At 42.1% G+C, this 72,089-nt stretch overlaps 1 protein-coding gene across 1 annotated transcript; it reads left to right on the top strand.

Moving 5' to 3' along the window:
- Positions 1-16,077: 16,077 nt before the first annotated feature.
- On the top strand, positions 16,078-46,093 carry LOC147425480 (uncharacterized). The gene is made up of 10 exons (XM_086499809.1): positions 16,078-16,426; positions 16,897-16,975; positions 17,110-17,204; positions 44,304-44,408; positions 44,498-44,577; positions 44,920-45,013; positions 45,135-45,242; positions 45,405-45,491; positions 45,581-45,646; positions 45,728-46,093. The coding sequence occupies exons 1-10, from the start codon at positions 16,187-16,189 to the stop codon at positions 45,869-45,871; spliced, it is 1,098 nt and encodes a 365-aa protein (XP_086355935.1). The 5' UTR covers positions 16,078-16,186; the 3' UTR covers positions 45,872-46,093.
- Positions 46,094-72,089: the final 25,996 nt, after the last annotated feature.

The raw sequence follows: 72,089 nt of genomic DNA, 5'->3' as shown, positions 1-72,089 counted from the left end.
CAGATGACAAGCCTTTTTGACTTGTTGACACAAAGTTTCGTCTGCTGATTTGTAGACGCTCTCCTTGTCAATTTACCCCCCTTCTTATGGATTGTTCTAAGCAGCTCATTTTTCATCTTATAAATGGCAAGAAGTTGTTTTTTCTTTTGTATTAATAGCTTTGATCGTTGGCCAAATGTGGTTGCCTTACCAAAGATCTACTTTGGCATGTCATACATAGGGGGTCATACACCACGAAGTTCTTGAGCAACTTGCAGCTCTCGTGTTTCTGACATGGGGACGATTCAAATCCTTTGGGATGGAATTAAGCATGGTCCATTGCTACTACTCTCGTAACTCTCTCCTCTTTTTGCCTGGAGCAAATTTGTCATTGTAGCTCTTTGAAGTGAACCATCTAGATTTCTTACAATTTTCATAGTGACACGTCAATGGAGTACCTTGTTTTCCTCTAGAGAAGGTTGATTCATCCTCAATGAGCTCAATTTCAAGCTCCTCTTTAGCACCTTTGTCTTTATATAAGAGTCTAAATCCATCAACATCATAGTCGAGGAAATCCCTCACATCCAGGGCCCCTTACGCTCTTAGCTGCTTGGCTTCTTATCTCTTAGGTGAATTCATTCTCTTTGGGGTCTGCCCAAAAGAGCCATTTTCATCCTCCTCTATGATGATAATCCTCCAAAGTCCTTTGCAACATGTTAACCGGTGATTCATATTAGAGGAAGTCAATTCCTCAACCAAAGAGCTTTTCTTCATCAGCAGAAAATCTTGCCCTGTCTTTTGGTCCACGTCCTATGGAAAGGCTAATCATGTTTTCCCAGTCATGAAAACAACCTTAACCCACACCTCTTGATCACAACCTCTTTTGCATCAACAATTATATGTGTGACAATTTTTGCCATGCAAAATCCCTTGCTTTTGATCACGAAAGCCCTCAATCCGTACAAAGCAACTATGATCCATGACACATGAAACCTACCTTGGTATGTTAGGCCTAGGGTAATATGGACCAAGCCAAGGGCCAAGGTTATGCTAGTGAAACGCAACCATAAGGAGAAGCAATGCATTGTGTACAACAATGAGACACTTGAAGTTGTTGAGAGCTTTGAGTGCCTTGAGGTTCCGACCAATCACAAGTGGCAAGAATGTGCTATGCGTCGTTTGGAAGCTGGCAAGAGAGTGTACTAAGCATTTGAGAACATGGGTAATGCAAGAAACATCAAGTGTAGGGTTCTCAAGAAGTACCTTTTTGACACATTGGTGACACCAGTTCTTCTTATGAAGTTGAAGTGTGGGGCAGCGAGAGCATCTCACAGCCTACTTGCAAAGAGTTTGAGAATGTCCAAAAGCATTTTCTTACAAACTTTCTCCAAGTTAAGAACAAACATCAAATATGCTCCTACTTCTTGAGTCGGGATCTCTTCCAATTGAGTTTATGGGCATGGAAAGGGTTGAGGATTACATGATAAAGATGCTTCAAAACCCCTCACATCGAGTTCCTACAATTGCATGGGAAGAAAGAAAAAAAGTTCAAAAAACTCATATGAGCACGAGATGGATGCAAGATATAAAGAAGTGGTTTGGGAGATGGTATGCATTACACTTGCTACATGATGCCTCAATAGACTCCCAAGTGAATGAAGCTTTCCTACAACGCCAATGTATTACGGCTTGGGAGGAATTTGGTGGGTCATGCTTCATACATTACACCACCCATATTGGCCCCAACTACAAAACCATGTTCTTCATTGAAAGAGGAAACCGTACTCACCCTTATATGCTTGAGCTTATCCCCTTGTTAGCAATATGCACTATCGCAGCCATTTGACTTAGCTCCCACTCCCTTTGATGTGAAATAGGGCGTTGGGGCAATGGAGAAGAGTCAAATCAATTGTGCACATTATGCTCACTGCAAATTCGAGAGCCTAAGTGCCACACACTAATACGGTGCTCAACTTCTTGTCACATATGAGCTTGATTCCCTCACATTTTTAGCCATGACTTAGACCTACACACTTTCCTCTCCTAGCCACATCGTGGGTTCTCCATTGCAACTCTCATCACCACAATTTTGGAGCATCAAAAATCACTCATCAACCACACACAGATTACATCACATGTAACTTTGGTCCCATAGGTCATATTTGACCTTTGAGGACGATAATAAAATCTTGAGAGAGAGAGAGAGAGAGCATCTTCTACAATAAAAAAAGAGGTTGGATATGTGATTAGACCGGCGTATATGAACACTCATTTATCCTATGGGATACGATGTGCTATTGGTCAAATGCACACATCATCACATCATCTAGAGATTGAGACTGGCATTTTTAAGAGAGTACCAGCAGAGGCTAGGATATGCCAGTTGTGTCATATAGAGCGAGAGATTGAGTTACATCACATTTGTCATTGTCCGGTATACTATGAGATACGAGGCTGCTTTCATTGTCTATTCAGAGAGGGCTTTGGAGCATTGGCTAGAGTCATGAGATACCAAGATTAGAGATGCCTCGCGTTGTTTTGCTAGCAAATACAAGGAGAGTCTCTTGAGGAAACTCGACAGTGGGAGACATTCACAGAGGGAGATCACTGACTTCTTTAGAGCAAGGACTTAGCAGTTCGATGAACATGCCGTACAGTAGACTTCAGAGCCCACTTATACCAAAGGTATGTTAGCGAACATAGCCACTAAGCTCAGGAGAGCTAGACACCCACGTCTATGAGGGTGACCACGACATTGACAGAGACTCCATCAAAGAGGACTATTCTAGCACGATATGGGAGACGCCTAGTACGACTATTTACAGAGGCGAACATTGACAAAGCTCTTTAGCGATCGATGCAATAATTTCTCGGACAACACCTGATGTTGGACATCCTCGAGCATTGACAACGATGATGATGTTTTTAGTCTGATGATTCTAGCACTGATTGAGGCTATAGGAGTGATATTTCTAGGGGTATGACCGAATCATGCCAAATCACTCCATGAGGGTTGATGGTCATTGATTGACCTCTTCAAAATTATACTTTCAAGGAAGAAATCCTCAATTTGCAGAGGGGTAGTGGATAATTCAACTTTCCAAGTTGATTACAATCACTATTGGTCACGATAGAATATGGTGATCACAATTAAGTGATAGTTTAAGCAGTTCTTGTAGAATCTAACCAAGGGGTTTTGATTGCCTAGGCAACACCCAGGGTTATAAATTAAATATATTTTATGTTCACTAAACTAATATTAAATATTTGTTTAGTGTTTAACATGTTAAAGACATACTAGGTCCTTTGAGACTGGATTTGTAGTAGTATACCATTCAAGTTTGAATAGTGCACTTGACTCTGGGTAAGTGGACGCTATTTTCAACCTCTAGGTAAGCATAAATGATTTGGTTTCATTTCATTTTTGAATATGCTTTGATTGAGTTTTCTAAGTAGGATGCATATGCTAGAATGTTTTTATCCATTTAGATCTTCAGACACATGACAGGTCATGTAGGAGCAAAGAATTTTGGCACAATAGTGTATTGGATACATATTTGCACCCTACAATTATAGACCTACATGGTAGAGTTTTGTTTGGCACGTGTTGTTAGTCACAAGGTGTGCAACTTCATCTAGGAACTCACGGAGTTTGGTTTAGCTAGCGTAGAACAGGAGTTATGAGGGTCCTGTCGCTAAGTGTTTGATGAATGTCATACTTGACGTCATTCTACTTGACGAATGTCATACTTCTTGACGTCATTACATGAGACATATTCCACATGCAAAGAATATGAGTCTTTGGTACTGGCATTGGTGCATGTTTCCCTGATTATGTGTCACGACAAAGTCCCTAGGTGCTAGTCAAATTCCTTTCGCATACCATTTTGAGCACGTAGTATCAGGAACAATTTCAAATGGCCAGAAATTTGTAGATACCTAGTAAATAATTTTGAAGCTTACAAAAGCTATTGAATTTTTTTTCAAATGGTTGTTTTCGCGTATAGCAAGGCTATATATTGTTAATGAAAATCTTTCATTGTTTGTGCTTAGGTGTCATTTATATTTCACATTCTATTATAGTTCAAATGTTTTAGCAATGTTTTCAAGTGATTGCAATAGGAAGTACTTAGTTTCTTTTCATAGAACTATTTACCCTCCTCTTCCATGTTTGCTCTAAGCATCACATCTACCATAAGCATTGATAATTATAGTCATGAAAATGAAGTTTGGATCATATTTTGCTAAATGCATGCACAATAGGTGTTATTAGCCCTAGTGTTTAGCAAAGGCAGATCTAGATTGGCATGCAAACTCATAGCTTATGAAGCATTTTGCACTTTATGTTGTGCAGTATATCTATGAAATTAATCATGGGTCTACCAATCACCATCAAAGGTCATGGCTTGATTTGGATGCTTGTAGATACGTTGACTAAACTTTGTAAAGTTTATTCAGTTCACTATCAGTCTCTAAAGTTAACCATGCTGGTTGTTTATAATATATATTGATTACATGCATTATTCAGACATATTGGGAATCCTTGTGAACCACATTTACCAGTCATTTTTGGAGGATTGTTGTAAACCGTTGGGGAGAAAAAAACTCAATATCACTACTACCAATTATCCATAGGCAAATAGGAAATTTCCAAGTGTTAATACCATGCTAGAGGATATACAAAGAACGTACCTTAGCACAAAGCAATCCAATTGGAAAGGGTATCTCTCTAGTTACAATTTGCTTACCATTAATGCATTGGAGTTTGCTTACCATGTCCATAAATTGTTGGGGAGAAACATCTCAATATCAGTATTGCCAATTATCTAGAGACGGATAGGATATATCCAAGTGTTGATTCCATGCAAGAGGATATGCTAAGAGCGTACACTAGCACAAAGAAATCCAATTGGAAAGGGTATCTCTTTAGTTTGAGTTTGCTTACCATGAATGCGTTGCGACTAGAGTTAGTCCCTTCATGTTTAAGTTAGGTTCTCAACCTCGATCACCAATTATGGTGGGGTTGTTTACTAATGAACACTCATAGTAAGTCAAGTACTCAATCTTTGCAGATGAGTTATATCAGCATGTTACTTTCGTGGAAAGTTGAGAAGAGGTATTCTTTTAGAAACCTCTTACATGTGGTAACTCATTTAAAGTACTCAAATGAGTTATAAATTGAGTCTACTCACTATTTTGGATATAAGTCTGTCGCATAAAATTTGATATCTAACCAACCCAAATGATTTTCTCATATTAAACTGATCATTTAATGTGGGAGAATAAACGGGAACAAGGGTTAGAATATAGACATGTGCTTACAGATCTATCTCAACACGGGGCCAATGGTAAAGGGGCCCAAATGAGAGATGATCCCTCAAAGAGCAAGGCTAGTCAATGGAGCTTAAAGACCTCAGGGTTAGTTTCATTGAAGACCTCCAATAGCTAGTGTTAATAGTCCTTTGACCTTAGGTAAGCTAGGGTTGTGCTTGAGGTGGGAACCCGGCCCAAGCTTGAGGTGCTTGTCATGCTTGATGACTAAGGTGCTTGTCGTGCTTGCTGACTAAGATGCTTGAGGTGCTTGTCGTGCTTGCCGACTAGGGAGCTTGAGGTGCTTGTGGGAACACCACCCAAGCTTGAGGTGCTTTGTCGTGCTTGCTGACTAAGGTTCTTGTGCTCCACAAAGTCAAAAGCATCCCTACAAGAGAGGGGGCGAGCCCTAAAGCTAGGGGGATGAGAGAGGACACACACACACACACACACACACACAAGATAAGCAAAGCCGCAAGGGGCAGCAAGGACACATGTCAAACCCCTACCCATGTTGCCCTCATGGTGTGCCTAACCCTATTGGTTGGCCTCCCAAGGGGTCCAATGACAAATTAGGTAGTTTAATTAATTGTTTTTGCATTTATCAAGTTCTCTCTCTCAAAGGGGAAGGGAGACACTTATCCCAAGACTACCCTTGTTGCTTGTTATGCATCCTGCATGTGATTGGCCAGGCTTACAGGGGTCCAATGAGCTTCAAGCTTGAGCTACAAGGGGGGGTCGACCAAAGCAAGAAGGGGGGTTGCTTGGGGGGTATACTCTCCCACACACACTCTCATTGTGTGAAGTGCAAAGTGTAAGAGCTCCATCTCCTTCTCCAATCTAGTAGAGAAGTTAAGAGCCTATACCGACACTCTTGGCTATGGAGTGCAAATCCAACCAAGATCCATGCTTCATGCTTAAGCTTGCCATCTTCTCCATCTTCATTACTATTCTATTATGTATGCTAGCAAGAAGAGTGATCATAAGCAAGGAACTATTTCTTTCTCCTATGGAATGTTTCCTCTTCCTCTTCCCTACCCTCATTCCCCGCTAGCTCTCTCCACCTTCGAAGGTGTTTGAGGCCTTGGGACTATTAATTCTTTTCGCAAAGTTTATGTATGCTCGTGATGCATGAAGCTTTCCATCTTCATTGCATCACCTAGGTCACAAGGAACACAAAGATTGTATTGTACCAACTCTCTCTTGATGTGAGAAACTATAATACAAATGCCTATTGGAGGGGGGACCGGCTCCACATAAATCCAGTCCTCAATTGTTGTCATGTTCTCTAAACTCTCTCTCTTGCAAAAGTATTGTTCATGCCAAGTTAACTAAGTACTATGTTTATGTTGCTACCATCAATTTCTATGCTCTCAAAGTAATCTCACAAAAGTTCTTTCTCTAATTTTCCTAATTCCACTACTCTCAAAATTCATAGGCCATTTCCATTACATTGGTATCAGAGCATTTGGTTTCTCTTTTGTTGCTTAAGAAGAGAGGTCCTTGAGTAGCCTATTAATGATTGATTTTGTTAATTATATTACGGTAAGTGGGACTGGGATCTATTATCAATTTTGTTGAGCCCACTATGTGGGATATGGTGCACACCTCGGGAGCTTTGGTCTTAATAATGGAGTCTTTTTAGACTTGCCTATGGCTTTACCATTATTGAGCCATAAGAAGTCCAAAAGGAGCTAGCCCTTGGCGATTCTGCAATATTAGATCCACTCCACTACTTTCTATAATAAACCAATTCAAGCCGTGGGTGTAGATACTTAAGAGCTAATTTTCAAAGGCTAAGAGGAGTAGCAACTAAGGTTTTGAATTACCAAAGAATACACTAAGTAAGCACAAAATTTTTGTTAACATGGCTGACAATAACCAAGAGACTAGGATGAACATTGATACTTTTGATTTTGCACATGAAGGTGCTAATGATAATTCCCATATGTTTGTCAATTATCTTGTTACTAGGTTGCAACAAGCTATGGGCAACTCTGGTTTGCAAGCCGCAGTTACTCAAAAACTTGGTGCTTATGGGATTACCCTTCCTCTCCCCTTCCTCTCCAAGAGGAGAGAGAGCTTAGGAGGTCTCTTGGTGCTTATGGGATTACCCTTCCTCTCCGAGAGGAGAGAGAGCTTAAGAGGTCTCTTGATGAGACCCCCAAAAGAAGACTCTCTCCCATACGAGAGGAGGAATCCAAAGAACAAGAAAGCAATGAATCCCTAAGTTCCTATGAAGAAGTGGCTCCATGAAGATGACGGTCTAGACGATCGCCAACTCCTCCCAATAGGAAATGTTCAACCCACATTCCTTCTCCTTGTCACTCTAAAAGGGAAGAGAGGAAATGAAGGAAGAAAAGGGCAAGAAAGAGGTCACCCTCTTCTCCTTCTTCTTCACCTTTCTCTTCTTTCGACGAAAGCTATGGCTATTCTCCTAAAAGTGAATACAAGAGGGGAGGACATTGCAAATCATACCTTGCATGGCGAAGATCATAAAAGCTCAGGAAGTTCAAAGAGGGAGGAAAAAGTATCTCTTTTCTCACCTATGGTGGCACCTTTGGTGCCACCGACAAAGTATTGGCTTTCATCCAGCAATTTGATGCGACCTTTGGAGACGAGGGCTTCATGGAGTCCTCCAAGCTACACCATGTAGCTATGCACTTCTAGAAATCTTCTCGTCAATGGTGGGCTAGCCTTCGTGGCAACGGCAAAGCCCCAAAGACATGGAAAACTCTACGAGTTTCCATCATGTCTATCCACAAATATGTAGACAAATTTTGGGATTTACATCTCAAGGCTATCGTCTTTCAAAAGATAAAATTCATCGAGCAAAAGCAATAATTTTGTGCATGATTACCTAAAGAGATGGCCGAGTACGTCAACTCTCAATGGCCTGGTTCTATCATCGAAGTAATCCACCACACCATGGTTGCTTCGCGCATCAATTTCCAACAAGGGGCTAGACAGAATGTCAAGCCCATGGAAAACAAAGACAAAAATGATACAAAGGGGAAAACCAATGCCCAAAATTCTTCCCAAGGCAATTCCAACAACAACAACAACAACAAATCGGTCCACGGAGAATTTACAAAAGGTAAAAACAAACTCTCTCCTGAAGAGCTTGAAGCTTTTCGCAAGGACCATAAATGTTTTAAGTGTGGGGAGCAAAGACATGTTTATCATTCTTACCCCAAGAGAAATGCTCGCAATGAGACTCCTAGAGCTTCCACCATCGAAGCTCCAAAAGAGGATGCTCATTGCAAAGGATCACCTCTCTCCTATGCTTGGGGAAAGATAAGGGAGCATGATGCTTTCATCTTGTTTGATGATGACTCTACTCACAACTTCGTATCAATGGAGTTGGCCACCAAGTTGGGCATTCAAGGTTTTGAGAAGGAGATACTGTAACAGCCGACATTGCTTTCAAGGGACAACAAGCCTCCATTACTCCCTTGATTGGGAAGTTGAGGCTTCATGTCCAAAGCTATGTCGACAAAGAAGACTTTTTCGTCTCTCCTCTGCAACATGAGGATGCTATCCTAGGGGCACCATGGTTCAACCTCATGGCGGCCAACATGAAGTTCCCAGAAAGGAGAATCTACTTCACCTATAGGGGAAAGAGCATTATATAGATGCTAGTGAGTCTGGTTGTACTATATCACTTGTAAATCCTCTTGCTTTTGATAATCAATGAAGAGCTCAATTTCTGCGTACATGATTTTTATCAAAGAGTCCCTAAAAGATCCTAATGTTTTATCAAATGTAAATGGTAGGAATAGAGAAGAGTTAGACTTTTCTAATTTTCTAAAACAATTTCAAGATGTGTTCATCAATGATATCCCTATGGACTTACCTCCAAAATGACGGGACGATGACCATCAAATTGAGCTCCTACCAAGAAGCTCACCGCCTAACAAGCCTCCTTATCGAGTTTCCCAAGCTCAACAAGAGGGATCATGAGGCAAGTACAAGAATTGGTAGACAAAGGGATGGTGAGGCCTTGCTCCTCTCCCTTTTGTTCTCTAGCCCTTTTAGTGCAAAAGAAAGATGGTACATGTCGTATGTGTGTGGACTATCGAGCACTAAACCTTATCATTATCAAAAATAGATTTTTCGTGCCTCGGGTAGAAGATGTGTTTGATAAGCTACAAGGCTCTACCAACTTTAGTAGGATTGGCCTTAAAGTGGCTATCATCAAATAAGAAAAATGGATGAAGATATCCTAAAGACCGCGTTTTGTAAAACATTTGGTCTTTATGAATATCTAATCATGCCTTTTGGCTTGGCTAATGCACAAGCCACGTTCAATCGTCTGATGGAGAAAATCTTTAGACCCTATCGCAAATTCACTAGAGTGTTCTTTGATGATATCATCATCTACTCCAAGTCCTTGGAGGAACACAAGCAACATCTCCAAGTGATTTTTTGAGCATTGAGAAGAACAAGCTTTTTCTCAACCAAAAGAAAATCAAATTTTCCTTCAAGAGATTCAATACTTAGGTCATATTATCTCTCAAGATGGTATCCATATGGATTTATCAAAGTTAGAGGTAATAAAGGCATGGCCTAATCCAAGGAATATACATGAGCTAAGAAGCTTTATTGGTATGTGTGCATACTATAGACGCTTCATAGCAAAATTTTCTCAAATACCAAGATCATTACATGACTTAACAAAGAGTCCGGATCTCTCAAAGCCATTTGAGGTTCAATGTGATGCTTGTGGTGATTTCCTTGGAGTAGTCTTGCTTCAACAAGGACATGCCATAGCATATGAGAGTCGAAGGTTCAATACGGTCGAACAAGTCTTAGGCATTTATGAGAAAGAGCTTTTAGCTCTTCTACATGCCCTAGACACATGGAAGCACTATTTATTGGAGACTCCATTCATTTTACGAACAGACCATCGAAGTCTCAAGTACTTCATGACGCAAACAAAGCTTTCCGACAAACAAATGAGGTGGGCAAATTTTCTTTCGCAATTTAATTTTCATATTGCTCACATTGCTGCTAAGCACAATCAAGTGGCCGATGCACTTTCACGATGACAAAAAGTCAATGCAATGTCTATAGCAACTCACAATGATATATCTTCCATGGTAGATGAGTATGCTATTGACCCTAACTTTAGAGATATAATGTAAGCCCTTGCTTTGGGAAAGAAAGAGGAACCAATCACCTTGCAGGAAGGTTATCTTGTCCATGGCAATAGGCTATGTGTTACCCATTCCCTTCGTGAAAAAGTCATGTATGAATCCCATGCTTCTCCCTATGCGGGGCATAGATGCATTCAACCTACTCTTCGAGGAGTAGAGATGTATTTCTATTGGCCTACCATGAAAGTGGACATACAAGAGTATGTTTCAAAATGCGTGGTATGCCAAAAGACCAAGTATGATAGAGGGAAGAAACCTGCATTACTCCAATCATTGCCTATACCAAATTCACCATGGGAGAGTATATCCATGGATTTCATCTTTGGATTACCCAAGTCTATCCATGGGAATACGGGAATATGGAAAATAGTCGACAAGTTTAGCAAGCAAGCACACTTTATTCCTGTCAAAAAGACTATTAAGGCACACCAAATGGCAACTCTCTTCATATCTTAGATTTTTAAACACCATGGATTGCCAACATCCATATGTCAGATAGAGATCCTAGAATGACCAGCAAATTTCTGGAAAGGTCTCTTTGAAAATCTAGGTACAAGATTGAATTTCTCTTAAGCCTATCATCCACAAACGGATGGCCAAAGTGAAATAGGCAATCTTACGATATTCGATCTACTAAAAAATTATGTTACCGAAGTACAATGCTCACAATGGGAAAAGTATTTACCTCTTGTAGAGTATGCATACAATAATACTGTACATACTTCTACGGGAAAAGCACCTTTTGAAATCATTGAGGGAAGACCTAAAAGTCCCTTGCTACTTAAAGTACATGGGAAGATCTTTGTTGCCAATGAGTATAGTTGTGACCTACAAGAATCTTTTCAAAATATTAAGAAGGCTATATCTATCTCTCAACAAAGCCAAAAAGTTGTTGCTGACAAGCATAGAAGGACCTTAATGTTCAAAGAAAATGATTGGTTCTTACCTAAGTTTCCCAAGGCTCGATTGAGATAAACAATGGGCAAAAATCCTACGGGCCATCAAAAGTATTATGCTAAACTAGCAAAAAGATACTATGGTCCTTTTCAAATCTTCAAGCCCATCAATGAGATGGCTTATCAACTCAAGTTGCCCAACCATTGGCTCCTATACAATGCTTTTCCACAAAGTCAAAAGCATCCCTATAAGAGAGGGGGCGAGCCCTAAAGCTAGGGGGATGAGAGAGAACACACACACACACATAGACACAAGATAAGCCAAGCCTCAAGAGGCAGCAAGGACACATGTCAAACCGCTACCAATGTTGCCTTGATGGTGTGCCTAAAGCCTGTTGGTTGGCCTCCCAAGGGTTCCAATGACAAATTAGTTAATTTAATTAATTGTTTTTGCTTTTATCAAGTCCTCTCTCTCAAAGGGGAAGGGGAACACTTGTCCCAAGACTACCCTTGTTGCTTGTTATGCATCCTGCATGTGATTGGCCAGGCTTGCAGGTGTCCAATGAGCTTCAAGCTTGAGCTACAAGGGGGGGTCGACCAAAGCAAGAGGGGGGCTACTTGAGGGGTATACTCTACCACACACACTCACACACACTCTCATTGTGTGAAGTGCAAAGTGCAAGAGCTCCATCTCCTTCTCCAAGCTAGTAGAGAAGTTGAGAGGCTACACCAACACTCTTGGCTATGGAGTGCAAATCCAACCAAGAGCCATGCTTCAATGCTTAAGCTTGCCATCTTTTCCATCTTCATTACTATGCTATTTTGTATGCTAGCAAGAAGAGTGATCATAAGTGAGGAACTATTTCTTTCTCCTATGGAATGTTTCCTCTTCCTCTTCCTTACCCTCATTCTCCGCTAGCTCTCTCCACCTTCGAAGGTGTTTGAGGCCTTCGGACTGAGGCTTGGGATAGTTAAATCTTCTTGCAAAGTTTATGTTATGCTCATGATGCATGAAGCTTTCCATCTTCGTTGCATCATCTAGCTCACAAGGAACACAAAGATTGTATTGTACCAACTCTCTCTTGATGGGAGAAACTATAATACAAATGCCTATTGGAGGGGGGACCGGCTCCACATAAATCTGGTCTCTAAAATCTCTCTCTTACAAAAGTATTGTTCATGCTAAGTTAACTAAGTACTATGTTTATGTTGCTACCATCAATTTCTATGCTCTCAAAGTAATCTCACAAAAGTGCTTCTCTAATTTTCCTAATTCCGCTACTCTCAAAGTTCATAGGCCATTTCCATTACATAAGCCGGTTACACAAACTTGTTGCAAGATGTTTTGGTTCATTGAACCTCCTACTAAACCGTGTATCGATTAAATGACAACTGGGATCAGTGAGGGATGCCATTGTGGAAAACATTAGTGTTCTTACAAAGATATTACCACTTTTGTTTTTGAGGACGAAAACGCTTCTCCAAAGGGAGAGTTATGTCAGGCCTAGGGTAAGTCAAGCGAGGCCAAGGGCCAGGACACACATGTTGTACAGGGGGCCTATATAAGGCATTGATGGATGGAGATGTGCATGTGCTAGTCCCCAATCTCTTAGACGGTAAACGTTCAATAACACAAGTTCCTGTGGTTTTGATGCCCTTTTGAAGAGCTAGGATTTCTATCACCTCGATCCCTCCTACTTCCATCTCTGCATTTATATTCATCGCTACTGCTAGGACATCCATTATGTCTTTTCTTGTGATCATCATGCTCTCTGTGAGTCCCTCGATCACCTTCCTTGTGGCTACAATCCGTTTATATTCAGTTTCTCTGTCATGGTCTCTTCGTTTGTTATACCTTGATCATGTCTACTACTCATGTGTTAGCAATCATATAATGTGTGGACATTTGGGACACATGTATAATCTTGTCCTTTCTATCACAAGAGCCCGCACGTTGCACAAAGCATGAATGATCCATGTCACGTAAGACCCTACGTCGATTAACATTAAAAAACTCAAGTTCCTATGGTTGATGTCCTGTTGAAGAGCTCCATCTTCTATGACATCAATCCCTCCTACTCCATTCTCTATTTCCATTATCGATGTCACTACCTACATATTCATTTTGTCTATCCCTGCGATCATCATGCTCTCTCTCTGAGTCCTATGGTCACCACATCCATTTGGCTATGATCCCTTCTATATTCTTCCTCTCAGTCTCTTCATCTTTCATACATTCTATCATGGTGATCATGTCTATCCTGATCTCCATCATTGTGTCGATCATGTCTACTATGATTTCCACCATCATCTCTTGTGCAATTTTTTCCCTTATATCGACTGTCATACTCACTTTTGCTATCATGTCTACCATCACTAATACTTCACTGTTGTTTCTCTTCTTTGAACTTAGCCTAATGGTGCAGATATTTGATTCTTTAATGTTGCTCCCTTGACCACCCTTGTGCTCATGTGGACTGTCATGGTATGGTATTTCCTTAATTTGACTTTCTTGGTTATACTCAAGCGTGTGTTTTAGCACAATGGATATTAATTTCCCAATATTTTATGGAAGGCCTAACGATAATGCAAGGGAATTCCTCAATACTCTAGAGATGGCCAGTCAAGACACCAACAAGGTGGAACTTAGAGCATTTCCTATAGTATTAAGAGAGGAGGCACGAACATGGTATGAGGCTCTTGCTCTTGATATCATAGGGGATTGGGATAACCTTATCCAAGCTTTCTCCACTAGGTTTGGGAGGGGGGATACTCCCGAGAAAGTATGAAAGCTACTCCTATAACACCGCCAAATGGACCTCTAGGGCTATAGCCATTATGAGTCAAAGTTCATAGAGTTATGGGGTAGCTGGGATAGATCTTTAGCCGATGATGCGACAACCCCAACCTTTCTCAAACGAGATAGATACATGGCAAGTCTCTTTCATCTTTGATACCTTCTATCATGTTGATCATGTCTACTGCAATCTCTATCGTCATCTTTTTTGTGACTTTTTCCCTTGTGTCGACCATGTCTATTGCGATCTCCATCATCATCTATTATGCAACTTTTGCCCTTGTGTCAACCGTCGTGCTCACTTTTGCTATCATGTCTACCATCACTAATGCTTCTATGTTATTCCTCTTCTTTCAACTTAGACTGATGGTGCATACCGTTGATTCTTCAACGTTGCTCCTTGTACCACCTCCATGCTGTCGCGCTCACTTCTACTATCATATCTACCACCACTAATGCTTATGTGTTTTTTCTCTTCTTTCAACTTAGCTTGATGGTGGAGACCTTTGAGTCCTCAATGTTGCTCCTTGCACCATCTTCGTGACCTTGCACACATACACTACATCTGTTATGGTTATATATATGTATGTATGTTGCTTAGCCCTGCTACATGTTGCGTAAGAAAAATCAAAAGCTACCTGCGTTGAACGTTGTTGGAAGCTGTGACATTTTTTTTCAAAAACTGTCCGCTGTGTTGACGTATGATCTGTGTCAATCAACGGTAGCCATGCTACCAAGTGGTTGCATCTTCTGGTCGTTTTGTGAAAAAACGATTCAGGCCAACCAAGTAAAGTGGTCTTCAACTTTAAAAGAGAGCACACAAAGGAGAGAAATTGGACAGATTCTCCATAATGGACATTAAAAGAAACTGGGACACCTATTGGCTCAATGTTATATATATTCTTTTATTTGTTAGATTCCTCCACCTTCCAATATTACTTTGTAACCACCCCATGAACACACATGGCTGTGTAATGCTAAATAAAACAACCTAAGAAGGATTTGAACATTCTTCATGTAGCATGAATAGCTTACGTGCACTGGTCTAAACCACTTGAGCTATAGTACGTGCTCAATGAATTTCCATCGCACCATTACATTTAGTAGAAATTCTAGTTATGCTTTCTCACTGCCGCTCCAAGCATGCAACACCTTGCAGCTCCTAATATCTCTCCACCTACGCTTGCCAATCCTACATCTATGCTTACAATTCGGGGTGGCCTGCCCTCGTCACTATATGGCACGGCTTTGGCCAGGGGGGATGTAGGCCCCAAATTTGGGGGCGTGAGGCGGCTTTAATCTCGGCCGTCGGATCACGCAGTGAACTAGGGGCAAAAATGGCGTCCCAAGTTCACTCGTACTTCACCCCCCTCGTCACTATATGGCACGGCTTTGGCCGGGGGGATCTAGGCCCCAAATTTGGGGGAGTGAGGCGGCTTTAATCTCGGCCGTCGTATCACGCAGTGAACTAGGGGCAAAAATGACGTCCCAAGTTCACCTGCCTTGCGGGGTGTGGGTCGAACCTGGGACGTCTCGGTTGTCACACGAATGCTCTACCACCACGCTAGCACGTGTCGTTGTCCATGTTGGCATGACACATGATCACACCCTAGTTTAAGCGCCCCTAGTTCACCCTCAGTTCACCGACCCCTAGCTTACCCGTCCCTAGTTCACCCTCAGTTCACCCATCCCTAGTTCACCCCTAGTTCACCTTGTGATCCGATGACAGAGATTAAAGCCGCCTCGCGCCCCAAAATTTAGGCCCTAGATCCCCTCTGGCCTAGAACCGTGCCATATAGTGACGAGGGTGGCCTGCCCCTACGTCCATGTGCAACGCCTGCCGCATTCTGGCTGGGGCATTTTCAAAGATTCTGCATGTTTTACGAATAAAAACCAGATGGTACCCCAATGCATTTATAGTGCAAGAATTTGAACCAAGGCTTCAATAAAGCAGCGAGAATCCACCAAGACACTTAAGCATGAGGATGGCACGAGAGTAGGCGTGACACAGAGAAAGAGAGGAGAGAGAGAGGAGGACCAAGAAGATGAACGGCGAGAGTGGCGACAAGCAGCAGGAGAATGATATCGCGAAGCAGGTAGCTGTCTTAGTGCAACAGGCGAAGGCTCTCCAGAGTGCGGGCTCTTCCCTTAGTACTCGACTCAGGATCGAAGAGCAGGCTCTTAGCCAACAAGCAGTTGCCCTTGAGAAGAAGATTGGACGCCTACGGGCGGATGCTTTTTCTGCCCTAGAGAAGGATGAACTAAGCCAAGAGCTCGCTGAAAAGGTATAGTGTCTATTTTCTCATGGGCGTGTGTGGAAGCATGCATGCGTTCTTGCCGTTGCATAAGCACGTGAGTACCCTTAAGGATATGCATACCCAAATGCTTGCACGGTTTGAGTTTTATACCTGTAGTGCACACGTCTGAGAGCAATTTACACAAGTTAAAGTTATCAAGCTTATTTGTTTGAGGAGCCTGCATATAGATATGTCAAGCCAGCTTGCCAGTGCCAATGTGTGGAGTGTGCATGCATGATGATTGGACTACATCTTTTATGTTTTGCTGCCATTCGTCCTCTGGTTCTTATTGCGACTAGACTCGCATTTTAAAGTAATGCAATATAGGCCTCATTAAGTAATCTTCAGTGGGGAAAAGAGCTGGAGATATTTGAATTCTTGCTAAAACATAATCATTTGCTTGCTTCTATCTTTGCTATCTAATGCTTGTTTTGCTGTTTGGGAATTGCAATCATTAGATAGAAGAAGATATTCAAAGAGCACATGGCATGGTTTGTGAGGGGGATGTTGGAGCGTTACTTCCTCCTAAATTTAGCGGTGAGTTTACTTTCCTTCAATGTAATTCAAGGATATTCAGACGATTAGTATTTCATGTGTGGTTGGATCATCTTGCCTCTGTAACAATTGAAGCAAGTACTCTGAAAAACATAAGCATGGTGCTTTTTATGCAGGTCGTTTCTTGAGAATGCTCCTTGGTCCTGTTAATGTTAAGGCAGCTGAAACTGATGTTCGCTTCAAAGCAAAGGAAGAGTATAATGCTTACAGGGTATATTCTTTTGGTGTTATTGTGTGAATCCTTTGCTTCTTCATTGCTCACATTAAGCGTTTCCCATAGTTCTTTGTTGGGTTTTTCCGTATGTCCGGAATTTTCATTCTATTCTATAATATCTAAAAAAGCAAAGAAAATGTTGAAAATATGTGATGGAAGTGAGAGTTAAGTTTCCGGTTGCGAGATATAAGATCTGTAATTGTGGTTTGCAATCCTTGGTTGAAATACTTTTTGAAATGTTCATTGTCTGATAAGGAATGTTTCATAAAGTTCCTGCGATCTTAGGGTATTGGCCACTACAATCGTGACTCTTCTAACGATTATGATGTGTCCCTGAATCTTGTTTCAAAGTTTTAGTCTGTAATTCAGTATGCTCCATTTTGGGAATGCATGTGAAACTGATTGCTACTGAAAACAAGCAGTGATTAACAAAAGAGACTTGAACTTCAGAGCAGAATTGAATAACAACTGAAAGACAACACCTGCACAAGACCCAACAGGGGTTGAATTCAGCTCTGAAAAAACAAGCTCTTAAACTGGCGCTCGGCGCCTGGTGGCACGGGGGTTGGAGTTTCCCTTTAAGAGATACTGGCCCCTTAACAAGTGCTCTTGGTGGTATTTGTTTATTTTATTGATTTGAGCAAATTGTACAGCTGCTTTGTGAGCCCATTCATTGGATCTGCATGCAACTTATGTAGGCCACTTACTTATAGGTCCTTGGTTGCTAAAGCAACCACAAAGCACAACTTGTGTCTGTAAAAAACAATTAATGCTCAAGAGCGCACATAGGGCTCAAGTAAAAGCATCAGCATAAACTGGCTGCCATGGCATCATCTACGTATAGCCTTCTTATGTCGTATGACCTGCTGCTCTAGCACCATCCTCTGTAGAGCTGTACTCGCTGCCACGTTAGTAGTGTCCGTCCTAGACTGTCATGTCATCTCCTGCGTTTGGTTGTCCTCAAGCGATCCGAACGAGGTAGACTTCGGTCCGGGGAGTGTTTGGTTGAATCTGGATGTTTTATGTTATCAATTTGCACATGTGAACCGTGTGTCATCTTTTGTGAAGCATATGAATCTAGTGCATTGATAGTTCCAAGTTGGATGAGATTGCCTAGGTATGTGATCTTAGTGCATCGAGACACTCCTTTAAAGATAAGCTTAGTCTAGGTGTGATGGCTAACATTGCTATGCTAGAATATCAAGAGCTCTAATGCGGATGAGATGATTGGATGAAAAGTTGATTGTGGAACCATATTGTGTAATGCGTGCTACAGAACGTGCTGTCTAGTGATGATGGGCATTGCCATGTCTAAAGAATCGGAGTGAATTTTGCAGGTCTAATCGTGGATGATTATTCACTCTTCTTTTAAGAGGGGTGTAATTACTTAGTCTATAGCGGAATTGCTATTTTCCAATAATGAAAAGAAATAATGATTTTAATGATTTTCAAGACTTAATGTGCACATATGAATTAATGTATTCTGGGACAAGGCATACGGAGTTTATGACCGTTATGAATTTTCTCGTAGTTTAGGTGTTATGTCCCGCTCTTGGGAGAGGGGATCTAGCCCAGACGCCGTCGGGATGGGCGTCCAGTGTCCGGGCGGACGTAGTGTGAACACGGCCAGTGTGGCCGGCCATTATTATAAAAGGGGGGCCAAGGCCTCATTTGCAGTTATCGACCCCCACTGGCAGAGTGCCAGTGGTTAGCCCGCGAGGCTAGGAGTGCGTGAGGTCACCTCGAGGAGGTGAGGCCGGGTGGTATGGGACGCCGGGTCTTACAGGTGCACGCCTACGTCCTCGGACGCTGGCCGAACACGGGGGAGCTACCGGATGGTGGCTATGGTCGGATGGTTTGTTCGATGCGTGTCTGTAGGCGGTCTATGTAGCCGGGAGATCCACTCTCCTTGTTCGTTTCATGGTATCAGAGCCGGCTTGGCTGCACGAAGGACTGTGTGCACACCTACGGGCTGGTTAGAGTCGGATAATCATTGTTTTTATGCAATTTTTGATGAAATGGTTGTTTAATTAATTACTTTTCTCCTCATGAGCGGGTATGCAGGTAAACAAATAATGCTCGGTTGCTGATTTTTGATGAAAATCAGCAAATTGGCAAGTGAAAGTGTTGAAAATTGGTGGACTCTTATTGCTTTTGCTGGTTTTCGATGAAAATCAGTGGTTTATTTATATATTTGCTGACTTTACACTAAATTCAGGACATAAAAGTTCTAATCTTTCTCTAATCCTTCTCTGTGCTCCTCTTTTGTGTGTTGTACACAGAGAGAGAGAGAGAGAGAGAGAGAGAGAGAGAGAGAGAGAGAGAGAGAGAGAGAGAGAGAGAGAGAGAGAGAGAGAGTAGCAGTACCTCCCTCAAAGAGAGGATGGAAGCGAGGGAACCTGTATACTGAGTGAGGAAGAAGCGTGAAGCAGCAGCAGCGTTGCCAGCGTGGGACGTTTTTTTGGTGTGCTGGACACACTTGCTAGCGTGGAATCTTCTTCGTGTTGAGCACTGGTGGGCACAAGCAAAGTGAATGCTTTTTTTTTCTTCCACGCGTCACCTGCAACAATCGCACGTTGTTCGAGAAGGCCTTCGTCAAGATTTTTTACGCTTGGGGCCTTTTAATTGACGTTGAGTTTTTTTTAATGCACCTTTTATTTTAAATGGCCAAGACATTTTGTGTTTTTTTAAGTATGGTCTGAAACCTGTCATTTATTGTCCCCAAAGAGTTGGTCTAACGGTAAGGCTTTGGCCTCTCAACCTATGGGTTGTGGGTTCAAATCCCCCGTTGGGTCACACTCTAGAGGGACACCTTGTGCTCACCTTGTGTTCACGTTGCTAGGGCTCTTGCCCTTGGACACTCGAGTGCATCCTCCTCCTGGGGTGGGTCACCCGAGGAGGAGGTTCCTAGCTGGTTGCTACGAGTTCTCTCCGCCGTTCCCAGCATGTGGTGCATCAATTAGGTGGCCATGGTGATGCCTACGCGTGGCTCTTGCCCGATGGTATGCGGCCCTTGCCCGACCATGTAACATGGCTAATATTTGGAAGGGATAAGCACCTCCCCCTGTGGGCCCTATGGTGTGTCGAAAAAAAAAAAAAAAAAAAAAAAAAACCTGTCATTTATTAAAACTCACTTACAAAGACTTCCAGAAACTTACAGAGAACTTCATTTTAGCTCTCCTGCTCCTCTCTCAAGTCTGCTCTCTCACACCGCTCGTGCTCCCGCGCTCTCGCTATCACCTGCTCGCTTCGGACGCTCACGCCAACGCGAAGAGCTCCTCGAAGTTCAACTTTTCGCGATCAAAAAGTGTAGAAAAGGCCTAGTTTCGCATGAAATTTCCAATTTTTCACGCACTTTGCCATGGATTCCTCCAGCTCAGATGTGCAGCGTGACGACGTGCCAGGTAATGTTCAAATTCCATTCATGTATGCTCTCTACATATGGATTACAAGTACTTTCCAGAGTTTCGATCAGCGTGTTACCGCTCTGGAAAACGCGAACGTTCAGATGAACCTTCGCTTGGCCTCTCTCTCGAAGGAGTCGTGCAAGGGCTAAGTTCGCGACTTTTTACTCTCGAAAATATGGCTCAGTCGACGACTGCGCGTATTTTCGAGGGCGAAACCCGTCTCCAGCAATCGCGGATGCAGATTGCTGCTTTTGGGCGTTCACACAGGATGGTCCAACTGCCACGATTCCGTACAAAACTACAAATTTCTTAGGGGAAGAAAGGAGTGTACGGAATTGGCCGTAAATAACTGGTTGCATCAATGGACCACGTATTTTGATCTCCATGGGGAGCATGATGAACTGAGGATTCAAACGATTCCTCTTTATTTGCGCAATAAGGCGCTTACCTGGTGGCGCGACATGGCAGAGAAGCCTATGACGTGGGCTGATTTTTGTGTGAAATTCAAGAGGGATTTCGCCAAAATGGATCCTTTGAAAGCTTATGCCAAACTGCAGAGTCTTTCGATAAAAACTCTATCTTTTGATAAGTATACGATAGCTTTCAAAGAGGCGCTCACCTTCTGCAAGGTGGATTCTACGCACGTTGTGTACATGTACCTGTTGGGATTACATGAAGATTACCGTTGGGCCTTAATCAAGGACAAAGCCCCGACTGACGTCGAGGATGCAGTGGCAAAGGCCAGGACATTCCATTTGATAAATGGAGCCAATTCTGAGAAGAAAAGAATTGCAAACCATCAATCCGGTGAGGGCGCTTCGAGGAAGCGACCCCGATTCCAGCATAAGTCCAAATCACCGCCGAGATCTTCTCAGGAGAAGAAAGCCAAAAATGCTTCAGTTGCTGATGCAGTGAAGAAGGGAGCTTGCTTTGGATGTGGCCAGACAGGTCACCAAATTAAGGATTGCCCCAAGAAGAAGACGAAGAAAACCGCAAGGCCGTCCTTCGGTTCAGATTCACGAGATCTCATGTAACTCTGATGTCATTCAAGTTGAAATCCATCATTTAGCGCACAGTTCATGCACTAATTGTACTTTTAGCACCAAAGTGTTTGGTAAGCACGATCTTCTCCGTTCCTCGGGGAAGATCAATGGTCACGACGTGACCGTACTCCTTGATAATGGAAGCGCACAGAATTTTGTGGATGCAAAATTGGTGCAATAACTGAGCCTGCGGACGCGGGACAGTGACCATGAGTATCGCGTGAAGATGGTTCGTGGCGAGGATACGGATGTATAGAATCGGATGGTTTTAGACTTGTCGCTCGAGCTAGCTGATTACCAAGAGAACCTGGATTTCCACTTCATGCGCTTGGACAGAGCAGATGTTATTTTAGGAATTCCATGGTTTTATGATAAACAAGACTCATTGTATATAGACTATGTACATCACTCTCTTGATTTTGTTAAACAGGACACGCCTCATGTATCTGTGTCGCTTTGTAATCAGAAGTTTGTAAATAATGGTTTTGCAATACCAGCTCTTACTGCTTTGGAAATGTATAAAGAAATAAAGTCTTCTGATGTTGACTTTTATCAATGTGTACTATCTGCTTGGTTTGATTCATTAGTGCTTGGTACTTCTGTCACTGAATTTCGTAAAAATGTTTCATGTTATTCTGTTGAACTTGGGGATTCCGACGAATCCAACCTTATCCGAGAAATCATGACTGATTTCAAAGATGTTTTTCCTAATGATCTACCTCCTTGCTTGCCGCCTTTGAGAGGAGTCAATCATGGCATTGAGTTGGTGGCTGGTAGTTAGCCCTTCTCAAAGCAACCCTATCGGTTTAGTAAAACCGAAGAGGACGAGATTCAGCGGCAGCTGAAAGATTATCTCGACAGGGGTTTTGTTCGACCAAGTAAGTCCATGTGGGGAGCGTCAGTGTTACTTTCTCGAAAGAAGGATGACACTATGCGCTTCTGCGTGGATTACAAGGGGTTGAATAAGCTCACTGTCAAGAACAAGTATCCGCTTCCGCGCATGGACAATCTGATAGATCGGCTCCACGGAGCATTATATTTTACGAAGATAGACCTGCGATCAGGCTATCATTAGATACGGATCAAACTGGAAGATATTCCTAAGACAGGTTTCCATACGCGTTACGATCACTACGAGTTTTTGGTCTTGCCTTTTAGTTTGACGAATGCTCCAGCTACGTTTCAGCAGATGATGAATGATTTGCTGAGACCATTTTTAGGCAACTTCGTTGTTGTATTTCTCGATGATATCTTGATCTACAACCGAAGTTTGTCTGAGCACCTAGCGCATATACGCACTGTTCTCGAAGTACTGAGAACTGAGAAGCTTTACGCTAAGGCCTCTAAGTGTGAATTCTTTAGGAAAGAGCTTCTGTACTTGGGTGACATCATTACTCGTAATGGAATTCGCGTTGACCTTGAAAAGTTGGATAAAGTGCGAAATTGGCCCATTCTAAAGAATGTACGCCAAGTAAAGTCCTTTTTAGGCTTTATTGGATTCTTTCGCAAGTTTATCAAAGATTACTCTAAAGTTGCTGCTCCGCTTACGCAACTTTCAAAAGGAGGGACGAAAGGGCCAAAGACTTCGGGTCCTCATCGTAAAGGTAATCCCCCTGTTGTCTGGAATGAGCGTCTCGACGAGAGCTTTCGGACACTAAAGCACTTGGTGACTACTGCGCCAATATTGCACATTGTGGATCCTAGCAAACCTTTTGTGGTTGAAACGGATGCTAGTGATTATGCTATTGGTGCGGCATTATACCAGGATGGACGTCCTGTTGCGTTTGAAAGTAAGAAGCTTTCTGACGCTGAAATGTGTTATCCAACGTACGAGAAGGAGCTTTATGCTGTAGTCCACGCCCTGAGGAAATGGCGGCACTACTTGTATGGCTCTACGTTTGTTGCATGGACAAATCATCATATAACAGACTTGGGCACTCCAAGTCAAGAATCAATCTCGACAACACCAAATAACCACTTCAAAACAATTCACAGATCACAATAGATTTGCACTGGCCCGGCGGACTTCCGTGCCTGGAGATATTGGCCCCAAAGACTGGCGCCCCTTTCGGTATTTCTTTATGTATTAAATCAATGTCAAAGTACAAAGAGCGGTTAGGGTTTCACTCTCAGACTTTGCGTCCACATGCTCTGAGAAGTGAGCCCTAAATCGTGAATATAAAGATTACAAGGGATGCCCAAAAGCAGAGCCCCAAAAGCTTTAGAACAAAAGCAATCTCTCTCTCTCTCTCTCTCTCTCTCTCTCTCTCTCAAGAGAGCAAAATCAAGCAATTGATCTCTCTCTCTCTCTCTCTCTTGCCAAGGCGTAAAGGAAAAAGCAAAAATTGCGTTGCTGGCTTTTTTCCCCACTTTCGTAAATCACGCCGCAAATCCCGGAACTGTTGCCACGTGGCACTGGCGCCAGCTTTTAGGGTTTTTTAGCCACTTAGGGTTTCAGTCAGCAGTTAGGGTTAGGGTTTTCAGAAATTAGGGTTTTTTTTGTAAAATTAGGGTTTCTGTAAAATTAGGTTCTGGCAGAAATTAGGGTTTTTGCTGTCAGTAGCCACGTCATCACTTTGTGACATACCCCCCTCTTGAAGCATTGTAATCGACCGCGATTACGCCTGCAAAACCGACAGAAGCCATAAATCATCTTAGCAGACACTGATTGTTAGTACCTACGTACTAGGAACACACATCAAGCACATGTACCAAATCGAAAGTCACATCACACGACATCTCAGGACATCACTAGACATCACAAGACATCACATGACATTCAACATTCATTCGGATCATAGACCATGATTTATCGGCAATGTAGCTAGCAATCACATCTAGGCCCAATCGGGACCTTATCGATGTCCGATTGACTAACCCCTATTGCAACCATGTTTATTTGAGATTGATCAGACCAAAATGATGCAGCCATTTCGTCTATCAGCTCCTGCACTTAAGAGAAGTCAAGAACAAATCAGTATCATAATCAGGAATTCCGTTTCATTAAAGTCATACAACAGAATACTGTCAGCTTTCAGTATCCCTGAAGCTCAAAGAGACATCAGTGACTCTAGTATCTAAATCAAGGCATCTGTTGACAAAGGAGCGGAGTAACTCCCCTCTTGTGCATCCCACTGCACCAGATCTCCGGCCAAGCTGAATTCTGGGTTCCATTTGGAGTAGACTATGCTAAATCAAAAGCCTCGAGGTAAAGTTTCACAATCTGAGGAGTATCTGCTAGGTCCTCCTCCTTCTCCATCCACTTCGCATCCAATGTAGGATAGTTCTTGAACTTAACCAAGAACCGCCTTGTGACTTTACCTTTATTCTTCGTATCCTTATGTGCCAAAATCTGTTCAGGAACAAGGATCTCCTTGTTTTCTTCCACTTCGGGTTGCTCATCATGCTCCCCATCATCAGGCACATCACCTTTGAAAGGTTTCAAGAGACTCACATATAATGCATTGTGAATCCTCCAAGTGTTGGGCAGTTTCAGTCGGAAGGAGACATCGTTTATCTTTTCAAAGATCTGGAAAGGTCTGTAGTATCGCATACTAAGCTTTGGAAAAAGCCTCTCCTTTCCCTTTTTCTTTCTCAGGCGTGCCTTCTTAAAACGTAAGAGCACCCAATCATCCTCCTTCAATTTCAAATCGCGACGATGCCGATCCGCTGCCTTTTTTTGTCGTTCTTGAGTTTTTGCAAAGCCTCGCGGACCTTGGCAAAAGCCGTATCTAAGTCGCGCGTATACTCATCCGCTTCAAAGATCTTATCTTTCGTGCTTAGGAAGGGTGGAACCTTCGCAGCACCTTCAACAATCTCAAATGGCGCCTTCCCCGTCGAAGAGTGTATCGTGTTATTGTAGGCAAATTCCACCAAAGGTAAGTACTTTTCCCATTGAGTCTTCTGATGAGAGATATAAGACTTCAACAAATCTAGAACCACTGAATTTGCAATCTCAGATTGCCCATCAATCTGCGGGTGGAACGATGACGAGAACTGCAACCGCGTGCCAATGTTCTCCCAAATTGCCTTCCAAAACAAACTCGTAAATCTGGGGTCTCTGTAAGAGACAATCGTCTCAGGCATGTAATCTGAAGATCTGGGCCACAAACAGTCTCGCTAAGTGATCCGACTTGACTGTTTTCTTCACTGGAATGAAATGAGCCTGTTTGCTAAATCTGTCAATAACAGTCCAGATACCATCGTGACCATTTTGTGTTCTGGGGAGATCAAAAATGAAATCCATTGCAATACTTTCCCAGGGGTGGGTGGGTATGGGCAAAGGCTGTAACAATCCCTGTGCTTTATGCCTGTCAAACTTGAGCTTCTGGCATACCAAGCAACTGCGCACAAATTCTCAACTGCGCACAAACTCTTCCACATCCTTCTTGAGTCTCGGCCAAAAGAAGTATCTCTCTACCCCTTTCATGGTGGTAGCAATGCCGCGATGACCCGTAAAAGGTGGACAGTGGCATTCGGTCATAACCTTTTCCCTCAACGGCTGTGTAATGCACAACGTGGTTTTTCTCATCAAGTAGCCATCCCGAATGGAATATCCCGCTACTGTCTGTGTGAAAACGTCTGCAAAATCTGTATCTGTGGCATACTGGTCGACCATATCCTCGAAGCTCCTATGATGTATCGCGGAAATAGCCAGAACCAACGGCTTCCGAGACAAAGCATCTGCCACCACATTCTTCTGTCCTTGAACATGGACAATCTGGAAGTGAAACTGTGAGAAGATGTTCGTGCACCGCATCTGCTTTTCCGAAAGCTGCTTCTGTGACAAGAAGTAGCGCAAACTTTGATGGTCTGTAAAGACAGTAAAATCCGCTTCGAGTAGGTAATGCCGCCACTTAGTAAGAGCATGGATAACCGCCAAAATCTCTTTCTCATATATCTGTGCTGTCATCTCCAGCCTAGAGAACAATCGGCCCTCGTAAGCAATGACATGGCTTGCATCAAGACCGCATCCAGACTACGACCACAAGCATCACAATATACTTCAAATGACTTCTTCAAGTCCGGAAAAGTCAAAACTGGTCCCGTAGTCAATTTCTCTTTCAATGTCTGAAAGGCAGTCACCTTTGTGGATACCCACGAGAAAGGGACTCCTTTCTGTGTCAAGATATGCAAAGGGGAAGCAACCTCTGCAAACTTTTGTATGAACCGCTTGTAGTACGAACACAGTCCCAAGAAGCTTCTAACTTCATGGACATTCTTCAAGTCGGGCCTATCACGTATAGTCTCTATCTTGGCCGGATCCATTTGCACTCCTGCTGTTGAGACAATGTGTCCCAAAATGTGTATCTCTGGTAGGAAAAATTCACTTTTCTTTGCATTAATCACTAACTTGTGATCTCGTAATGCCTGAAAGACCTGAAGCAGATGATCTCTGTGTTCTACCTCATTCTTGGAGAAAACAATGATGTCGTTAAAGAAAGTGCCAACAAATAGCTTGTACTCTCGAAAAATCGTGTCCATCATCCGGTTAAATGTCGCAGGAGCATTGGTTAAGCCAAAAGGCATCACCAAAAACTCAAAGAACCCAAAAGTTGTCCGAAAAGCTGTCCTGTAGACGTCTCCCGGCGTGATTCTAATCTGATGATATCCACTCTTCAAATCAATCCTGCTAAAGCACGAGGATCCCTGTAATCTGTCGAGTATATCATCAATTCTAGGAATCGAAAATCTGTTCTTGATGGTGATTTTGTTGAGAGCTCTATAATCGATGCACATTCTCCAAGATCCGTCTTTCTTCAAAACCAACAACACTGGAGAGCAATACGGTGAAGTACTAGGCTGGACAAGACCCTTTTCCAAGGGGTCTTTCACTTGGTTCATAATCTCTTCATTCTGTGCTCGGTTCACACGGTAAGGTGGCCGGTTCGGTGGTGTGCTTCTAGGTATCAGATCAATGGTATGATCTTTAGGACGAGCAGGTGGTAACTCTCCTGGTAGGCCTTCTGAGAAGCAATCGGCGTGAGAGTGGAGAAAATCTTGGCGTTCTTTATCAAGTTTAGACATATTTGTTCTATCCTTATCGCTCAATTCTTTTATAAAGATCGAGTAAACAAACAGATTGGATTTCATTAATTTTGAAATGGCCGAAGCCGATACAATAGGGACAGACTCGCCCTTTAGTTTAATATCAAGTATAATTGTTCTGTCCTTTTGTGTAGTCAAAGTCGCTTTTCTCACCCGATAATCGACCACGGCGTTGTTCTTGTGGTATCAGGGAATCCCTAAGAGAACATCACAACCCTCCAAAGGCATTATGAAGAAGTCCTCATGCCCCAAATACCCCTGACAATGCAATCGAAGTTTGCCAATGACAGGTGTAATGGCTACGTCCCTGCCGGGTGCCGCTAGAACTGCCTCTGCAAGTGGTCCGATCCGATCGGGTGTAATCTCGAGCCGTGCCGCCAATTCCGGTGAAATGAAGTTGGCCTTGGCTCCTCCATCAAAGAAGATCAAGGCCTCTTGGTCTTTCACCTTGCCCCAAGCTCGGCAAAGTTCTGTACTCTCGTCCGTGGTGTCGGGATCGGTACCCTCACAATCTGGAACCAGTCCTGTTTTCATCTTGCCTTTTCGTCCACGTTCCTCAGCTGCTCTCGAACTCTCGGGCCTGTCGTCGTCCTTATCATTCTGTTCTTTCTGTGCCTTTTTAGGGCGCTTCGTGGAGATGTGTCCATGTTTCCCGCATCCAAAGCACTTCCCCTCCTTGATGAATCGAGCTCGCTCCTGAGGTGTAAGCTTGGGTCGTGCATCCTTTTTCTCTGGGTTGCTCTTTTTCTTTCTACTTTCATTCCTAGAAGTCTGTTCGTCTCTTTGTGTCATGGCCTCATCTGTGGGGTAGGTCAGATTGCCAGAGTGAATGGCAAAGCCCCGCTTCGCATGACTCATCAACTCCTGAATAGAAGCTGACTTCTGCTCCAAGCAGTGATCTCGGATCTCTGTAGGTAGACCCAAGGTGAACCGCTCAGTCTGTTCTTTGAACGAATCTTCTTGAATATAGAGGCGGGTAGAAAAGAGCTCTAGAATCTTTCACAGTAAGCATTGATTGTATCTTTCTTGGTCATCCGAAGATGGTTCCAAGCAACTCGTATATCTCGTTCATATTCTTGCGTCAACCAAGAAGAAATAAAAAGCTTCTTAAATTTCAGCCATTTAACTGGCGCAATCTTGTTTAAAAGAAGCGTGGACCACCAAGTACGAGCATTCCCCTTAAAGTAAGAGGCAGCTCTCCGAATCTTGGAGTGCTCTGAATAGCGTCCTCCCGCGAAAGCGATGTCAAACTGCTGTATAAAAGACAAAGCCTTCGAAGCATCCGAGTATCCTGAAAAACTATCAAACTTGATCGAGTGGCCGTCTTCCTTACACTCTCGGGCTTTCTTGGTTTTATCTTTGAGAAAGTCATACTGGTTGGCTTTATAAAAATTCTTCTTGTTCGCATAAAAGTTTCCGTCATTAGAATTTGAGCTGTCTGTAGACGAGTCCTCAGTAGAACTGTCAGTCTCTGGGCGAGATTTAGCCTTCTTTGCCTTTTTCTTGCCCTTGCCGAAGCTTTGTTTCTTGCTTCGCTTTTTACCTTTTCTGTCTTCTTCGCTCGAATCTGAAGAGCTAGAAGAACTATCAGAAGAAGAAGAAGAAGAAGAACTGGGTACTCCTTCAAATCGAACACGCTTCTTCTGTTTCTTTGCCTTGTCAAATGTCGACTGACGACACAACTATCCCGGGAAGTTAGTGCCTTTCTTCTGCTTTTTGCCGTGCTTTTTGGCTTTCTTTTGCACGTCAAAAAGCTGAGCAATCTGTGCATCAACCACCTCTTGTAATTCCTTCTCTGAATACTGTTTGTGATCAGAAGGTTTCTTGAGAGCGGGTTTCAGGGGTGGTGTAGTGGTTTTCTGCCACTGCGCATGCACTTCCTGAAAAGAAGTCTCGCTCATATATTTTGCCAATTTCGGATCCTTCGCAAAATTGAGCATCATCTTTGTTGCATCGCCGATCAATTGACGACACTTCATCTCTCTTAGCTCCGCCTGAGTAGGCCGAGGCGGGCCATACTCTTTGCCGGAATCTTCGTTGTGATCCCTGCCCGCATCTCCAGATGCAGAGGGAGTCGACTGATCCTTGCGTGAAGCCATAGGTGCCGCGGAAAAAAAATTGGGGATCGGATTTCTTGTAGAAGAGAAATCGGCCGTGCTCTTATACCACTGTAACAAACTTGGACACTCCAAGTCAAGAATCAATCGCGACAACACCAAATAACCACTTCAAAACAAGTCACAAATCACAATAGATTTGCACTGGCCCAGTGGAGTTCCGTGCCTAGAGATATTGGCCCCAAAGACTGGCGCCCCTTTCGGTATTTCTTTATGTATTAAATCAATGTCAAAGTACAAAGAGCGGTTAGGGTTTCACTCTCAGACTCTGCGTCCATATGCTCTTGAGAAGTGAGCCCTAAACCGTGAATATAAAGATTACAAGGGATGCCCAAAAGCTTCAGAACAAAAGCAATCTCTCTCTCTCTCTCTCTCTCTCTCTCAAGAGAGCAAAATAAAGCAATTGATCTCTCTCTCTCTCTCTCTCTCTCTCTCTCTCTCTCTCTCTCTCTCTCTCCGAGGCGTAAAGGAAAAAAGCAAGAATTGCGTCGCTGGCTTTTTTTCCCACTTCCGTAAATCACGCCACAAATCCCGGAACTGTTGCCACGTGGCACTTGCGCCAGCTTTTAGGGGTTTTCAGCCACTAAGGGTTACAGCCAGCAGTTAGGGTTAGGGTTTCCAGAAATTAGGGTTTCTGCAAAATTAGGGTTTCTGGCAGAAATTAGGGTTTGCAGGATTTTTAGGGTTTCTGTTGTCGGTAACCACGTCATCACTTTGTGACACCTCACTCCTTGCGCTATATCTGTGATCAGGGCAAGGTTGTAAGGTACGTAGTATTCGGTACGTGTTCGGTACGTACTGTACGTTGTACCGTATGGATTGGGCCATAAGGTACGTAAAATTCGTAGTATATTTTTTAAAAGCTAAAAATACAAAGAATTTCAAATTTATATACAACCTATCTAGTTTAAAAACACTGCACAATACTTAAACATAGCCACAACTTTCAAAAAACACTTAAAATCACCCCACAAGTTAAGTAATCGCTAGATAACTCTGCAACACAATTAACGCACACTTCCAAGTTGAATACAAAACTTACAATCTTTGGGAGGTCAGGACTCTAGAGTGCCTCCTTGCAGACTCCAAACACAAAGAGAGGGAGGGAGGGAGGGAGGGAGGGAGAAAGAACCTTATCGGTGGCGGCAAATCCTTCCTTGGTCTCTGTGCAGACACTGTGCAGAGACTTTGTTCTACTCTCTGATTCTCTGTTGTGATAATAACCAGTATAGGATAGGTGGACTTATTAAAGGCCTCGCCCACCTAATCCAACCACGGGGAATAGGCACCGTTGGCGATTTTTTTTTTCCAGAGGTTTATTTTTTCAGAGTTTTTTTTTTTTTTGGTGTGGGTACGTACGGAATCGTACGGTGCGTACGGATACCGTACGGACGTGCCGTACGGTACAGAACCATACCGTACGTACGTACGGAAACAACCTTGGATCAGGGTGATCTCAGAGGCCAGAAGGCTAGATGGGTTGAGCTTATGCAAGAGTTTGACTTTGAGATACGTTATAGAAAAGGATCCAGCAATCAGCTTGCCGATGCGCTCAGCAGGATTCCTAAGGTTAATGCCTTGTCTATGGCTGAAATCTCGACGGACTTCTATGTCTCTCTCCGAGGGCTGTGCCGTTCTGATGGCCATTTTGGCAAGATATGGAACGAGGTCGAAGCAGGGCATGACTCGTGTACAGGCTTGGGTGATCCGGAGACCCAAGTGAGTCATGCTAGAGAGACGAGACAACGACAATATTCCATTAGAGGTGGACTATTGTTCAAAAATGTAAAGCTTGCGTGCCGGAAATGGATGAGGTTCGATAAAGGATTTTGTGCGAATGCCACGATGTTCCTAGCGCTGGGCACCTAGGCATCCAGAGAACTTTGGCTTTGGTCAAGCGATATTTCTATTGGCCAAGAATGCGCTCTTACATAGAGCGCTATGTGAAAAGATGCGCTCAGTGTCAGGTCAATAAGGTAGAGCGCCTTAGGAAAGCTGGCCTGCTACATCCATTGGAAATCCTAGATGCCAAGTGGCAAAGTATTTCCATGGACTTCATCGTTGGTTTGCCAAATACTCGTCGGGGCAATGACACTATTTGGGTTGTGGTCGATAGACTCACAAAAATGGCGAAGTTTATACCAACGAAGTCGACAGTAAAAAGCCATGAGTTGGCAGTTTTATTTGTCGATCACCTTTATAAGCTGAATGGTCTGCCAGAGGATATTGTCAGTGATCGAGATACTAAGTTCACTGGCTTTGCTCGTCTTTAGACTAAGTTGAGTATGTCGTCTTCTGACCATCCTGAGTTCGACGGACAAACTGAGAGGACGAATCAGACATTAGAGGACATGTTGAGATTTTATGTCTCTCACAGGTAGTCTGATTGGGAAAGGTATCTTCCACAGTTAGAATTTGCCTATAACAGTAGCAAGCATTCTGCTACTGGATTTAGCCCGTTCATGCTGATGTACGGATTTGAGCCTAAATTCCCAATTGCTATTGGCTTAGAGAAAGTCAAGGAAGGCCAAGCTCATTATTTCTTGTATGACATGCAAGAAATGCTCGAATTGGCTAAGGATAGTATAAGAACGGCTCGTGATCGAGTCACTACTTATGCTAATCAAAAGAGATCTCCAAGGACTCTAGATGTGGGACAAATGGGTCTATGTGAAGATACCCAAGGATTCCAAGACTATGCGAACAGGAAAGCATTATAAGCTTTCAGCTAGATATTGTGGTCCGTTCTTGATCACAAAGAAGATTGGCCAAGTTGCCTATAAACTTGCTCTTCCTTCGGATGTTAGTGTACATCGAGTGTTCCATGTCAGCCGCCTTAAAGTAAAATTGGGCGAAGCCGACGTTGTTGTGTCTATCGAGGAAAACGTATGGCAAGATATGCAAACTGAGTATATTCCTCGAGAACCAGAGGCAGTTTCAGATCATCGTACCCGTCATTGCCGCCAAAAGGCTTATGACGAGTACTTAGGAAGGGTCAATCTGAAAGGTTTGCTACTTGGGAACCAGTGAGAGCTCTAAAAGCTCAGTATCCCCACTTCATTGATGAGGACATCAATGGTTCTTAAGGGGGGAAGTATGTTATGTCCCGCTCTTGGGACAGGGGATCTAGCCTAGACGTCGTCAGGATGGGCGTTCAGTGTCCGGGCAGACGTAGTGTGAACCCGGCCAGTGTGGCCGGCCATTATTATAAAAGGGGGGCCAAGGCCTGATTTGCAGTTATCGACCCCCACTGGCAGAGTGCCAGTGGTTAGCCCGCGAGGCTAGGAGTGTGCGAGGTCACCTCGAGGAGGTGAGGCCGGGTGGTATGGGACGCCGGGCAGAGTTACCATGGAACGCCTCCCTATGGGCTGGGAACGCTGGAACGGCGTTCCGGAAGGTTTTCATGGCCCGGAACGGCTGGGAATGGCAGATTTTCAGATTTTTGAGCTTATCTTATGAGGCTCCTCCCTCTTAAATGCCCTTTCCCCCACCCCTTACCTTCACAGTGCACACAAGCTCTCAAGGGTGAAAGCTCAAGCTCTACCCTCTCAAGTCTCGAGTCTTGACTCTCAAGCTCTAGCCTTGTTAGTCTAGACTCTAGACTCTAGAGTCGACAAGGCTCTCTCCCTCTCCCCCTCTCTCAAGCTCTCTTGAGAGTCTCTCTCTCTCTCTCTCTCTCTCTCTCTCTCTCTCTCTCCGCATCCCTCCCCCCTCAAGCTCTCAAGCCTATACGACCCACGTTCGCCATAGTAAGGTTGAATGGTCTTCAAATCAAGTTTTTTGTGAGTATTAGAGTCAAAGGACTCTGACACTACTATTATTCAATCACAAGAGCTTAAAATTGCATTATATGGGTGTTTTTATGCCTCCCGTTCCGCGCCGTTCCCGTTCCGGACCCCTCACCATTCCTCCATTCCGCGGGGGATCTTGTCGCCGTTCCCGTTCCCGTTCCGTGTTCCGGGTAACTATGACGCCGGGTCTTACAGGTGCATGCCTACGTCCTCGGACGTTGGCCCCAACACAGGGGAGCTACCGGATGGTGGCTATGGTCGTGCGGTTTGTCCGCCGCGTGTCTGTAGGCGGTCCGTGTAGCCGGGAGATCCACTCTCCTCGTTCGTTTCACCAGGCAGTGCTGAATAGCCGGACACAAAAGAGAGCGCACCAGAATGACCAAGCACAAAAATGAAGATGGGTTTCTAAGAACACCGAGTGCATTCTTGGTCAGAAATAGATTAATATATTAAGTTCTGGGGATACCTGAGTAATATTTTAAGTATTTTTAAATGTTCATGTTCCCGTTATTTTATGCAGGAAATTGCCAGGTAAGTTCTCGAGGAAGTCTATGAAGTTAAATGCATGAAAATGTGATTCTAATGTATGTTTTTGCAAGGGGGTTAAAAACCTTTTAAAATTGGGAGTTTTAAAAGATTTTGGCCACTTAATGTGAAAGGTCCAAGTTTAATTAAGGCCCAAAACTCAAAAACGTGGAGACTTTCCCAGAGCCAACGTGGGTTATTTTACGAGCACTTCGTGGGCAATATGGAAGGATTTACACGTGCACACATTTGGCAAAATTGATCGCCAACACTCCCCCTTGCCTATTGAAGGTAAATCGCCACCCCTCATAGCATATAAAAATGTTTACGATTTTTAGACAGAGTGAGAAGAGAGAGAACAAGCTGAAAATTGTTCTGCAGAAGTACACAGAGAAGGAACATGAGGGTGATGAGACCTTGCCTATTGAAGGTAAATCGCCACTCATAGCATATAAAAATGTTTACGATTTTCAGACAGAGTAAGAGAAGAGAGAGAACAAGCTGAAAATTGTTCTGTAGAAGTACACAGAGAAGGAACATGAGGGTGATGAGACCTTTCTCTCTCTCACACATAGACCTCATCCCTCTCTCTCTCTCTCTCTCTCTCTCTCTCTCTCTCTCTCTCTCTCTCTCTCTCTCTCTCGTGGAGCTAAAAATTTAATGCAGCCAAACGAGCATCGAAACAATGATTTTCAGCCAAGAAGTTGAATGGAAACGAGCACCGGTTGTAGACCTACGAGCCGGAAAAAGCTGTGACGTACAAGTAGAAGGGAAAAGCGTCAAGTCAGTCTATTGGGCTGCAGGTAAGTAAGTTTTAGCAAGCTCGTTGTTTCTTCCAGAGTATATATGCATAAGCATAAGGAATTTTCCGCTGAGTTCGTAAGACCCTCAGAGTGGTAGGGACGCCGGTCCCTAAGAATAAAAGGATTTAGTAAGAGGTAAACACGCTGCTTGCTCTCAGATAGAAAGAATACAATTCCTTCCTTTCAGTAGAAGGATCAGAAACGGAAGGGATTTCTCGGCCCATCTTCTGGTTCCCAATGTGTTGTCTGTCTCTTGAGTATGGATTAAATGTGCAATCTGAATTTCATTTAAGTGTGCAATAATTTAAATACGAACGCTTCCGTATTTTGTGACAATGGTATCAGAGCAAGGTCCTCTCGTTTCCTTTCTTAAGGAGAGATGGTCCTTGGCAGGAAAATACCCGTCATGGCAGGACAAGCAGAAGGGCTTAAGCGGCTCAGACAGCAGATGGCAGAATTGCAAGCTGCTCTTGCTCAGCCAGAAGTACAGAAAGTGCTTAAGACCCTTGAAAAAGGGAAAGCAAAGATAGTGGGAGAGCCACCTCAGAATCCCCCAGTACCAACTTAGAGGGACCTTGTAGCAGGAACCTCCCGACAGCATGAAGAAGAAGAATAAACCCCTTCCCCGACTTACTCGCCAAATTACTCTTTCATGAAGAACTTGGACAATATTATTCCTGATAAGGAACTCGAGTTACCCCTGGACGAGGTTGTAGATCAACCACCAAAAGCAGAAAAGCAAGATAAGGATCATAAAAAGAGACGACACAGAATTCCGGTGGACAAGAATTCCAAAGCCATCGCCAAGAAGCGGTCCCGACACCACAAGAAAAAGAAGAAGACGTTCAAAGCTGGAGATGAAGGTGTTAAATTTGAATGCTATAATGGAAAGAGATCGATACGAAGGCTCTCGCTTTTATTCCACAATTCGAGGTGGCCTTTGCAAAGGTAATTTCTCAGAACGCTCTAAACTCCGCCATGTTAGCATGTATCTAAAAGATACGGCTAGCAACTGGTGGCTTACCACAATTTTGGAGAAACGCAAACCCAAGATTGGGAGGAGTTTCAAAAGGAGTTTTATGCTCAGCTCCTTCCTCCCGGCTTCGTTGATGATGTGAAGAAAGAATGGGATTGGCTCTCCCAAAGAGAGCATGAAGCTGTTTCAGACTACGTCGACAAATTTTGGGCGGTCCTCCTTAAGGTCACCCCCTTTCTGAAAATTTCTGATGAAGAGAGGATGCGCAAGTTTGAAGCGGGACTTCAACCAAGACTTCAGAAAAGTACGAAACTCTATCCTAGAAACACTCTTCAAATTATGATGCAGTCTGCCCTTATAGCCGGAAACTTGCATTCGAAAGGAGCTCCTCAAAAGCAAAAGTTTAGTACCTTTCATGCAAAGCAGAAGGCACTCGCTACTGATACAGAAACCTCCACACGTAAGCGTCCTTCGGATCAGCCCAAAGGCCCAGAAAAGAAGCCAGATAGAGCAAAGAAAAGCAAATTCCTCACTCCCTCTCTGTTGAAGGCGTACATGGAAGAGGGCAAATGTTTCTAGTGTGGTGAGAAAGGCCATAGGAAACCAGATTGTCCACAGCTTAAGAAAGATTCTCCTCCTCTTGCATCGAATTCAGTACCTGACGTACAAGCCAACACCAGGAAGGAGAAAGGAAAAAGACAGCAACTCAAAGGGCAGGGAAGCTTGAATGGGCAAAGAGTATTAATCTTATTTGATCCAGGCTCCACCGACAACTTCATCTCATTGGATACCTTAGAATCTCTTGGACTTACTCCCAAGAGATTTGGGAACTTTAATCAGTTCAGGATCAGCCTTTGAAGGGTTGACTATGAATTCCACTCCAGTGCAAGGGCATTTGAATCTAAAGATTGGGAAGTACTCTGATCGAGAGTCCTTCCTAGCTGCACCAATACAAGGTTGCGATGTTATTCAGGGCATGCCTTGGCATTACAAGACCCATCCTCTCCCAGATTATGTAAATAAGAAACTGTCCTTTACTTTCAAAGGGCAGCAATATGATGTAGATGCAAGTGCTAGTGATTGGCCTATTCCTATGGTTAGTCACATCACTGTTAAAAGAGAAATAAAGAAGTGTCTTTTTGCTTACTTGATTTTTGTTAAAGATAGAGAGGTGAGTGGTGAAAGTGTCTTGTCGAATTTAGATAATGATCGGCTAACTTTTCTTAATCAGTATAAGGATTGTTTTATTGACACTCTTCCGGACGAATTACACCTTGAAAGACCAGAAGATCATTGTATTGATCTAATTTCGGGCAGTTCACCCCCAAATTAGCCACCTTACCGAGTTAGTCTCCTACAACAAGAAGAAATCCTTAAACAAGTAAATGAACTCCTAGAGAAGGGTCTTGTTCAACCTAGCACTTCTCCCTACTGTTCACTTGTCTTGCTTGTTTAAAAGAAACACGACACTTTTCGAATGTGCATTGATTATCGTTCTCTCAACAAGATTACGATTAAAGAATAGATTTCTGATTCCCCGAATTGATGATATCTTAGACAAACTACAAGGGGCACGAATTTTCAGCCGCATAGACCTCGAGAGCGGCTACCACCAGATTCGTATTGCTCCTGAAGACATACATAAGACTACATTCCGAACAACTTTCGGATTATACGAGTTTCTAGTAATGCCTTTCGGCCTCACTAACGCTCCAACAACTTTCAATCGAATGATGGACCGAATTTTTCGTCCTCATCGGCAGTTCACAGGAATCTTCTTTGATGACATCCTAGTCTTCTCTCACACAGAGAAAGAACATAAACAACACCTACAAACTGTGTTGAATTGCGAGCATCATAGACTTCAAGTTAATGCTAAGAAGAGTAAATTTTTCCTGATAGAGATTCACTATTTGGGACACATTGTCTCCCATAATCAAGTATGCATGGACCCAGCAAAGGTTCAAGCTATCTCAGATTGGCCACAACTTGCTTCAGTTCATGACGTCCGAAGTTTCCTTGGCCTATGTTCCTACTACAGACCTTTTATTCGCCATTTCGCTCACGTAGCTGCGCCTCTCCATGATCTCATAAAGAAAAAGATATCTTTTGTATGGGGGTTTAAGCAGAAGGAAGCTTTTGACAAGCTCAAGTACCTACTCACCCATGGACCCATCCTCGTCGTGCCTGATCTTCGGAAACCATTTGTAGTGCATTGTGATGCTTCAGGTGATTGCATTGGCTTAGTTTTAAACCAAGAAGGCCATGCAATATCTTATGAAAGTAGACGACTTCGAGATGTAGAACTTCATGCTTCCATCTATGAGAAGATGGCAGTTATCCACGCTCTCTCAGTTTGGAAAGACTATCTTTTGGGAGCAGATTTTATGATTAAGACAGACCATCAGAGCCTTCGATACTTTCTCTCTCAATGCAAGTTGTCTGAGAAACAGACGAGGTGGACCAATTTTCTCTCCATGTTTCACTTCCAAATGTTACACACTTCTGGAAGTAAGAATGTGGTGGCAGATACGCTCTCCCGACGGCCCCAAGTAAATGCCATAACAAGTATACATCATCAAGAGTTGAAATCTCTTCCCAAGATGTATCCTGATGACTCCGACTTTGGTGAAATCTGGCAATAGCTACAAACTGGCACCGAACTTTTCCCCTACTTTATTAAGGATGGTTACCTTTACTTCCATCAGGCTCTTTGTGTGGCACGTCCACTAAGAAAAAAGGTAATGGATGAAACACATGCTTCCTTTTATGTAGGCAACATAGGCATAATCTCTACGACAGAGGCCCTAGAATGATATATTTATGGGCCAACATTACGTACTGACATAGACAAATATGTCAAAGAATATGTACCATGCCAAAAAGCTAAGGATGATCGCCATAAGACCCCTGGCTTACTTCAGCCCCTTCCCGTACCACAGGTACCCTGGGAAAGTATTGCCATGGATTTTATAATGGATCTACCATGAACCCCGAATGGAAATGATGCAATCTGGACTATTATCGATAGATTCAATAAGCAAGCACATTTCATTCCAGTAAGAAAGACCGTCAAAGCTGATCACATGGCCAAGATTTTTTTTGGCCCAGATTTTTAAGCATTAAGCATCATGGTATGCCCAAAACGATTATTAGTGAGCGCGACCCACGAATGACCAGTAATTTTTGGCATCCCTTTTGCAAACCTAGGAACTAAGTTGAACTTCTCTTCAGCTTATCATCCTCAGATGGATGGACAAAGCGAAATCGCAAATTCCATGGTCTTAGGCATTCTAAAGTGCTATGTCTCAGATAACCAATGAGAATGGGAGAAGTATCTACCTCTCGCAGAATTTGCCTATAATAACACTGTATATTCCTCTACAGGAAAAGCTCCATTCAAGGTTATTTATGGCAAACCACATCTTCCTCCAATCCTTCTAACCAAGGTGAAGATATTTGCAGCTGATGAATTTGTTCGAGATTTAGAGACTGCTTACACTCGGGTGAAGCGCGCCATCCTTCGATCTCAAGAGAAACATAAAAAAGCAGCAGATAAACATCGTCGTGATTAGAAGCTTGTTGAAGGCAATTTGTTCTTCTCAAGTTTGATAAAGCCAGACTTAAGAAACAAGCCAATCAGAAAGGGAAAGTTGTAAAACTTTTCAACAGATATTACGGCCCGTTTAGAATTACAGGACAAATAAATGACGTAGCATTTAGATTGGATCTTCCCAAGAATTAATGCTTTTTACTGGAGTCTTCTTCGACCTTTCGTTGGCGAACTTCTTGCCGAGCCAACTACAGAAGATCCCCCTAAAATGGATGAAACTGAAGAAATTCTTCTTCACAAATCATTCATCATCGGGAGCGTCAACTGAAGTATGGAAAAACTCATCGTAAGTATTTAATTAAGTTTAGGAATTACTCTTGTCTTGATGCTCAATGGATGATTGAAAAAGATTTACAATCTTTCCTGGAGATCCTTAGTAACTATCTAGAAGCCTTACAGTTGAGGACAGTTGTATAGAAGCGAGAGGGATGTAATTACTTAGTCTATAGTAGAACCGCTATTTTCTAATAATGAAAAGAAATTATGATTTTTATGATTTTTAAGACTTAATGTGCACATATGAATTAATGCATTCATAGTTACGGGACAAGACATACGGAGTTTATGACCGTTATGAATTTTTCTGCAGTCCGGGCAGTGCAGAATAGATGGAGACAGAATAGAGCGTGCCAGAATGACCAAGCACATAACACCGAGTACATTCTCGGTCAGAAATAGATTAATATGTTAAGTTTCGGGGACGCCTGAGTAATATTTTAAGTATTTTAAAATGTTCATGTTCCCCTTATTTAATGCAAGAAATTACCAGGTAAATTCTTTGGAAGTCTGTTAAGTTAAATGCATGAAAATGTGATATTAATGTATGTTTTTGCAGGGGGGATCAAAGACCTTTTAAAATTGGGAGTTTTTAAAAGGTTTTGGCCACTTATGTCAAAGGGCCAAAGTTTAATTAAGGCCCAAAACTAAAAAACGTGGAGACTTTCCTAGAGCCAGCGTGGGTTATTTTACGAGCACTTCGTGGGCAATATGGAAAGATTTACACGGGCACATACTTGGCAAAATTGATCGCCAGCACTCCCCCTTGCCTATTGAAGGTAAATCGCCACCCCTTATAGCATATAAAAATGTTTACGATTTTCAAACAGAGTGAGAGAAGAGAGAGAACAAGCTGAAAATTGTTCTGCAGAAGTACACAGAGAAGGAACACGAGGGTGATGAGACCGTTCTCTCTCACACATAGACCTCATCCTTCTCTCTCTCTCTCTCTCTCAACTATTTCACAACTACACCGAAAAAACCCAATTTTGCCTTATTTAATTAACCTCCAAGTTTGAGGTAACGGCTTATTGAGTCCCTTCCTGGCATGCTAACGCAGCCCCTTAGGTGGGCTTGTGGAAACAAACAACCATGCCATTGTAAATGTTACGAATACAAGATGATTATCACCTTTAAACAAATAAAAACAAAAACATGTTGAGCCAACAAATCAATTGAAGATAAAAAAGAGAGAGCTCAAGAAGATGCACGAAGCCCGCAAGCAACGTAAATGGGAAGTCTATCGAGGTGGTAAAGCCATCATTCAAGAATTTCGAGCCCCTAAAAAGGCTCCGTCCAACCCTCCCTAGATCTTGTTTCCTTTTTTCCCTTTTCTTTTACCCTGATGATTGGACCCTCTGGCCTTAACTGATATGTATCCGATGGCTTCACTTAGAAGCAACGAGTCGATGTAATGTCTTTTGTGATGGCCCCATGGGTCACATATGACCTATCTATCTCTCTCTCTCTCTCTCTCTCTCTCTCTCTCTCTTGTGTTGCTGTCCGGAGCCAAAAGTTAAACGCAGCCGAACGAGCATCGAAACAGCGATTTTCAGCCAAGAAGTTGTATGGAAACGAGCATTGGTTGTAGACCTACGAGCCAGAAAAAGCTGTGACGTACAAGTAGAAGGGAAAAGCGTCAAGTCAGTCTATTGGGTTGCAGGTAAGTAAATTTCAGCAAGCTCGATGTTTCTTCCAGAGTATAGATGCATAAGCATACAAAATTTTCTGTTGGGTTCGTAAGACCCTCAGAGCGATAGGGACGCCGGTCCTAAAAATAAAAGGATTCAGTAAGAGGTAAACACCAGTAAGAGGTAAACACCCTGCTCCTTCTTAAATAGAAAGAATACAATTCCTTCCTCTCAGTAGAACGATCAGAAACGGGAGGGATTTCCCGGTTTATGTGCTTGTAATGAAAGATTCCCCATTAATAAAGATTCTCTCTTTAGGGGGGGGACCAACCCATCTTCTGATCCCCAATGTTGTCTGTCTCTTGAGTATGGATTAAACGTGCAATCTGAATTTCATTTAGGTGTGCACTAATTTAATTACGAACGCTTCTGTATTTTGTGACAAGGGGGGTATGTCACAAGTTGGTGACGTGGCACACCTATGGGGTTAGAGCCACTGAAGACCACAATTGTGGACAACCGGCTGAATGGACACAAAACATACACACTTACTGACATAGACAGCGCCGAAAAACGCAGAATTGTTGACGTAGTATGATTGTATGGATGCAATGCAAAATGCGAGGATGATGACGTGGCAGTGTACGAACTTCTACGAATTGTGGATCAGCCTTTTGCGCGCCAGAGATTGGCTAAGGAAGCTTTTGGGCAATAGAGCTTTTCATAACAATGCTTTTCAAGGCCAAGAGCCTTTAAATATGTAAAGGGCGGTCGCCTTCGTGCATTCCAAACCTTGATTGAAGCAATACTTAAGAAATACCAAAAGGGGTGCTTGGGTTTTGGGGCTAGTGCTCTCTGGGAGTGGAACTTTGCCACTTCATGTCTCTCGTGTGGATTCTCTCTCTCTCTCTCTCTCTCTCTCTCTCTCTCTCTCTCGCCCAGTTCAATTGTTTTGAAGTGCCAAAAGTTTGTTCCAGTCTTGTCTTTTTAGTTGGCACGTGATGCTTTTTTGTTACAACATCTACATGTCATGGTAAACAATCTATGTGCATATCATAGCAGTCACTAGGTAGAGTATTGCCACCACAAAATGTGGAAGACAAACTGGTTAGCTTTATCAATCTGTGGTGATTTGTGACAATGGAGCGGATTGGCTCCCCTCGTGTAAGAACACAATGCACCAGATTCAACACCCACACCCTAAAAATGTCGAAGACAAACTGGTTGGCTTTATCAATGTGTCAAAATTTGTGACAAAGGAGTGGAGTGGCTCCTCTCTTGTGCAACACGCACTGCACTCGATTCAAATTGATTCAACTCGCTATTGAATAGTCGTAGCTAAGCCAAAATCTTCGAAGTAAAGCTCTAGTATTTGAGGAGTATCTGCCAAGTCGTTCTCCTCCATCCACTTTGCATCAACAACAGGGTAGTTCTTGAACTTGATCAAGTATTCCCGGACAAGCTTTTTCTTCACACTTTCCTTTCCTTGTGCGCTAGGACTTGCTCAGGTATAAGAATTTCGTTAGTTTCTTCTACCTCTGGTTGCTCCTCTGGCTCCCTGTACTCTGGCACGTCACCCTTGAAAGGTCGTAGTAGACTCACATTAAAAGCATTGTGTTTCTTCCAAGTATCTGGCAACTTCAGTCAAAAGGATTTATCGTTGATCTTCTCTGAAATGTGGAAGAGCACATAGTATCCCATACTAAGCTTTGAGAAAAGCTTCTCCTTTCCCTCCTTTGCAAGGCATGCCGTCTCAAACTGAAGAAGCACCCAATCATCTTTCCTTCAACTGCAAGCCACGCTGATGTTTGTCTACTGCTGTCTTATGCCATTCGTGAGACTTTTGTAAAGCCTTCTTAACCTTGGCAAAAGCAGTGGCAAGATCCTTTACAAAACGATCTGTGTGAAAAATCTTGTCCTTGGTGCACAAGATATGCAAAAGCAATGGCAAGATGCTCAGATTCACTCATTGGTTTTACAAAGATCGAGTAAGCAAAATTTCATTAATTTTGAAATGGCCGAAGCCGATACGATGGGGTTTGACTTGCCCTTCAGTTTAACATCAATAACCTCATCTTTGCCTTTGCTAGTCTTTGACTGGAGTTTCCTAGCCTTAGATTGAATCCACGACATTGTTCTTGTGGTGCCAAGGCATCCCTATAATATGGATGTCCTAGTGGCCTATGTAACGCTGGCAATGCAAGCGAAGGTTGCCAATCATAGGCATTGCGGAGACTTGATGCCTTGGCTGCAAATACTAGCTGCAATCTCTGTGAAATGAAATTGGCGTCGGCTCCATTTTCGAAGAAGATCAAGGCTTCCTGATCTTGTACCTCCTTGTGTTCCTCACCCTCATCCTCATCAGTGTTCACATAAAACAGTTCTTTAGTGTATCTCTGTAGTATGGCGTGTCAATGATGCCCCACCGCTGTGGCAATAACGGAAAATGTGCTTGTGAATCTTGTATATCATCTTAATGTCCCATGCCCATGCATCCTACCACAGCCATGCGATAAAATTTGCATATATGTACAGCTAGGGAGATCACAATGCCCATCCTATAAAATGTTGGGGTGCAGGATTAACTATATTGATACGTGGCTGCAGCCTCCTTTATCTTTGCTTGATGTTTATTGAGGCAAAAGAAAAGCCTATTGTGAATTGCAACTTGCAATAGAAATTACAATCATAATTAGTTTAGGCATTTTCTGGGAAATAGAAATGAACAGAATATAAGTCTCTTCATTGAAACTCATCGTCATAGTTATCTAGCAGTCGCTTTATCCTTGAAGCTGCAATGCGTCTGTGCTAAACATGCGAAGGAATGTGGCTCAACAGTTTGCTCTCTTCCCTGGTTGCCTTGCAGGACAGAACAGCAGTTTTATTTCTCCTATTTCCATGTATCCTGCTACTGTCAGAAAATTGGTTTTGGCAAGGCTGTTTTCCTGCCCTTCCTGTTCAAGCATATCAGGTACATGCTTTGCCGCAAGGACTTTTCCTGCACAGTATAATTTCGCATTGCTATTTTTGCGTTAATGATTGGTCTTCTGAATTTCTCAGGCTTGGCTCTTGTTCTTCTATACAAGTCTTGCACTACGGGAGAACATTTTAAGAATCAATGGGAGTAACATACGACCATGGTAATTTAAGGCACAAGTTCACGTGGACCTGTGACAATTACACCTTTTTTTTATATGCTCTATTGTTGATATTTAATTTCCCTTGCTGCTGCTGTTCTCTAGTTGGGGCTCATCCATAGTGAGTTAATTCATTGATGGAGTAATGATGCTTATAGAGATGTAACTATGCTAATAGGGTTACTTATAGTGAGTTGTTTCATTCAAAATCTAGCAGTGGTTTGATTCAGATCTAGCAAATGCATCATTGCATTGAAGTAGGCCCAACGTTATGTACATATTTGCCTAATTTGGTCTAAAGGAACTCTCTGAAGCCTTACTGAAGATTTGGGGTGTTCAGTGCAGGTGGGTTTACCATCATTATTGTGCAATGCTTATGGCCGTAATAGCTCTGACATGGGATATCAGAGGTCACTATCCAGATTGCAAGAAAAAGCAGGTGATACGTTTTCAAAGTCCATATTTAGTAAAACTTAGTTTGGAGGAACTGAAGCCAGTACATCTCTTTTTGATGTCTCGGTAATATAGCTGAATTGTTTGTTTTCTGTGTATGATGACAGCGTGGAGTCCATCTCTTTCTGATATGGGCAGTAATGCAAGGAGGTGCCATGTTACTTCAGAATCGATACCAAAGACAACGACTTTATACACGAATTGCTCTGGGGAAGGTGAGTAATTCTTATTTACTTCGGATACAGAAAAAAAATATCATCACCAAAGCATCTGCATTGTCTATTCAGGTGTTAGGTTGTGCTAGGTCCCAGGATATCACAAGCTGACTTGTATATTGTTTTGCTCCCGCTCACATCTGTGATAATATGTGGACACAGGCGGGACGGATGGATGTGGTTTGGGGCGAGGCGGCAGGTGTCTTTGGTCAGCTTTCACTGCTTTATCCTCTTCTTTTTCTGCTCCAGGTGTGCGCATCTTGATAAGCCCAAAATTGTGTGTTCATTTGTCAGGGTTTGAGATCTCATCTGGTCATGTTTGTAACATTTGATTCCAGGTTTGCCAGTGTATTCTTGGGTTCCTCTTTGTGCGAACAGTTTTTAGGAAAGATTCCGAGTGGCAGGTACTCTTTGCAATGTATGCGTTTCAAGCCAGGAACAATTGGTATGCCCTGTTTTTGATAGTGTGTGCGCTTGTCTCACAGGTGGTAGGGTGTGGCCTATTGTTGCTCATCATGGCTATCGGAAACTTCTTGAATACTGTGGAGACTCTGGTTGCAAAGATGAGAATCAAGTCCAGAATGAAAAACAAGAGCCTTTCTCAGGGAAGCTCCTTAAAAACCCTGTAGCAGATTACCCAACTTCGTTCTTCCATTCCTTTGTATTAAGAGGGTTCTAACCTTCCTGTCAATATCTCATTTTGGTTGTTAGTCTGCCTGAGTTTTGACTTGCTGACACACCCCTCACACCCCCAACAGAGTTCTGTACATAGGGGGGGTTAGAACCTGTATTATGGAGACAAAGCCATGACTGTGCAAACACTCCGCGTAAAAGTTGACATTCTACTAGGATACCTTCTCTCTCTTCTCTCTCTCTCTCTCTCTCCCCCCCCCCTTAGCCATACACATGCTCTCATACATTTCTGTCTCTGTGTTAAATATGAATGATGTCTCATTTGTTGGACACCTAACATACCAAATAGGGCAAATGTCCTTAATGTATGCATAACAGGTATATTTTGAGAAGTTAGTATTATAAAAAAATTTTATAGTCAAGGGCCGAGATTCCCTTCTGGTTATGGTTATGGTTTTGGTTGTGATAGTCGGTGTGGCTCTTGGATTATTATTATTTTTTGGTTGAATATGATTGTACTATCAAAATTTTTGCACCTATGTGATATACTAAAGTGATTTTGCAGGGATGGTTGTGCACCACTCGAAGAGGGGTGGAGTGCTCACCCATGTGATGGTTTATGGTTCAAGTATAGTTTATGGTTTGTCCTTTTGGCCGTAGCCAAAGTGTAATGATATGTTCTGTGAGAGCCCTGTGCACAGATTATATGGGTAGAGGCCCAATATGGTTGATTGTCTTGGAAGAAATTTATTGATGCATATGTGGTTGTACAAAGAGGACTCATATTTATGTTGATATGTAACTTCGCTATATAACCACCTAATGACCCACATTGCACCATAATAAATGGGATGGGTCGGCTCTGTTGTATTCATGTAGGAGGGGTTATCTCCTCCTTGTGATCCATAGGCGATAAAGAGTAACGGGGCAATAATGTGAAGTCTGTTAAATATGGTCTTCTAATTGAAAATCTGAACCTCAGAAGACCTCATGTCGTAGGTAAGGCGGTCTTAAAACATTTTGTGATAGACCCATGAAGAAAGCGATCCATGTGGGCTCTATGCCATTCACTCAAGAGGGAGATTTGTGGTTTTTTTGTAGATGCACATATGCAAACATGCACACTTTTAGAGCTATATCTATTGGGTCTATATTCGTATATAAATACATTATGAAACATTTATGTTAAAGCTCTTGGTACAATGCTACTTAGCTCTTAGTAACACGCTTTAGAATTACAAATGACATTTTTACTTGGGGTTTGGCAAAATTAAATGTTTAAGATCAATAGTCTTATGGAAAACTCATTTATTTACAAGCTTGGAGTTGGTAATTCCATTCTCATAAAAAATAATGTTCATAATCAAGAAATTTCAGAAGAGTATTAGAATTAGGACTAGAGAACTTTTCATTATTTTATGGTTGCTTTCTTGCGACAATCTCCCTTATATACTTGCTATGGGTGTGTGTGCATAATCAAACAAATAAATATGTGTGCGTGCGTGCGCGCACACACACACATGAATGGAGACCAAAAAAGCTTTCTATGGCAAGATCTAGAGTTGATGGTCCACATTGAAAGGTTCTACTTCAGTTTGTCTAGCGTGTAGAACTGGAAAGACTTTGGACACCTTGGGGATTATCTATAGTAAAGTAGCTTCACTAAATATGGCTTGAAAAAACTTTTGCGAAAAACTTCTTTTTTCATAAACTTTTAGATACATGGATGATATCTTGAGTACTCATAATAAATCTTTCTAGGAGGAGCTATCTTATATTTTACCTTGACATTTTGAAAATAGAATCTACTTATGTCCTAAATCTAGATTGGAATGTAGAAATGTTATCTCTAGTCACTTTCTTAAAATTTCACTTCTTTGCTTATTACTTTTTTTAAGGTAATTCGACCTCAAATTTTTATCGAAGAGAGATAAATGGAATATTCTCCTTGTAGAATTTGTTCAGGGAAAAAGTTTATAGTCGATGATTGAGATTCCTTTCTGGTTATGGTTATGGTTTTGGTTGTGATAGTCGGTGTGGCTCTTGGATTTTTTTTTTTGGTTGAATATGATTGCGCCATCTGAATTTTTGCACATGCAAAAATTTGTCTTGTACTCAAGTTTGTGAATGACAAATGTACAGTGTCTAATCTCCATTTTAATGATACTATTTTGGCATTCACTAGCGGACACTTTTACGTCATAGCAACCATCCCAATCCAAGTCTAAAAATGCATTTAGATTTGGTGGCAATGATCTCCACTTGGGATAAAAAGCCCTAAGATTTATAGTCCCATTCAAGTAGCAAAAGATCCTTAACTACCTTCCAATGTGTAGACCCTAGGCTATGGATAATTTTTTGCCTATTAATAGAGTGGCATCAAAGTAGCCTCCGACATCATGATCAAACATGTCTCCATAGGAGTAGCAATCTGGTTGCAATCTTCAAGACTAAATCTATGTAACAATGTATGTATGTACTTTGTTTGACACAAAGCAATACCTCCACCAACTTACTTGAATTTTGTATGCCCATGGTAGCCAAGTAAGCATGGATGTTTTCACGCCAAGCACGTGATGCTTGCCTCAAACCATATAACACTTTCTTAAGCATGCACATCTTGATTTATTTTCCCTTTTTGAACAAAATTACTCCCCTTTGTGGACTCATCACACAAGGTTCGGCATTTCCATATATGTGAGTGCCTTGTCATGTTCACCACATCATTGCCAGTGGGGACTTGTTACCATATTATGGTAGTGATGTGGTGAAACGCAAGAACCATGAATTTATGCTATCAAAATAAGTGCCTAAACCAAAAATTCCATGTAAGAGCATCGGACCCTATGTGGGATCAATTGTTCCACCCAACTTTACTACGGATAGAGAGAATCTTGCTTCACTCAAAGCAAGCTAGGATACCTTCATCCCATGTCACAGTGCAAATGAGGCCACTTTGCTTGCCTCTACAAATTCAATCTCTGAAAGGATTCCAAGTACCTACAGGTGGTAAAATATCAACACCAAATGAACAAGTTTAGACACCATGCCTCTTCTTTGGTGATCACACTAGGTACCTACTCAAATCCCCCAAGCATTAATTGAGTTGTATGGACTTGACATAGCTCTTTTTGATCAACTCAATAGTGTAGGTCGATGTAAAAAAGCCTAGCTTAGCCAACCCCTCCTACATGAATACGACAGAGCTGATCCATCCCCTTTATTATGGTTCAGTGTGGGTCATTATGTGGTTATACAATGAAGTTACATATCAACATAAATATGAGTCTCTTTGTACAACCATATATGCATCAAAAAGTTTCTTCCAAGACAATCAACCATGTTGGGCCTCTACCCATAAAAACCGTATGCATGGCTCTCACATAACATATCATTACACTTTGGCTATGGCCAAAAGACAAACCATAAACCATAAACCATCACATGGGTGAGCACTCCACCCCTCTTCGAGGTGCACAACCATCCCTGCAAATGCAAATACAAACAAAAGGCTCTTCTTGATCCCAACTACATACAAAGCATCCAAAAGGTTGAAAGAGATGCCACCTACGACAATAAAAACAATCTTCTTGATTTAATGAACTAGATAAGAGTAATTGTTGGCACATGTGATGGTATTCTTGTTAGGCGGGATAGTGTCAAGAGAAGTGAAGAAATCATGATGAGAGGTAATGTACTTATTTGCATCACTATCAAAGTACCACAAGTGATCCAAAGATTCTATAATACATGAGTGTCATGAGTAGATCGTTTATAATGACCTTGCACAATAAAAGTCCATTCTGTATCATGCACAACATTAGCCAAATTTGTATTGAAAGAAGCATCTGCAATGGCTGTATTTTACGTCTTTGTTTTGATCCTCTTTAACCTTAAGCTTAGGGAATTGCTTGATGAAATGATCATGTTCCTTCTTGCCAATACAATTTAACTTCGTCTTTCCTATATTATTAGACTTCTTAGGCCTATTCATGCTTGAAGAAGTGCGAGATATGGTGGTAGGCATGCTACCTATAGAATCATTGGAAGTGGCAACAACAACATTCTCTCTCTTTTCGCAATGCGACCACAAATTACTACTCAATAGCATGGTGCTTATCCTTTCCTTTCCTAGACTCGGCCTCTTGCCGCAATATTGAGACAAGAACATCAAACTTCACACCATTAGGTTTACTCTCTATCACATGCTTGATGGTGGAGTCAAAATTCTTAGTGGAATTTGACAAAGAATCAAGAAGAGTCTACACAAGACGATTCCCAAGTATGATATCACCAATGGAAATTGTCTATACATTGAGATATTTATTCCTCACAAGAAACACATTCATATAATTCTCCTCATGCATATAGCCTTGGACTCTAGCTCCATATGGAGGCAAGAAACTTTTGCCAGATTTGTACCCACATACAAAGAAGCTAACTATCCCATGCCTGTTTTGATTTTCATGTGAAGTGAATGTGGAAGTAATCAAAACTTCAATAAAAATCACAAACAATGTAGAAGCCTACATATCCTTAGCATCCCAACACACATGGTCAAACAAACCTTCACCATCATCCACATAACTTGTATCCTTAGAAGTGGGTCTTACATCATAACCTTGCATAATGTTCCATACACACTTTATAATAAGGATGTGTTGCATCATGTATACTAATAGTGGGTACTTGTCCACATCCAGTTTGTCCTCGAGAGACAACATGCAAAAAACATCATTGGTATTATCTAGTGATTGTGCTTGATCTGAAAACTTCTTGTATTGAAGAAAAATAGAACAAAAATAACATATGGTATTTAGCACAATCCACAAGAGTATATAAAGTGATTTTTTAAACAAAAGGAGTACCGTGAATAGTGGAAATGGAGGTCGAAATGAGGTCATGCCACCCTGAAAAATCTTACCAAGAATCACATCAAATGGAGAACATGAGAGGGAGGGTTGCAAGCAATGCTACCTTGGATGTCAAAGCTTGCTTTGGCGCTCATTTTTGGAAATATGGCTACATGAATGCATGTAAACATGGGGAAGGTGAAGGAGAAGCTCAAAATCATAGAGCATAGGGAGTAGTACTATTGAGTGTGCCAATGCAAAGATAAGAATTTTTCTAGAGAGTGATAGGAATATATACAAGTTAAGTAAAAGAACCTCCTAAAGAGGGAAAAAAGTGCGTCAAAAACGGTGCTAAGTGTGTTCACATATCACTACTATAATATGGTAACATAAGCGACTTGTTTTTCCTCTTAGTAACAACATTTTCTTGAAGGGTATAAAATTTTGTACTTTGGTGTTTTATCTCACAAATCACTTGAAATGGATTAAATTCTTTATCAAAATGGAGGCACCCATAGTACAACCAGATACATTATCATCCATAGGAAAATTTTTCTTGAAGAACATTAACACTTCAGACTTTGTCTTGAGCGAATACTCCCATGCATGCTTGGAGAGCATCAATCAAATTCACGAAGTACAAATGATTCCCAAAAATAATATGCATTGGAACACAAGCGTCACTATGAACAAGCTGCAATTTATGAGTAGCTTGCATATAATCACCCTTTGGAAACTTAGAACACTGCATTTTCCCCAAAATACAGCCTCCACATACATGTTTCAATGGTGCCTCAAGAACTATATCATATTTTTGCAAACACAAAAAACTAGCAACTTCAAATGATCAAAACATGCATGCCAAAATTTTGCACATGAATTAACCTTCAAATAGAGAACTACACATCCTAAATCTTCCACAAAAGTCTTGTAAGTATTGAGCTTATGCAACCCACAAAACAAAGGCATCGACAATAGTATCACCAAGTATTCTTGGTAGAGATAGTCTCAAGATAAGTGAACAACTCATCGTCAAAGTGCCACGCATGATCTGTAGATTTTGTAACAAATGCATCATGAACAAATGGGTGATAATGAAATTGCACACAAAAAAGCCCATTTTGTAGCTTGCACTACATTAATTAAATTTGCATTTAAAAAAGTATCTATAATGGTTTCATTTACCTCTTTCTTTTGAGCCTCTTCATCCTTAAGCTAAGGGCATTGCTTGTTGAGATGATCATTTGCCTTACAATAATCACATTTTTGCTTGTTTTTGCCTTTATCAATTGACTTCTCAGACCTATTGGTATTTGAAGAAGTAACAATTGCGGGGGATGGCTTAATATATATAAAATCATTGGAAGTGGAAATATTGGCATTCTTATTTTGTTAGATACAATCTCACCAATGGAAATTAAATATCCATTGAGATATTCAGTCCTCATAAGAAATAGATTTAGATCATCCTCCTCCTGCATAACCTTGGACTCTCACTCTTTACATAGCTAAGCAATTTCTGCCACATTTGAACTCACATACATAGAAGCTAATCTATGCTATGTCTACTTTATTATCCATGCTGAAAAATTGTGTAAATTTTGGAAGGATTAAAAAAAATTCCAATCAACACATGAGCATGCTTGCTTAGCATTAGGAAAAAGAAACAAAACTGCTAGAATTTGCGCCATCATCCATAGAACCTGTATCCATAAAACGTGGTCTTACATCATAACATTGTTCCCAAAACCCTGTATCACAAGGACATGTTGCATCATGTATGTCCAACGTGGGTAGTTATCCCCATCCAATTTGTCCTTTGGAGAGAGTATGCAAAAAGCAGCATTGTTGTCAGCCATGACTGGTGATTGCACCTGATGCAAAAGTTACTTGCATAGGAGAAAAAATTCTTAAAACCAACCTCTTCTATATAGAAAAACACATAGTAGATTACAAAATGCTTGTTTTGCAAAAAAATGCAACGTGAAAAAACCTTCACAAAAGGACAAATTTCCTATGTAGTATGGCCAGTAGTGGAAACGGAGGTCAAAATGAGCAGGGATCAAAATTGTAATAGCCACAAGTTAAAGGTTTATCTCAAATGTTACATCATCCTACGAACACTCACCAAAATTCATCTCAATTGGTGAACGTGAGTCAAAAGTGTGATGTCAATGTTACCTTGGATGTTGAAGCCAGCTTTGATACATTGTTTGGAAATAAAGTTGCAGGAATGCATGCAAAGATGGAAGAAATGAAGGAGAAGACCTAGAGCACACAACACAAAAAGTAGTATTACTGAGTGTGCCAATACAAAGATAAATCTTGCGATTGAGTGATGTGCGTATATACAAGACATGGAAAAAACCCTCCTAAGGAGGGAAAAAAGTTCCATGGTTTTTCGAAGTGTGTCCACACTCACCACCACTATATGGTAACACAAATTGAGAGAACCAAAATGAGCACCAAACTAGAAACGATAAACCATCAACCGCCAAGTGATGATGGCCATAGTGGAGATTGCAATGACCAAGTCGCACATGGAAGTAAAAAATAATGGACAAAAAATTGGAACAATTCACAAAAGAAGATAAAATGAAAGTGAAAACGATGAGTGTATCATAGCCCATCAACTAAGGATGAAGTAGGTTGAGAGAGGCAAAGAAGTGACACCCCCTGTGCAAAGCACTTTGGCCAAAGAAGAAAGGAAACCAAAATCAAGAAAAAACTAGAAATAGTCCAAGTTAAGAGAAATTGGGATAGGAGGATGATAAAGGGAAAACTAGGCTAAAGGGAAATCCCAGTGGCTGATATATCGATCGAGGAATTTGGAGTAGATGGGGTAGAAATTGTCTTGGTTCTTGTTGAACCATTAGCATCTCATCTCTATGATTATCATGCAATCTTTGATGGTACTCTATGCCCATGTCTTCCACAAATTGAGGTCACATTAGTTCGATTTTGCTGGGTAGTAGTGCCAAGATGTCCTTGTTGAGTAGCTCAAACTCCACAAGTAGATGCAAGCAATGCCACCCACCACAATTTCAAAGGAATCTCTTTCTGAAAATGCTCAAAAATCTATTGTAAAGCAAATAAAAGATTCTCCCAAGTGGTAGCATGAGCAAAGGAAACAAGGGACTACTAAAAACATCATATTGCAAGGGAAGGTTGGCCAAAATTCTAGTAGACATATCCTCATAATTGATCATCTTGCTATCCCGCTTGCCATACATGGCAAGCTCATTTTGAAGCTACTGTATGCAAGCAGTAAGAGATTAAATTGAAGATAGCTGCAAAGACTAAAGGTTCAACAAAATCTTCTCAAAAGCAAGGATTTGTTTGGGGGTATGCTCATCATATGAGTGGCAAAGGTACTCCCAAACCACATGTCCTAATTTAAAAGATGTCAAAAGTGAAATCAAAGAGCTCAGGAGAATACCTTGTAGTTAGTCTCATTATAGGCACGAACCACAACAAGTTGTCTATCCTGAAGCAATAGTCAATGAAGCAGGAGTTGAAGTGCTCCAATAGATGATGAAACAATAGGATATGTGGCCTTGGCCTTGTGAGTAAGACAATGCCACAAATTATTTTCCATAACAACCACCATGATCTTCATCTCTTAAAAAATAAAGTTGGAACCATTCAACTTCTCCGATGAATGGAAGATTGGCATCCCATTGATGAGAGTCAACATGTTTGCAAGGATAAATAAAATCCAATGATATCCCAAAAATTAGATGCAAAAGGGTGAAATGAGATCTAAATGCCATGCTTGAGGAAGCATCAAAGTCGATGGGAGGATAGGGGAAGTTTGGAAGTTGTCTCAATGGAGCAAGGTCTCCTAGGTGTCTAGACTCTACACCAAATGCAACAAGTGAGAGGGCTCTTAACATGGATAGAAACCAATGGTAGTAGCAATCAATCATAGATATAGTCCAAAAAGTGATGGAATAGGGAGGAAGAAGGGAAATATGATAGGAGTCTCCAAAAATAGCGTGACCACACAGCTTCGACATTCGGAGGTTTGGCGAGGCACTTGTTGCATTCTCTGGGCAACCACAACATCCACCTTGCTCGCAGCCACGACAGCCAGCGTGTCGAGCTGGCAACTGCCTCAGCCATCGCACCTAGTCGAGCTAACGACCACCCTCTCTAGCCGGCGGCTGCAGCATCTTTGAAACACCCCGACTTTTCGACGGCTCTGTTACACCCAAACTGTTCGCAACACAGGCGGCTAGTTCCTTCCAGCCCTCGATTATGGAGAATTCCGGGGCCTCGGCTTCTCCCAACGATCCCTCCAAGCATGCGATGGCTAATGAAGCTACCCTCACCACCCCTTCGGTCGGTCCTCTACTCGCCGGAAGCGGGCTGAATGCCCTCTTCTTACAATCCGCCATCGCTACTACCTCTTCTTCGACGCTTTTTCCTGCTTACACCCGTGCTTCCGTGTGCCCTCCCAATGGAGCCGTTTCTCTCCCGGGATTTACCTCGGCGGCCGCCCTCGTCAACCCGTCCGCTTGGGGACAACACGCCCCCGGCTTGTCCGCTTTCTCTACCCTAACCTCTTCCAAGAAGTCGCTTTTTGGCCCGGAGGAGATACGGGGCCTCACGGCCAACCTACCCCCCAAAGACCTTGATCAACTCTCCCTCCCCTCATCCAATGCTTTTGGCTCCGCTAATGCGGCTTTTGTATCACGAAAAAATGCCTTCTCCAAATCAGGCCAAAGCGGTATTCTCTCAAGCCCCCCCCTCACTTTCCCGACCACCTTCGGCTCCATCGCGGCTAACTCCTCCTCCTTCGCTTTTACCCCATCCCTAGCCATAAACCCTCTTATGGATACCCTTCCCATTCTTCCCGCCATCAACAAACCCTTAGAATTTGGCAAGATTGTTGCCCTTTCTTTAACGGAGTTCAAAACCTTGAACCTTAAACTCCATAAAGCCACTTCGCACCTCTCTCATTTGCAAAATCTTCTAGCCAACCAAAAAGCCCCCCTTAGCCTTTGTATGAAGCCTCCCCGCCTCTCCCTAGAGGACTTTCAAGCACAAGCACTTTTTAGTGCCAAGATAGAAGCACTCAACATCCAATTCCAATTGGATTGCACCCAAGCCTACATTCACGCCCAAGGTATTCTCGTCACCAACCTTCAAAAAAACTTTGACTCATACCGTGACATAGTTGAAGAGAGGCTTCTTGACCTCACCAAGAAACTTGCTTCCATCTCCTTTCCAAGAGTCCAACCCTCGGCTTGGGCCAATCAACACCACACTTGGAAACTTTCTTCACTTCATGAGTTTGATGCTCAACTTCAAAATGCTATCCTCCAAACGCATTTGGCCTCTTCAATAAACACGGCGGCGCATAATGCAAGGAAGAGGGCTCAAGCTACCATTTTGGAGGAAGCGGAGTCTTTTCCCAAAGAAGAAACGGTTGGAGAATTGGTGCATCATGAAGTGACCACACAAATGAAGAATCTTCTCTCACCTCCACCTAAGAGGACTCCTAACCCTAAAAACTCCCATCGTGTAATCCACAATAAGAAAACTCTCCCTTTTGCTAGAGCCTGTCATGAAGAAGGTTTGCATCAACCCTTCAAAAAACCTAAACCCTCCTCACCGGGAATCCTCCCTTCCCCCTACACCCCTTGTAAACTGCCATTGAGCTCCTCCTCCAAGAAAACCCCTTTCTCTCTCTTGCAAAAGTATCTAAACTCTGGTGTCCCCCCTCCAATAGGCATTTGTATTATAGTTTCTCCCATCAAGAGAGACTTGGTACAATACAATCTTTGTGTTCCTTGTGACCTTGGTGATGCAATGAAGATGGGAAGCTTCATGCATCACAAGAATAACATAAACTTTGTAGAAAGCATTAACTATCCCAAGCCTCAATCCCAAGGCCTCAAACACCTTCGAAGGCGGAGAGAGCTAGCGGGGAATGAGGATAGGGAAGAGGAAGAAGAAACATTCCACAGGAGAAAGAAATAGTTCCTCACTTATCATCACTCTTTTTGCTAGCATACATAATAGCATAGTAATGAAGATGGAGAAGATGGCAAACTTAAGCATTGAATCATGGATCTTGGTTGGATGTGCATTCCATACCCAAGAGTGTTGGTGTGGGCTCTCACTTCTCACAAGCTTGGAGAAGGAGGTGGAGTTCCTCTACTTTCACCAAGTGAGAATGAATCCACAAAATGAGTGTGTGTGTGTGTGTGTGTGTGTGTGTGTGTACCCCCCCAACACCCCCCTTGCTTTTTTGGGGTGAGTTCTAGCCTTTTCACATGCTTCAAGCTCATTGGACCCCTTTCCCCCTAGCCAATCACATGCAGCATGCATTCAAGTACATGGGTAGTGTTTGGACAAGTGTCCTCCTTACCCCTTAGAGAAAGAGAGCTTGAAAATATCTAGATATTTGTTGGATGGAACTAGAAGCTCATTGGACCCCTCTTTAGCCCAACCAATAGCATTCAAGCACACCATGTGGCTAAGTATAGGGAGAGACATGGGTCCCATGTGCCCTTGAGAAAAGGGGTGCCCTTTGGGTGAGTGGGAGGTTAATTTAAAGATTCCCCTAACTTTGGGACTTTCCCACTCCTTTGTAGGATCTATTTTTGACTCAAGCACCTTACCCCCCATGCATTGGAAGCTTCTCAAGCACCTTACTCATTAAGTTTGTAGGGTCTCTTTTTGACTCTAGCACCTTATCCCATGCATGTGAAGCTTCTCAAGAACCTTCCTCATTAAGTATGACAAGCACCTCAAGTACCTTAGTCATCAAGCACGACAAGCACCTCAAGTACTTTAGTCATCAAGCACGACAAGCACCTCAAGCTTAGGTCGGGTTCCCACCTCAAGCTCAACCCTAGCTTGCCTAAGGTCAAAGGACTTTTAACACTTACTATTGGAGGTCTTTAATGAAGCTAACCCTAAGAAATTTTAAGCTCCATTAGATGCACGTTGTTCTTTGATAGATTACCTCCTTTTGGACCTGCATTGAGATGTTATCATCTCTCCTCTTGGTCCCTTGTTGAGATAATTCTAGAAGCACTTATTGCACATTGCTCTTTGGTAGACCGTCTCCTTTTGGACCCCTATTGAAATGCAACCATCTCTCCTTTTGGTCCCCTGCTGAGATAGGTCTAGAAGCACATGTCTCTATTCTAACTCTTGTTCCCATTTATACTCCCACATTAAATGATCAGTTTAATATGAGAAAATCATTTCGGTTAGTTAGATATTAGATTTTATAACATATAAGCTCACTTTGTATGAGAAGTGTGGACAAAATTTCATAAATGCATTTGCAAATTCAAGGGCTATTTCAGATGCAAAACTTTGGCATGCACATTTTGGTCATCTGAATTTTGCTAGTTTGCTGCGTTTGCAAAAATCTGATATGGTTGCTTCTTTGCCGCCTCTTGAAGCACGTGTCAAACATGTTTGTGAAGGCTGTATTTTCGGTAAGATGCAACGTTCGAAGTTTCCAAAGGATGGTTCAGTTAGGGTCACATGCAGGTTGCAGCTTGTGCATAGTGATGTTGTGGGCCCATGCAAACTCCATACTTAGGCAATTACCTTTACTTCGTGACTTTCATTGATGATTAATCCATGCATGCATGGGTATTTTCGCTTAAAACGAAGTCCAAAGTTTTTATGTGCTTCAAACAATTTCTGGCTATGGCTGAAAATGTCTCGAAATGTACTATGGGCACCCTCCGTTCCGATCGAGGGGGGGAGTATATGTCTCATGAATTTAATGCATTTCTGGCTAGTCGCATGATAAAACACCAATGTACAATGCCTTATACACCTCAACAAAATGGTGTTGCTGTTGAGCCAGCAGAGGATCACACCCACATTTTTGCTCACACTCATCATTTTTGTAACCATTGATTGTAATAAATGTCTTTTCGACAATGATTTTGATTGGAGCCATTCATTAAGTAACGGGACTCAATTGAGTTTCCAGCTTGTAATTCCGAAGTAATTTCACTTGCTGATGTAATTAGTTAGAGATGTTCTCACCTCCAAGGCTGAGGTATATAAGCCAAAGTTTTGTAACCTAAAAGGAGAGTTTTTTATTTAATCAAAGTGAGTTTTTGGAAGCGCCGTGACTGTGTCTGAGAGAGAGAGAGAGAGAGAGAGAGAGAGAGAGAGAGAGAGAGAGAGAGAGAGAGAGAGAGAGAGAGAGAGAGAGAGAGAGTCTTATCTACTTGCTACGCGAGCTACGGAGCCACCATTGGAGAAGCGACACCGCCATTGTGCTAGCAACGGCGAGAGCTACGCACAGATACCAAGAGTGCGCGCTATCGGCTTCTATGTGTGGTAAGTTCCCACGAGCTTCGGTGTGAGTTTTCTTCCAACTCGTGTGTTGGAATGGAGCGTGCAGCATATCTATAGAACCACAACGAGTAGAGCTACACATTGGTACCATCGGGGTCAAGTTTCGGTCACCTGTTATTTTTGGCTTGTCTTCATACGCGTTTGCCGCACGGAGTGGTTATAGGTTGATTTTGCAGTTGAAGTCTTTAGGGTGTTGTTCTTACCTAGTGTATAGACTTCCCCTTGAGTTTGAGATCGATTCAATGATTCCAGATCCTGTTTCGTATAGCATTCGTTCGTAGTAAGGATTTCAGTCACTTGCGTATTTTAGAACTTAGATTTGATCTCCTTAGTAGTGATTGTCATTAGAAGGTCGAGTAGGTGATTTGACACCCACCTAGTTGTTTCCATGCGCCTGCGGGTCAAGCTCCGTCCTCGTCTGAAAAATTCTGTTGTTGGTTGAGTTCTCGCTATTTAGCTTCCGCTAGCGGCGTAACCGCCTTAACATTTGGCGCCGCTGCCAGGGACGAGAGCCCTAAGTAGGTGATTTGACACCCACCTAGTTGTTTCCATGTGCCTGCGGGTCAAGCTCCGTCCTCGTCTGACAAATTCTGTTGTTGGTTGAGTTCTCGCTATTTAGCTTCCGCTAGCGGCGTAACCGCCTTAACATTTTGCGCCGCTGCCGGGGACGAGAGCCCTAAGTAGGTGACCTTAGACTAATCCTACGAGGTGAGTCGTATGAAATACTTTGTATACTTTAGTTAGAAAAGATCTAGGAGTGGTGGACTCTGAAGATCTCGAGAGATACTAGGAAGTGGGGTATTCCTGGGTCTTCCGTGTTGACAGTATTTTTAGATTAGCTTAGATTTGTTTGTTGTTTTGTTGGTGTTGAGTAGTTGTTGATAGAAGAAGAATTTGCTAGTCCGTGAGTGGCAGTGAATCTCTTTAAAATCACAATTACCAAACCCATTTTATGATTAGGAATAGCTTAGGTAGGACTTCATTTGATCCTGATCTAGAGCTAGTAATCATTGGAGTATTTGCTTGATATGGATGATTGCATGTTAGATCACTAAACCGTCGAGTTAGTAGTGAAACTTGCAATAAACAAAAGTCAGAGAAATTTTCTGTGTATCTGGGAGTTGCTGAGCACTTGAGAAAGCTTTAGGAAGGATTCTGTGCCAAAAAATTGGAAATCTGCAACTTTAGACATCATACGCGTATGATGTCTAAATGACCAAACAGAGACCAAAGCAGAAATTTTGACTTTACCAGAGTGTTCAAAAGGGGAGTTATACCCTAATTTCAACTTAAAACAAGAGCATTAACACTCAAAGAAACCCAAAAAGACAAGTCGGAGTCCAAGAAACGCAAAGAATATGAAATTTTGGATTCAGATCTTGTTTTTACATTCAAACCTGACAAAAACACTTGAAACTCAATTATAAACATTGGAGAAGGCTTAAAACCAAAAATAGTCAAAATCTGAGACAAAAGACATCATACGCGTATAATGTCTTTTAGCACATCCACTGCTTAATTTTGATATCTGACCTGACAAGATTGTTAAAAACATTGTAGAAAGCATAAATATCCAGTTTTGACCCAAATTGAGGAAAAAGACATCATACGCGTATGATGTCTTTGACCTAATTTTGGACATATTTTGATACTTTGCCAACACAGATCCATTGTAATAGCTGTCTAGAGGTTATATTTCAAGTTTCATCCCATTTGGATCACAATTGACCCAAAACAAGTCAAAAGCAGAAAATTGCCAAGAAAAGCCTAAATTAGCCATAACTTGCTCAAACAGAGTTCAAACTGAATTTTGTGAGTGGACAGAGCATAAGGGGGCTACTGAGAGTGAGCATAACCAAAATAGTCCAAATCTGTGAAAAAAGAAATCATACGCGTATAATGTCTTTTTCAGCATAACTGCAACAAAATTCTCACTTGATGAAACAGAAGTTGTCCAACTGACAAGATTAAACAATCGACCAAGTATCAATCAATTTGGATCAATTCTTACCACAAAAACTTGGGAAAACAAATTGCCGAGACGGAGAAGTTAAAGTCCTTTAGGGGAATTGATGAATTTGAGATCGGGCAGGAATCTCCAGAATAACCAACCAAAACAAGGGGAACAAGCAAGTGTCATATCAACCGAGGGAAGTGTAAACCAAAGTTGGGTGCAACCATTAGAGCCGATCTTTGAAGGAAGTGTTTCTGATACTTCTTCGGAGAGATCTTACGAGATTTTCACCGCACACTTGGAACACTTGAACCTGAACAACAGAGAAAATATGGCGGCAGGATCATCAAACCCTTCCGCCACAATGAAGCTATTGTTCATCAAATACCAATACGAAAATGAGCAAGGGGCCAAGATCTACAAAGATGGAATGGACCGCTATTGTGTAAAGATAGAAGAGAGACCTAGTGAGTTCAAGGACTTAGTGCCTGTGAGCTATAGTGGAGATAGATATCTAGATGACGAGGGTACCACGTACTTGGTAGTCCTAAACCCTAACATTGTGGACAAGTGGGGATTGATGGGCACCAAAGCCAAAGTAGATGAAGAACTTGAGGAGAAAGCACCAATAATGAACTTACCTGATGCGAGGTTAAGAAGAGAGAATGAAACTACAAGGATCAACACTGATAACATCTATGTGGGGCTATACAAATATAATAATGGGGAGCAAGATCTCTATTATAGATGTGAAGAACCCTACACTGGAGAGTTGACAGACCAAAAAAGACTTTATGTCTTTACCTACACAGAGGGATCGGAAGTGAAAATTGCCGCTTACGACAAGTATGGGAGACAATACTCAACAATGGGCAAGAAAGAATTAGAAGGATATACATACTTTGGGGGACCACTACATCAGTATTATGTTACTTCTAGATCACAAAGACCAGCACCAACAAATGGAGTGCAAAACCCAATGACAACAGGAGGACAAAGAACTCAGGTTGCTTACTCTTTCAGTCAACCTCAGTACTCGAAGCCCGGACCAATAGGATCATTACATTCCAGAGAGTCAATGGATACGAATCGAGGTAGTGCAGTTCCAATCCCCACATATACCACTCCAGGTCCAAGGTTCGAAGCGGAACCATCACATTTACCTCCTAGTAGTAGATTCAGGGCAGGGGAACCGACAAGGGTAACCCATGAAGTCCATGATGCTAGAGAAAGCTTTAGCCGGGACACAGGAGCAATGAGATTGGTAGCAGACCATAGACGTATGAGACCATCTCAAGTAGCCAAGTGTATGCCAAAGAAGTATGGTGGTTCAGGAGATCCGTATGCACATGTGTCACTCTTTAAGCAAGTCTTAAGAGCTGAGCAGATAACAGATTTCCATACACAATACGAGGGATTTGGTCTTACTCTAGAAGGTACGGCATTGACATGGTTTCAACCACTGAACATAGGGGGATTCCATGACATTGACCATTTGCTAAGAGAGTTTGCTGAGGAATTCTCAAAACGAGGGATTAAGCACAATACGGTCTCACAAATATATGCTTTTAAACAGAGAGAACACGAAAAAGTGAAGGAAGCTTCACTTCGCTTCAAACAATACATTGAGAGATGTCCAGTACGTGAATGACCACAAGATGACAGACTATCTGTTCTCTTTATTGAGGGACTGAGAAACGACACTCTCAAGAAGGACTTGCACTTGAAAGCTTGTACAAGTTTCGAGCAAGTAACGAGAGAAGCATTGTACTTAGTGGATAACTGTACGGTTTATGGAGAGGTGTCAGCGGATACAGAATTTGTATCCAGTAGCTCTTCCTCCGTATTGAGCGAGACTACCACTAAAAAGAATGTTCAAACAACAACCATGCCAAATGTAGAGCAAATGATAGAAGAGGCTCTAAAAAGGATGGCACCATACCAAAAACCATTGCCAAAACCACTGAAATGGTGTGCTATTGAACAAAAATGGACAAACCATCCAACAGAGGAGTGCTATTACAACAAAGGGTATGCAAGGGAGCGTCAGTATGCACCTCCTGCTCAATTAGCACCACCTCAAGTACATCCAGTACCTCGATACCCAACGGGAAATGTACCAGGACCTATGGGGATAGAAAGACCGCAACCGGTATTGGGACAACAACCACCTTTACCAGGAGCAAGACCAGTAGGCATTAGATATGCACCAACCTTAGAGAATCAGGAAGAACAAGCCTTAGTGCCTGTTCAAGCCTATTATGAAGAATCTGGTGCACACATGTCTCCAACTGTGTATTACCCACCAGAAGAACCCAAACAACCAGAACCATGGGGCATGATTGGGAATGTTGGAATACCAACAGTTATAAGTGCTTCTGATGAAGAGAGATACAATTTGGACACAAGAACATTGATGTTCATAGCTCATGGAGGGTTAACAGGACAAAGACCATCCTATCCACAAAGGACGAATCAAATGGGACCAAGACCAGCACTAGGACCCTGTTACAAGTGTGGAGGTGACCATCTGATGAATGTTTGTCCACATACGGAAATCATTAGAATTAACGCTTATTGCACTGAGTGTGGGGTTACTCACTTCATTGAGGATTGTTCAAAGAATCCAAACAAAGTGCAAAAGACGACATTGAATATGCTAGAAACTATTCCTACCAGCAGTGGGTCTGAAAATGAAACTTTGATACCAACGCAAGTTGTTACTAGAGCTCAAGCTAAGAAAACCACTAGAGAACCTGAGAATGGAAAGTTAGCGACTGAAGTGGTTAGCGACTGAAGTGGTTAGTCAAGGACCGCGGAGTCAGAGAAACACATGGAAAGCTAGAAAAGCACGCATGAAGTTGAGAAAAGAACGTGAAGACTCTATTCTAGCTGAGGAACTAAAGTGAACTAAAGATAGATTAGAAAAACTTGAGAGTCAAAACGGGAAACGAGAGATGAGCCCGGAAAGAACGAAACAAAAGAGTATCAAAGAAACAACGAGCTTAAGCTCAGGGGGATCAGTGCTAGTCGACAAAGTACACGAACCATTGGACGCACTGATGAGAGCTTACGAAGCTAGGTTAAAGAACAACCAAACACAAGAACAGAGATGGATGACATACCCAAACGCGGAATTGGAAAAGCAGAGACTTGAAATGTGCCAGAGAATGATCGAGACTGCACAAGCCTTATTAGAACCACCAAGAGAAACAATGAATTGTGGAACGGAAAACCCAATTCAGCAAGAGACTATCGTTTCACGGGTAGCTGAAAAGACTCCCAGTGCACAAAAGCCTGAAAATACACACAAGGATGACCGCATAGTATTGAACACAACCGATCAGGAGATAGAGAGTTTTCATCCAGTCATACAGAGGTCTTACGGAAGAGATGAGGATTACAATGAATTTTGGAAACAAGTGAGAGAGGCAAACTTTGCAAACGAGCTAAGTTGCCAAGCTAATCAGACAAATTGGGAAAAGGACATCAGGAATCCTCCCATAGTGGAATTTGAGGCAGGATCTCAAGTGGACTTGGATCTGCAATCTTACTGGGGAGATGGGGGCTCTGTTAGAACAATGGAGAGCAAACCTCATTCATTGAATACCTTACCTTCATACTTAGGAGACTATGAAGCAAAATCCGAGACTAGAGCACTTCCCTCACGAAGAATCTCATCAGAAAAAGTCATGGACTCGCAAGGATTGATAGAGATCTTGTCAACACCAGTGACATGCACTATCTCTCTAGCTGAGCTTTTGAGGTTAAGACCACATATGTGGACCACTGTAGGAAAATGCTTGGAGAAATTTGGGATAAAAGACCCAACATTGAGACTGCAAGAGGGAATACAAGAGCTGAGCAAACCACAAAAGAACGCTAAGCCTGTACCCTTAAACAAGGTCGGAGAGTATTGTGAAGGTGAAGAGGGGAATACAACCTTACCAGTTGAATTCCAAGGAGTGAACACAATGGCAATACTAGACAGCGGAGCTGGGGTAGCCATTGCTACAAAAGAAATCTGGAAAAAATGGGGGAAACCAGCAATAAGGAAGACTAGGTTGAAACTCCAATTAGCAGATGGACACATGGAGAAACCTATGGGGTTATTAGAGAAAGTCGTAGTGACTTCTTGCGGCATTGAATACGAACATACTTTTGCTATTGTCGATTTTGGCAAGGAGAATAACTATGATATCATACTGGGAAGACCATTCATGAGACAGTTGAAAATGGTCCAAGATTGGGGCTACGATCACATATACCTGAGAAATATGGAAACCACTACACGTGTGAACCTGAAAGACCATAGCTACAAAGATGTGAACCGAACACCGGTAGAGGAGTTTGATTCAGCTACTTTGGCGGGATCCGAATTTCCGGCCTGGTTAGGTAAGCCCAAGGAGTTATGGATGTGTGGAGCCTCGAAATGTGGAAGTCTGAGGCGAGAAGATTATGTTTTAGAAAGGGCTATCGCAGACGAAACTTATATAGGAGAACCCTTTCCAGAGGACACACTTGAACCATTAGAATGGACACACATTCTAGCAACCCTAGATGTTTGTGCAATTCCGGATGGTCCCACAACGAAATTTTGCGACAAGGACGGGTACGACGTGGTTCCGTACTTCATGTTGAGAACTGTACTCGAAAAGGAAACTGAAAAGAACGATACACTGGAAAAGGAAGATGAAGAGGAGGTGTTTCACGACATTCCCGATCATCCTGAGTGGGGAAATGAAGCAGACAACGAGTCAACGGACAATTCAAGCGGAAACGAAGAAACTATAACGGATGTCCGATTTTATGATTTTCCGAACCAAACTAAACAACGCCAGAAACGCTATAGAGCAAAGAGAAAAACAAAGGGGTTAGAACCAATCCGATGCCTAGAATAAGAGGAAAAAATCAATTCCTAATGCTAGTAAAGGCGGAAGATTGTGTTAAGGACGAGATTTCTGGAAGAATGAGAGGCAATGATCAAAAGAGCTTACGAAAAGACAAAAGAGGCTCAAGAAATCAAGTTCAAAGGAATGGAACGAAAACAGAAACAGAAAAATCAGAAAAGAACAAGCGCAACAGAGAACACACGGAGTCCAAGTTAGAACGTAGAAACAAGTACAGAGAGCTCAAGAAAACTCTGAAAGAAGTTTGGACGACAGAATTTGAGAGTGGAGAGGACGAAAACGCCAAAATCAAGGAAAACATGGATGTTCCCTCTCACTATAGGAAATTCACAATAGAGGATAGGAAGGTGGTATTAACCCAACCTATTCGAGAGAGAAGGGAGAACGAATCTTATGACGGACCGGAGGATGCAAAAAAATTTGATTTAGCAGCTCCAGGTGAGACACCTAGACCGGTGTACATAGCCACAGATTTGTCTCCAGGCGAGGAAGAGAGACTTTTGAGTCTTCTCAGAGAGTATAGGGATGTGTTTGCATGGTCTTATAAGGACTTAAAGGGAGTTGACCCATCGATATGCCAACACACAATCCCACTGAAACAAGACGCAAAGCCTAGCAGACAGAGACCATACACATATAATGATACATTTGCTAAGCGAATCAAAGAAGAGATAGATAAGCTAATGGAAGCTGAATTCATATACGAGATTGAACACACCGATTGGGTATCTCCGATTGTGGTAGTACCCAAGAAGAACAGAAAACTCCGAGTGTGTGTCAACTTAAAGAAAGTGAATGCTGCAACAATTAGGGACAATTATCCCCTGTCGATAACTGATCATGTTCTAGAGCGTGTATCAGGGAAAACAGCATACTCTTTTCTTGATGGTTTTTCAGGATATAACCAGCTAGCCATAGCACTGGAAGATCAACATAAAACAGCTTTTGCAACGGAGTGGGGAATTTATGCTTATCGGGTTATGCCTTTTGGTCTAACCAATGCTCCCGCAACCTTCCAAAGGCTGATGACACATGCTTTCAAAGAATACTTAAGGTTGTTTCTAGAAATATGCATGGATGACTTATGTGTACATTCTCTTCTGAGAGATGAGCATCTAGAACGCCTAAGAAAAGTATTTGAGAAATGTAGGACATATCGCATTTGTCTCAATCCTGAGAAATGTGTGTTTATGGTCCGACAGGGCAGAATTCTGGGACATATTGTCTCACAAAACGGAATATCCACGGATTTAGAGAAGATAAAAGTTATAGTGGATATGCCTAGACCAACCAATGCGAAACAAGTACAAAGCTTTATGGGACATTGCAGATATTATAGACGATTCATTTACATGTACGCTATAATAGGCCAACCACTTTACAAGCTAATAGTGAACTTTGAATGGACAGAGGAGTGTGAGGAATCGTTCAAGAAATTGAAAGAGGCACTCATTACTGCTCCAGTCTTGAAATCACCAGATTGGGAGAAGATATTCCATGTGCAATAGGATGCATTCTGGCTCAGCCAGAAGAAGGAAACATGGATTTTCCTATCTGTTACGCAAGTCGACAGCTCAACAATGCAGAGAAGAATTACACCACAACAGAGCGAGAAGGATTAGGAATGATATATGCTGTGAAGAAATTTTGGCATTATCTTCTAGCCAACAAGTTTGTGTTTTTTACGGATCACCAAGCCTTGCTCTACCTAGTGAATAAACCATGCAATACCGGGAGAATAGTGAGATGGTTCATTATCTTACTGGAATTCGACTTCACGGTAATAGTAAAGAAAGGAAAAACACATCTTAGAGCTGATCATCTTTCGCGATTGACGAATGGAGAAGACCCTATAGGAGTAGATGACGACATGCCAGACGCGTACTTGTTCAACATAGAAATGATACCGAAGTGGTCTCAAAATGTCGTTAACCTATTAACCTATGGAGGAGAGTTCGATAGAAGAGAATACAACCAGAAACATATTGCTATTCAGCAATCCAAGAATCTTCAATTGGTTGCAAAAAGGTTGTATCAATTGGGAAATGATCATGTTTTACGACTATGCATCAATCCTGAGGAATATAATATATATCTGCGCGAAGCACATGTTCAGGAATGTGCATTTCATTGTTCAAGAAGGAACACATATAGGAATTTGTTACAATTGGGAGTCTATTGGCCAGGAATGAAAGAAAGCGTACACGAATATGTCACTGTATGTATTGTATGTTCATCAAAACCGCCAGCAGAGTATTCGACATTATATCAGATAATGATCGCTCCAGAATGGAGTCAGTATATTGTTGAATATCTCACAAATAGAACTTTCCCAGAAGGAACGTCAAAAGCTCGTCAGAAATCTGTAGAGACAGAAGCTAGAGATTACGCTTTAATAGGAGATCAACTCTATAAGAGAGGTAAAGACAACCAACTTAGGATTTGCACATCAGAGTCTGAGTATGTGATAATCCTGGAGCAAGATCATGGAGGAGTAGGTGGAGGCCATTTCTCAGGTGATAAAACTGCAAAACTTGTCTTAGCCGCAGGAATATGGTGGCCAACATTACATATGGACGCTGAGGAATACGTTAAACAGTGTGATGACCGTCAGCGGACCAAAATACCACTTAAAAGAGATGATATGCCGCTTAGACCAATGATGGGGACAAGAGCTTTTGCAAAATGGGAGATTGATTATGTCGGACCCATTTCACCTCCTGCCTATAAGACTCATGCACAATACATCGTTGTGGCTACAGACTATCTAACAAAGTGGGTCGAAGCAAAGGCAACTCAAAAAGTGGATGCCAGGACCACGGCACAATTTCTATATGAATACGTCTTTGTACGATATGGATTGCCAATAGAAATTGTGAGTGATCGAGGCACACATTTTATAAATGAAGTGATAAAGATCCTTCTAGATGAATTCATGGTAATCCATAGGAAATCAGCCCTGTATCATCCACAACCAAACGGACAAGCTGAAGCAACGAACAAAACCATATGCACGGTCCTCACGAAGATTGTATCTGAGTCGAGAACTGACTGGGACCAGAAGTTGCATTCAACATTATGGGCATATAGGGTAGTATATAAAACATCAATAGGAACGACCCCATATAACATGGTTTTTGGGCTAAATGCTATCTTACCAATAGAATTCTTGATTTCAACCTTAAGGGTGGCTAAGGATCTAGAGTGGACAGGGCACGAGCTTTCTGATAGAATAGATGACTTGGAAAAGCTAGACGAGCTTCGCCTAAAAGCAGTAAAAAAAAAGGCGACAAAAGGAATTTTTTGATAAGCATGTGCGGACTAAAGAGTTTAAGGTTGGGGACTATGTCCTAGTTTACACTTTGAAACAGCATGCTAAGAAGCTTAAAAAGCGAGGGATGGGACCTCTGGTGATTAAAGATCGATCACCAAGTGGAGCCGTCAAGCTTGCTACATTAGACGGAGAAGAAATGCCCAATTGGATTGGTGGATGCAGAGTGAAAAAGTATCTTTTGCCGCTAACCCAAGACATGCTTCTCAAAATACATCAAGAAAAGCTGCGTGTCCAGAAAAAGAAAAAGATTGTGGAGGAAGCGCAAGCCAAGGCGAAGGAAAGAATGGAGAAAAGAAGACTACTGCGTCAGAAACAGCGCAATGAAGGAGCAATACGAATAAACGCAGTCAGTATAACAGAAATGGATAATGACAAAGAAGAACCCATCATTGAATGCAAAGTAGGAACCAACCAAATCAAAGCCAGAGCACTATTGGATTCAGGAGCTCAAACTAACCTACTTTCACTCAGTTTGTATAGACAATTGACAAATGACACTAAACTACAAACTGCCAAGCAAGAGTTAAAGAGTTACTCTGAGAATTCAATCAAAACTGTCGGATGCACAGTTTTACATATACAGATTAACCAGTATGTGTATCCTCATATGTTTTACGTGGTTGAAGACCAAGCTACACAACATCCATTATTGCTAGGACAACCATGGCAGAAGCAATACAATGCAATGATTGACTGGAGTTCTAAATCAGTGCTTATCAAATACGAAGGTGAAAGTCAATCAGTTAAGTTCACCAAAGGAGAAGAGCCAACTCCAAAGGACGAATCCAAAGACAAAGGTAAACAACAACCAGAGAAAAAGAAGAAGCAATGGCAACCAAAAGTTTCTATACAACCGGATTACTCTTCGACGAGGAATTCTCAACAGTGGATAAAGAAGACAAGCAATAATATAACAGCCCAACCTTGGGAAAAAACGGAGTCAAAGTTGGTATGGAGACCAAAAAAGGTTGTGCCAGAGAACACAAAGGTGGAAAACAGAGTCTTCAATACCAGACAATAGAGTGATTCCAGACAATCAAGGACAGTGAAACAGATCTGGATTCCAAAGAAGTTCATGATGGCACAAACCTATAGCAAGCAAATTTGGATCCCAAAGATTTGTAAACAGGAACTCCCTTCAGTACAATCAACGGAAACTCCTAGGTATTTCAAGTCGAGGAAATCAACACAAAGAACAAAGCAGGTTTGGGTCGCAAAGAGTTTGTGGCAAGCACAAGGGAAACGGAAGCAGATTTGGATTGTAAAAAAGAACAACAAAGTAAAGAAGAATCCATCTACTGATTCTACTACCGAAGTGCCAAAACCAACCCTAAACCCGACCACCAATCCTTCAATCAAACAAAGAGCAACTTTATTGGAAAGACTGTTGTATCATCGCTCTACAATTGCATTGGGAACTTATGACCAAAACAACTACAATGCTTTGCCCACAGACACTTCATAGTCGTCCGGGAGGACTCAGACTAGGAGGGGGGGAGGTATACAGGTATACAGGATTTACAAAGCAGCTACAAGCGCCAAAAACAAAGAAAAACAAAAATTATATTACAAGGGCAGTGTCTTACATGATTTTGCAATTTTTATGTTTGATTGCGGATATTGATAATATTTATGCCCTTATATAAATGGTTTTGCAACAAGAAGAGATCAAATGATGAATTTGGGTCTCTAGACGTGTAAATATCACTAAATAAGAGTGTGTTTGGAGCTAAAAAGTGGAAAAAAGTGGTAATCCAAGTCCAAAAATCACAAATAAGTGTATATTCATATACACAGGGTTACCAGCTATTTATTGTGTATGTTTGGAAATTTTTGGCTTCAATTTGCTATTTTTCTTTATTTTTTATGATTTTCTTAATAAAAGTAAAAGAAAAATAAAAAAGCAGGTGAAACGAGATCAGAAAAAAGAAAAGAATAGATGGTGATGATCCTAATGACAAGAGCAACCCATGGTAAAAATTGAGTACAATTCGGGAAAAGTTGCGAAAAGCCCGAAATGACAGAATTTTGGCAAAGTGGACAGATTTCTCAGAAACAGGTCAAACGGAGTCCAAATTGAGAAATTTCAAATCCTAAAGTGCATTTCACGACGAGATAGGAGCACATGTCAAATTTGGTAACAAGTGATCCAGGAAGTCCGAAGTTAAGTATTTTTCACTTCACTTTCAAGCTCATTTCCACTATTACCTTCTTGGAGAGAGCAAAGAGCACACAAGAGCATCCAACCTTCTACAGCCTTCTACGACTGCTACGAGAGCTCAGAGGACACCAGACATGAGAGGTAGACTCGTTGCCATAAGCTTTTGATGCTTATCATTAACTTTTGTCGCGAAAACTGACCAAAACCAAGAAACAAGAGCAGACGGGGAATGTGGTAGAATGCTAGGTAGTGGCACAACCGCCTAATCAAACCTTGGAAGAACTTATAGGTGGGTTACCCTAGTATAGAAGATGGGTTTCTAACACTCAAAGCTCAAGAAAGAACGACTGGAAAAACCCTAGGTCAACAGAGCCTGCAAGAGGCAAACAGGAAAAAGTTGTCGAAACGACACAAAACTTCTCAGGAAGCTTAACAACATTGAGGGCAATGCAACCATGGAGTATCTCCAGGTTTGGACCACCAAAAGTAGGTCGGAACAACCGATTCGGCTGCGGACACACAAAGCGTCATTTTGGCATAACGGCTGAAATTGACGACCGAATGAAATGAAACTTCACAAGCAGCTTCAAATATACATGGATGACTTATGTTTGCAAGCAAAACCCAAAAGAAAGCTGATTCACTTACCGATGGTG

This window comes from Adiantum capillus-veneris, chromosome 25 (genome assembly GCF_014529385.1).
Source record: "Adiantum capillus-veneris isolate H3 chromosome 25, ASM1452938v2, whole genome shotgun sequence".
NCBI lineage: Eukaryota > Viridiplantae > Streptophyta > Polypodiopsida > Polypodiales > Pteridaceae > Adiantum > Adiantum capillus-veneris.
The sequence above is the reverse complement of the archived record's forward strand: the minus strand, read 5'-3'. Positions and strand labels throughout refer to the sequence as shown.

Excerpts from the sequence above, each read along its gene's own strand:
- LOC147425480 (XM_086499809.1), top strand. The coding sequence starts at position 16,187 with ATGAACGGCGAGAGTGGCGACAAGCAGCAGGAGAATGATATCGCGAAG. Across the intron at positions 17,205-44,303 it reads AAGAGTATAATGCTTACAGG|GACAGAACAGCAGTTTTATT; the intron begins GTATATTCTTTT and ends GTTGCCTTGCAG. Across the intron at positions 45,014-45,134 it reads CAGATTGCAAGAAAAAGCAG|CGTGGAGTCCATCTCTTTCT; the intron begins GTGATACGTTTT and ends GTATGATGACAG.